Source organism: Triplophysa rosa, linkage group LG5 (assembly GCF_024868665.1).
Source record: "Triplophysa rosa linkage group LG5, Trosa_1v2, whole genome shotgun sequence".
NCBI classification, from domain to species: domain Eukaryota; kingdom Metazoa; phylum Chordata; class Actinopteri; order Cypriniformes; family Nemacheilidae; genus Triplophysa; species Triplophysa rosa.
In genome coordinates this window covers 24676415-24748503 of record NC_079894.1, presented here as the reverse complement: position 1 = coordinate 24748503, position 72089 = coordinate 24676415, and the positions used below count along the sequence as shown (strand labels likewise).

At 38.6% G+C, this 72089-nt stretch overlaps 2 protein-coding genes across 2 annotated transcripts; one reads left to right on the top strand and one right to left on the bottom strand.

The window, feature by feature from the left end:
- Positions 1-10204: 10204 nt before the first annotated feature.
- eef2b (eukaryotic translation elongation factor 2b) lies at positions 10205-34119 on the top strand. The gene is made up of 13 exons (XM_057335159.1): positions 10205-10296; positions 11127-11341; positions 11447-11628; positions 11708-11919; positions 12142-12320; positions 23140-23245; positions 23314-23566; positions 31840-32035; positions 32115-32481; positions 32569-32922; positions 33244-33426; positions 33516-33648; positions 33734-34119. The coding sequence occupies exons 1-13, from the start codon at positions 10294-10296 to the stop codon at positions 33925-33927; spliced, it is 2577 nt and encodes an 858-aa protein (XP_057191142.1). The 5' UTR covers positions 10205-10293; the 3' UTR covers positions 33928-34119.
- A 7873-nt stretch (positions 34120-41992) lies between these two features.
- Positions 41993-47382, bottom strand: LOC130555107 (BTB/POZ domain-containing protein 2; the record flags this gene model as incomplete). Its single annotated transcript, XM_057335171.1, has 9 exons — positions 41993-43116; positions 43197-43343; positions 44455-44542; positions 44626-44818; positions 44911-45108; positions 45293-45398; positions 45576-45732; positions 45807-45926; positions 46826-47382. Coding segments are annotated over 9 exons (1728 nt in total), but the record flags the coding sequence as incomplete, so codon positions are not given.
- Between the last annotated feature and the right edge of the window lie 24707 nt (positions 47383-72089).

Sequence of the window (72089 nt, the reverse complement as noted above, 5' to 3'; positions counted from 1 at the left end):
TTAATTTAGCACCAGGCGGTGCTTATTTACCCTGATAGTACGTACATCTGGCAGACATCTATTTGATGTCTGCATTTTCATCTGCAAGACATCTGGCAGATGCTGTTTGCTCATCTGCCCTACATCTCTGAGACGTCTGCTGTCAGACGTCATATAGACCTCTAGAAGATGTCTGTAAGATGTGTGTGATTTAGAATAGACGTACAACAGCTCTTTCTAAGATGTTTAGCAGATGTTTTACACAGCAGATGTTTTCCAGATCTCCAGATCTTTAGCAGACGTCTTATAGATGTACCTGTGTATCGAAAGCCAACAGGTTCACAATTCGCGTGCTTTTGATCGCCGTATTAATATTAAAACGCCGATTTCTTAACGCCACCAGGCGTTAAATAAGCGCCGCCTGGCGCTCCGTTGCTGTTAGTCGAGTCGTTGCTGTTAGTCTACAGGTTAGCTCGGTTTGCTCGCAGTCGCATGTTGCGTCTTTATCTGGTTCGAGTCCCGCTCGGACCATTTGCAGATTTTTACATCGTTGGTCTTATGTTTATCTGTGTCACAGGGATTTTTTTTATATTTCAGCATTTAATGCGTGGTTAATATATAAAGAAAGTCAGGAATAAGAGCTATTTCTCCACAACAAACTTACAGTATATTCTAAGTTTCTTAAGCGCTCCCGACAGCCTCGCCAACAGCCTTTCAATAATCACCTTAACGCACATCACCTGCCCACTTAAATTTTATTAGCACGCTACCACTCACATTACCTACGGGACATGTTGCCATTTACCTCCGTAAAGAGACTGACGCTATACCGTGTGTGGAACTGACTTTCAGCCGAGCATTTAGATATAATTCATTTTACTCGACAAAGCATACGAAACAATATAAAAATGACGACCATGCTGACTTGAGTGTTTATGCATGTTCTCTGTGGAGAACTAGTATTATGTGAAGTCTGCTCTATTAACGTTTTCTTCCGTTAATAAAGTAAACAAAAATGATTTTATTCTGTATCCTTTTACAAGCACACAGCATTTTCGATTAAGAAACTTAGAATATAATGTACGTTTGTTGTGGATATAGCTTGTTATAAGTAATATAATGAGTAATATATTAATGTAAATGTCACACTATCCAGGGCTTTTTGTGTTGTATTCGTTTTGCACAGTTAGTGTGGTTGCATAAATCGGCTTAATTTGTTTTCTTTTAGACTTCACTGTGTTCCGTTGACCTTTGTATTGAGGCTCTGTATAAGTTTTCAATGCAGGCTAAACAATTAGCTTTTATTTATTTTCATTTGACAATGTATATTTATCTAAGATGGCTAGGTGTCTTTTTTCGTTTTATTTTTGAATAAAGGAAACACTTTGTTGTAATTGCACCTGTTGTTCTGCATTAAATAAATAAAACAATATATATTTCCATTTAAAACTTCTGTCTTTTTCATTTAAAAACATTATATAATAATAACCCCAAAATAGCGCCTTGCGCTCAGGGAATGAACGGCGCCTGGTAGCTCACAAAGGTGTATTAAATCATAAATTTTCCGCTCATTCTTCTTCACTGCTGCTTGCTCCATGCTGGTGGAACGATCTTCCAGATACAGTCCGGTCAACCACGTCTCTCTCTTCATTCAAGAAACAACTTAAAACATATCTTTTTCGTAAATGGCTGGTAAATGTTGACAATACAAAAAATATTTGAGACACAAATCTTGTGTATTATCTAATACAAGCACGTTTTGGATGTTCAGTCAGAGTAAGATCATTTTTGTGACTTATAATCTTTGAATAACTCTCAACACCGCACTTTATTTTCTCTTTTACTGTATGTAAGTCCTTTAACCCAATAGTCAAACTCTTTTTGCTTGAAGTGGACATATTTTGCAGTAATATGATGAATGCAATTTATTTGGCTAACAATAGCCTAAATATGTGCATTAAAATGCATGATAGGCTTTTTAATTGTTTTTGAAACATACGCCACCAGCCCTGAATCCCGCACATTCCATGAGCTGAATAATATAAAGAATGCATAACATTTTTTATTTCAAATGGAAATGTGGCTGTTTATTTTTAGTAACAGAAGCCTCTTTGCAGTGCCACACATATGATATAGCGTCAGTCTCTTTACGGAGGTAAATGGCAACATGTCCCGTAGGTAATGTGAGCGGTAGCGTGCTAATAAAATTTAAGTGGGCAGGTGATGTGCGTTAAGGTGATTATTGAAAGGCTGTTGGCGAGGCTGTCGGGAGCGCTTAAGAAACTTAGAATATACTGTAAGTTTGTTGTGGAGAAAGAGCTCTTATTCCTGACTTTCTTTATATATTAACCACGCATTAAATGCTGAAATATAAAAAAAATCCCTGTGACACAGATAAACATAACAAGACCAACGATGTAAAAATCTGCAAATGGTCCGAGCGGGACTCGAACCAGATAAAGACGCAACATGCGACTGCGAGCAAACCGAGCTAACCTGTAGACTAACAGCAACGACTCGTCTTGCTTCTAATTCTGTCATCATTTACGCACCCGCATTTACACATTGCTTCCTGGAACATACTGCATTAGTTATATGTTTTTCTTTTCAGCTGGTTTTTCTTTCATTTCTTTCCATTTTTGTTTTCCACAAAGTTAAGCTGGATATGGATTTGAGGTGACACTACGGTCAGACGGTTTCATCGCGTGCCAGACCCCCAGTTAACTTAAGTGAACAGCCTCTTGGAAATTGTACTGGATGCTCCGAGCCTCCGACTTGCCGTAGAGCTCGCAAACCCAGAAGAGGAGGGGCTATGTATATTAGCTAATAAGTTTGCATTTTGAGTGACGTGAGACGTTAACTTAACGTCGACCGGCGTGCGGCGTTATTTAAACGCGTGGCGGCGTATGACGTTAATTTAGCGCCAGGCGGCGCTTATTTAACGCCTGGCGGCGTTAAGAAATCGGCGTTTTAATATTAATACGGCGATCAAAAGCACGCGAATTGTGAACCTGTTGGCTTTCGATAATGCAGCACTTATTTAACGCCTGGCGGCGTTAAGAATTCGGCGTTTTAATATTAATACGGCGATCAAAAGCACGCGAATTGTGAACCTGTTGGCTTTCGATACCTGTGCTATCTGAGTAACGCCTGGCGGCGTTAAGAAATCGGCGTTTTAATAAAAATACGGCGATCAAAAGCACGCGAATTGTGAACCGGTTGGCTTTCGATACATTAGGGGTGGGCGGGTCGATCCTGAAGTATCGATACTGAGGTTGTGTCGAAAAGGATCGATCCTAACATAAAAATATCGATACTAATGTGTTTTTACTACGGATTTTATTTATTTACTAATGTATTTAATAATTGTATAATGAAGAAAAACTATTTCCCACACACCTAGTTTTGCACACGTTGCTGCTCCTTCTGACGTTTTATGGCGGACGGTTGGTAAACCAGCTATTGGTGCATTACCGCCACCTACTAGACTGAAGTGTGAAGAACCAATATTAGGAAACCATAAAAAAAAAATAATAATAATAATAATAGAACCTTTAAATTCTCCTGTCTATTCCAATCTCTCTCAAAAATTGTATAACTCTATATTTGATTTGTTGCTTTGATTTATTTGATCCTTCCAATAGACTCTGTAAATTTAATGCATCACCTCCTAATTTGCTCATTTCCTGAATTAGTTTCTGTCTTCCATTTTCATATTTTTTACATTAGATGAGAACATGTTCTATAGTTTCTAATTCATCACAGTGTACACATCTACCTGACTCATGTTTTCCTATTTTAAGAAGGTAATAATTTAATCCAGCATGTCCTATTCGTAAACGAGTTATAATAATATCATCTTTCCTGTTACTAATAACATTTCTCCCTTTCCCTACTAGCTTTTGGATATTATAAATATGTCTTTATTTATTATCATTGTTCCAACTTTCTTGCCATTTATTAAAAGTTATTTCTTTACTTTAGCTTGGACCTCTTTCTTGCTATAAGATTCACCTGAATATATGTTTCATTATGTTTCAGAGCTTCCTATAGCTATCTTATCAGCCACTTCGTTAGACTCCACCCCCACATGAGCAGGAACCCATATAAACATTACTAAACTTATATTACTAATTCTTAGCAAGCAAGCAAGGATATCATATCTTGTCTAGATGGTGCTTGCAAGGCTGGAAAGTGCAGCATAAGAATCAGAACATATTACAACTAGTCATGGTTTTACATCTTCTACCCACTGTAGTGCTAACAATATAGCAATTAACTCTGCTGTATATACAGCTACGTAATCAGTGATTCTTTTTTTAATATTACATTGAAATTTAGGTATATAAACTGCACCAGCCGCTCTGCCAGAAACAGGATCTTTAGACCCATCCGTAAATATCTGTAACCATGAGGAGAAATTTTGATCTAAATACCTCTGTACAATAATATTCTTTGGGTTATCTGGAAATCTACTATTGGCTTAGGAAACATCCATGGTGGAATTCCTGATAGTCACTGTAGGGCTAATCTCATATTCAGCATTCCAGCTTCTTTTACCTCCCTACTGGCAGACCATCCAAAGCTTTTGATGTTCATATTCCCATGTTCCCAGCATTCATCCATCACTGCCTTTACAGGGTGACTACTATCTTTAAGCCCTTTAACACTCACCCAGTAGTTGTTCCTTAGTTTAAACCTACGCAAAGCTTCTACCTGTAATGCTGCAATAGGAGATGTTTTGAAAGCGCCACAACAACTTCTTAAAGGCGCAGTTCTTGAAAATCAGCGGCCACTAGCGTTGTATTATAGTTTTGCAACGAATCTCTGAGTCATTTAACCACCCCCCCTCCCCCCTCCCTTTCGAATTACGACGGTGGCCGCAACAGTAAAAAAAAGATTTCGTCTACTGAGACAGCGGATAGCAGTGATACAAGCAACGATGTTTCTTTGCAAAGGTAAGGCAATATATTAACGTAATTAATCATTTAACATGTATTCTATTGCGAAAGTTACTGTTACAATTCTATAATTAGATATATTTCTTGCATGCTATCTAGTACACGCTGAGAGTAGTGAAGTAACTAAAGTTAGCTAATCGTAAATAGCAACGCTGTTCAAAGCGTTTGATCTGACAGCGACATAGGCAGTTAGGTGTAAGTTAGTAGACGTTTGTCTCCCCCTTTGTAAAGTCAGGAACAACCGGAGTACGTACCGCAGGGACGGAAAAACATTATTACTCGGAGGTTATATGGCCATTTGTATAAAATGCTAAGGTTATCGTTTCAACAAAACAGTTGTTTGGTAAACATTGAAAAAGTGGAAACATTGGAAATGTTGAATTATCTTACCAGTCTAGCAGAAAACAGGCAACTTCGGCATCGCCTTGAAAACATTTGTCTTTCAACAGTGCCTTCCATCTGGTAATAGATACACCAATGTTTATCCTGGATTTCTGCCGCCGTTAGTCTCTAATTCGTCTGGCAGCATCACGTTTGCGCTTCTTTGACGACAGAGATTCACGCTCTGTCGGCTCTTGTGCACAATACGCATGGTCAGGGCACGCTAGAGATACAGGCTCTCCAATGCTTTAGTTTGTTCGCCTGTTAACTTACCAGAGATGCAGAACACTATGAAGGTATTTTATTATAGACGACGACTACTCCTCCTCCTCTCCGTACTACGACTTACTACTTTGTGCGTCTTCAACTCAGTGATGACGCAAGCTGCGTCTAAAAACACACACGAAGACCAACATATACGAAACGCGCTCTGTAGAGCTGTTTGTCCGTTAGAGCTTACTGTACAAAACATGGCTGCGCAACATAACAAATTCCATGTAGATAGGCCCGCTCCCTATGTAGATACAACTGGTTTATTCTAAGGTAATAAAAACATAACTTTTCATTACGTAAGGTTTTTATACACATCTAAAGACACAGTTTTGTATGTTATATTGCATTTCTGTTAATAGATCATACAAAACATCCCACACTGTACCTTTAAAGCTTGATTTTGTATAACTTCAACCTTTTTAAGTGTAGTTTCTGATGCAGATCCATAGACTATACTTCCATAATCCATGGATCTAATTAATGTACAGTAGATTATTTTTAATGCCATCCTACAGGCTCCCCATTCAACCCCAGCTAGACATCGTAAAACATTGACTCGTTTTTTACATTTCTCTATCTACTTTTTGGTATGCAGTGCAAATGTTATCCTTGAGTCCATCCATACACCAAGGTATTTAAGTATGTGAGATTGCTCCAGCTCCTGCTTGTATAACTTTAACTTAACAATTGGAATCTTTTTCTTTTTTGTAAAGCAAATAACTTCAGTTTTAGCTACTGATAACCTGAAACTCCATGCGTTTGCCCACCTCTCCACTTCGCCTATAGCTACTTGTAACTTTTTTTCACACAAGCAACATTACGTCCCCTCTTCCAAATTGCTCAATCATCTGCAAATAATGTTTTTCCTATATCACCGTTAACATTATTAAAAATATTGTTTATCATAATATTAAATGGCACTGGGCTACATACACTTCCTTGAGGAGTGCCATTATCTATTTAATAAATCTTAGAATACTCTACTCCTACCCGAACTTGTATTGTTCTTTGAATAAGTGTCACAAAGAACCTGTGACTAGAGACTATTAATTTGGAACGTTTGGGTTTGAAAAACTTTAAATGACAGGCCCAATAAGAGAAACAATAGACACAAGTTTGGATTAATATTTATTCATGTTACATTTCGAATTCATATCTAAACAGTGGTACTTACGTCTTGGGTCATTTTTCCATGAGATACAGTCAAAGCCAAACATGTGTATAAGTTGCCATTTTATCTGTCTTTTTCCCGCCTGCTAGAAGGGCAGCCCAACTGTTTAGTTGAATGGGGGAAATCAGAGGTCTGAATATTTGTTTGTAAAATGGTAAATGTTTATTGGTTTGAAGTAATTGTATTACTAGTGTTTTACTTCCTTGCATTTGTAATGTGGAAATGTATTTGTTTATTGGTGACAGTATAATACATGTATATGGTTTGTTAAGATTGTTAAAACCCCCTTTTTGTTTCTTGGGTTGGTATGATCCCCATAAGGGCTTGAGTTATTTAAGACTGCCTTCAGCAGGACAAAGGAAGGTTGGTAATAAGAGCTCGTTGAGTGAGTGAAATAACCTGATTAAGTAAATTGACCAGTTTGGACCAATTTTTGGTGTAGCTGAACTTTTGTGAATTTGATGAATTTTTGATGGGACATACCTTGTTAAACAATTTTAAAGTTATATTCAAAGATAAATCCGATAAATTCTTAATCATTATATAGCATATATCGTCTCTTCCAGGAGATGCATTTTCGCTCCCCCTAGTGCCCTCTTTAACTCAAATAAGGTAAACTCTGCATCCAAAGTGTCACCAGTAGGTACCCTTTTCTCCAACACATCTGGGTGTTGAGATTTACATTGAATTCTACCACTTCTAATATCTTCTGATATATTATCATCACGTATATAGCTTTGTTACATTGTTCTGTCCACCAGGGAACTGCCTTCTTCCTTTTATTCTGTCCCTTTTTTCCTTTAACAACATCAGCTATATCACATATTATTTTACAAATCCTTTCAGTACATTCGTCATTAATCGTTTCCATTACTACTGCTGAAAAAACAATATCACTTAAATATTTAAAAGCTTCCCAATTCGCCTTCTTAAACCTCCATCTCACATTAAAACACATATTTTGCTCAGACACACTCATTCCTACCTTACAAATAATTACATAATGATCACTTCCCATACTATTGTCTTCCCAAACGTCCCATTCACATTTACTTGCTATCTATAGCAGAACCGGTTCCCCTTATCAATTCTTGTATTTCTGCCATCATTCAAACATACCAAACCATGACTATCCATTATCTCTTCTATTACTTCCCCATTCTGATCAACATTGCTACTACCCCACAGGGTGCTATGTGCATTAAAGTCCCCGCACCAAATTACTTTATTATTTCCTAACCCAACTTCCTGTACTAGTTCCTTATTGAATCTATTGCGAGGGTTGTAAAAATTTACCACTCTAATATTTTGATTCTCTGCATAAACATCAACACCTACTGATTCATATTCTCCAATCTCTTTTATAACTCTATATTGTAACTGATTCCGAATAAAAATTGCCACTCCTCCCCCATTTCCTGTTCCTCTATCTTTCCTTACAACACTATAATCTTGTAAAACAAACTGTAGTTGAGGCTTTAACCAAGTTTCTTGTATACATATTATATATGGTTTCTTACCCTGATTATCTATAAACTTCTACACGTTGCTCCTCCCTGCCCTACTGTGTTTTGTAGTCCGCTATCACGTGACTCAGCAGCGCCAAGCTCAAGTACGCAGACGCTGCTGCAGCCAGCGAAACGAAGAGGAGCATCGTGTGGAGTTTTTTCACCTCGGTGAATAAAAACACTGCGAACTGCGATGTATGGCAGTGGGCCTTTGGGGGTAAAAAGCCAAAGATTGAAAGTACTTTATTTGTTTAAGCACTTTATTTAATTTTGTTTCTCAAACAACTGTTTGCACTTTGTTTATAAATTCACTTAAAAAGTATAATGAAAGGGAAACATGTTAATTTGTTCTATTATTGTGTCTAAACATAACACTGAACAAAAAACGGAAAAGCAGTTTCAGTAATAATAATTTTGTGCACTTTGTTTTTTTTTAAAGCTATAGAAGTAGTACTGGGATAGGGAGAAATTGTTTTGTTATCGTTTTTCTGTTCTGTTAATCTGTTATTGTTACTATTTTCCAGTAATAATTTGTTGCAAAGTTTATGTTTGCAAATTCTATTACAGTAATAAATAAATATATTTATTTATTTGGTTTAAATTATGTCCCGTGTTTTAACATTTATATGATTAATTAGCCTACAGGCACATTAAGAGCACAAATCACAAAATATTTTAGTGGTCATGAAAATGTATTCAGATTTAGCATATTAATGATGCATTCATCTGATAAATGATGACATTTCATCTACAGGAATTAAATGTAAATTCAAGTGAATGCTTCTAACAGTAAAAAGTATTGGTATCGGTATCGGCAATACTGGCCCTACAAATTTTACAGTATCGCCCACCACTACTTGCCATACCTCTTCTCCTGGGTGTATCCTCAACAGCACGCGAAGGTAAGTGAAGGAGAAAGATTCTGAGGTTAATGTGGTCCAGAAGGTGTAATATATAGGGGTGGCGACCACGCCCCTAAGCGCCGTCTTGGACCACATTGGCCAGTTACATTTTCATTTCCACTGGCGTTATTCAATAAGGTTTCAGTAAGGTTTAGAGAAGGGGGAGTCCCCTATGGGATCAGAATTGTTGCAATATTCTGAATAAATAAACTATGATCCGCAAATAAATATAGAGAGTTTCACAAACATTTTTTAAATCCACATATGCACAAAAAGCGAACCATAAATATATGTTAGACGTTCCACAAAAAGAAATGGAATTCACAAATAAATACAATGAGATTTGCAAATAAAAAATATTTACAAATTTATTTCAATGGCATTTATTTGTAGATCACTTTCTGTACATTTGTGGATCACTTTCTGCACATTCGTGGATCGCTTTCTGTGCATTTGTGAATCGCTGGACGCATTTGTGGATCAGTGCACGCATTTGTGGATCGCTTTCTGTGCATTTGTGGATTTTGAAACATTTCTAACGTCAAAACGCGCACACAATCCACAAATAGGTGGACGCCGCCCACTATCTACGCAAGCCAATCGGGTAACTTCCGCTTTCGTTGTCCAATAGGGCACGTTCTAACTTCAACCAATAGTCCCCACTCCATAGCATTTCACACAATGTTGAGAGACCTCTCTCGAAAGGGAACCTTAATTATATAAGATAAGATGAGAAAACTGGGATTTCTTAAACTGCTGACAAACAAGCAGACATATGATGCCTCTTATGTGTCATCGTATGAACGTGTCCTATTGGAACAGCCACATCAGTGGGTTTCCACACTTGTTATACAGTATATCTTGTCTCCTAATACTGTATAAACAGTATATCATTCGTTTACGTGTTATACCATTAGGAGGAGCTGTTCGTTTCAGAAACAAAATAGTTGGCGCACACACGCTTCTTGCGTCACGACGCTAAGCTCGGGACTCCGCCTGAATATAAAAGCGCGCCGCAACGTGACACATCCTTCTTCCCTGCCTCTCCCCAACAGCGGAAGGCAGCGCGCTCTTTGTAATAAAATCAGTGCCGAGTGAATCCCGAAACATCTATCAAAATGGTACGTTTTGTCTGCGTTATTTACTTTGATATAGTTACGAAGACAGCCGATGCGAGTTTCCGACCCGTTATTTACTGATTTCAAGTTATCTTAGGGTGATATAAATGCGGGACGAGGTCGGCGAGCCGTTCAAAACAAAATGGCACCGGTTATTTTGCGACATGATTGTTTTTAAGTGCCTCATAGGCGTTTGCCAGTGGGTTTTGTATTGATGTAGTTCATATTTATAGAAATAACGGCGTTGTATTACGTGTTTTTTCTTTTACGGGTTCTCCGCTAACCGGGTCTGGTTAGCCTGTTAGCTCGCCGTGCCACGTATTGTGTCGTCGCGTGTTGTGCAAAAGTCTCATTTTAAGCCATTCGTTCGTCGTTCACATGCGTTCACCCTAATGATTTAGTTACGTTACCGATTACCCTACGCTTTCATGGAAGTACTGATGTTGCGTTTGCAGTTTTAATCAGTTTGCCGGTTGCTCACGCAGGTGTGTTCGCCGGGCCGCACCGGTACGCGACAGTCACGTGGGCGAGTGCGCGAGCGTTTGCTCTGTTCCGCACGGGGACGCGCTGGTGATTTGTCAATGTGAATCACCAAACGTGTTTTGCGTTTGATCTTTAATCCAGCGAATTTAACTCCTAAACTGCCACACCAGAACTTGAAGTGTGCTGACGTCACTGTGACGCATACGTGCTTTATCGAACATTGCACTGGATTGTGATCTTTCTGTGTGTGTACTTCTCTCTGTCAGTGAACTTCACTGTCGACCAGATCCGTGCCATCATGGACAAGAAGTCCAACATCCATAACATGTCCGTGATCTCTCTCGCTCTAGGTGAACTTCACTGTCGACCAGATCCGTGCCATCATGGACAAGAAGTCCAACATCCGTAACATGTCCGTGATTGCACACGTGGATCATGGGAAATCCACATTGACCGACTCTCTGGTGTCCAAGGCTGGAATCATCGCTTCCTCCCGTGCCGGAGAGACCCGCTTCACTGACACGCGTAAAGATGAGCAGGAGCGCTGTATTACCATCAAATCCACGTAAGATGTCCTTCACGCTCGTGGGAAACCTGCGGATATCGATCGCAGTTCGACAGGTGTGCTTTGTTTTGTGCGTTTTAAAAAGCTCTCGTGCGTCTTTTACAGCGCCATCTCCCTGTTCTACGAGCTGAGCGAAAACGATCTGGCCTTCATTAAGCAGTCCAAGGATGGATCTGGTTTCCTCATTAACCTGATCGACTCACCCGGGCACGTGGACTTCTCTTCAGAGGTCACAGCTGCTCTGCGTGTCACTGATGGAGCGCTGGTGGTTGTGGACTGTGTCTCTGGTAAGATTTGTTACACCTATCGCACTGTAATCCGGAAAGGTGCGCACGTGACTTATAACACGATTTCTTTCTCTCTCAGGTGTGTGCGTGCAGACAGAAACTGTGCTGAGACAGGCCATCGGCGAGCGCATTAAGCCAGTCCTGATGATGAATAAAATGGACCGTGCTCTTCTGGAGCTGCAGTTGGAACCCGAGGAGCTGTACCAGACCTTCCAGCGTATCGTGGAGAACGTCAACGTTATCATCTCCACCTACGGCGAGGACGAAAGTGGACCAATGGGTAACATCATGGTGAGAATCCACACATCTGACTTGAACATGTACTGTGTAGCGTGTGGGGGTCTGTGAGGAGAAATCATGCACCACTCTGATGGGCTGATGAATAAACAAACACAACATCTGAGACCTTAGGAAGGGCCTTACTGTCTACACAGGCGGGTGGCATTTTGAAATAGAACGCCGTTTTCTGCTCATAACGTGGAACACGTCAGATTAACTTTTGCGTTTTCTCAGATCGATCCTGTGGTCGGTACAGTGGGTTTCGGTTCTGGTCTGCATGGTTGGGCCTTCACCCTCAAGCAGTTCGCTGAGATGTACGTGTCCAAGTTCGCTGCCAAAGGTGAAAGTCAGCTGAGCGCAGTAGAGCGCTGCAAGAAAGTCGAGGACATGATGAAGAAACTCTGGGGTGACAGGTGAGTTGTAATAAACACTAGTATGGATGCTTTAATTTAATAAAGCTGTTTCACACGTTTTAACGTTCGTCAAGTAGCAGTCGACCAGTATTGGATTTTGCCGATAACTATGATGGGCAGTACCTGCCAATAACGATTATTTAACGCAGTGTTTCCCATGGGATTTTGACAAACTTGTGGCGCTGGTGAAGTCACAAACAAATGATCATATTTGTGACGTAATTACGTCGTTAGTACTTTTTTTTGACAAGTGACATTTTTAATAAAAAAAACCTTGCAGCGTTTGGTTACAAATACCAGCCGAACTTGACTTCGCGCACGAAGGCAGCCCAGAGAAACATAGGGAGTGTAACGGAAGTCTATAAGAATTATAAACAGTAACTAACAGTGCAATAACTAATCGCATATTTAAAAATGACAATACCAATTTCTTGATAGAAATGCAATCAGAAGTTGTTGAAAGTGAAAATTAAACTTGCATTTATACAAAACTATCCTCCAATGGGCGTTTTGGCCGCCATTTTATTTTTTAAAGCTTGAGCCTTCTCGACCAATCACGTCCCTCGCATGTTATGGAAACGACAGGTCATTGTCATTGGTTAGCTCTGAAAACGGGTGTTTCAGAAAAGTTGAATTTTTTTCAACCTCAAAAGATGCTCTGCGCTGCAGAGAAAGACGCTGGTGTTTAAAAAAGCGCTCTGATGTGTTTTGAAAACACTATTTGCTCTATAGGATTATAATGTAAAACAGATGCTAGCAGCTTCAAAAAAGTCAAGTCTGAACATGAGTGTATTTTACAACGGGATGCCACCAGCAGTCACTTTAACCGCTGCTAAAATTATGGTTTATAAACGCAACATCATAGGACAAAATCACAATACAGTAATCTACTTTAAAGAGCGGCTAAATGCGGTTTGCCCTTTCTCGACAATGTGTTGCTGTTACGGATGTAACGGTATTGTAAATATCGAAGTATCGCGATAGCATTTTTTCCCGATACTATCGTGGTCGCATGACGATAGATCTTCCAGGCAAAGTGTAGTTTTTCAGGCGAATGGAGCGAGTTGAGGGAAGCGGGAACTACAATTCCCATCAACCCATGCGTGCCCATCATCCTCTGCGCTCTGCTGCCGCACGCTACAGATCAAGTTGAGCAAAAATGGCGGATGCCGCTAGTGGCATAGAAACGGATTTACAAATTGTTGAAGCTAAGGCTGGGCGGAATGATGGAATATTCCGTTACCGTGGAATAAAATGTCAACCGTAAGAGATTTTTCTATTCCGCGTAATGTAAATAAGTGGGCGTGGTTAACTCGGCGCTCTGCAAATTAGGCGCTATTCTGAAAAAAACTAATGAATTAATCAGAATAGATTAGAAGAATAGCCAGAAGATAAATATGAATAAATACATCTGATTATCAGAACTTCATTTGATATCTTTAGTACATTTTCATAACTTACCTACATTTTAACTATGGTGAGCATTTAAATGAACTGTAATAAATGAATTAGTTAAATCAATCTAAGAAAAATGAGGTAGAAAATATAGAATTATAATGGGAGATTGTTTCATGAAATATATCGTTACCGTGAAATAAAATTACTCAATCCTTGAAATAGATTTTTGGCCATTCCGCCCACCTCTAGTTGAAGCTAAAGCGAATTATAAATCGCATGTGTGGAAGCATTTCGGTTTTCCCATAACAAGAAAAGAGAAAAGGTGACGGACAGACAAAAAACAATATGCAGACACTGCCAGACTGCGGTTAAGTACAATTCGGGGAATACGACTAATATGAAGAGCCATTTGTTACATCACACCGAAAAGTTTCATGATGATAAGAGAAAAAAAAATAGCAGTTAGTGAAGCAGTGAATGAGGTGAGTGAAGCAGTGAATGAGGCGAGTACCTGACTGGTTGTGAGTTGTTAACTTTTTTCATTTGAATTTTTTCATGTTTCATGTTCTCAATTTTTATGTTATTAATTTTTATGCTATTGTATTACTGTTCTTTGCACTTTAAAATTACATAATCTAAAAATAATAAATGTGATCTTTGTTCAGTCATAGTTTAATAAACACTTATGCCACATTTTTCCAAGTCTTCATTTGTTTTTGTTTTTTTTCCTGCACAAAATTCAATAAATATTGTATCGTAGTCTTCATATCGAGGTACTATCGTATCGTGAAATGTTGATACCGTTACATCCCTAGTTGCTGTATTACGAACGCTTCTTTGATTTTAAATGCAAGTGACGGTTAAATACGAGAGGCCGAGGGCTCGCGCACACACATAGAGCTCATCAGAAGAGAGAGTGCATGCGAACACAAAAAATGAGGATGCGCACGCGGCCGGCCACGCTCCACTCACACCAAACTAGTCAGGAAGGAGAGAAGATGCGTAAGGGCTGTTTGTCCACTAGTTATTCGATCACAGATACTGTCATTTGCATGGATGGATAAAGACGCCAAATATACTTGGGCGGCCATAAATATACCTGGTAGTGTTGTCACGATACTGGAATTTCTAACTTCGATTCAATACCTAAAAAAAATCGATATTCGATACCATTTTCGATACCACGGGGAATAAACTGCCATAGCAATAAGGCCCTAAATTTTTTTCTTTATTTGAAGTTAAATTGCACAAGATTTGACAATGAGGTATATTTTACATTATTTATTGATTGTTAATCTAATGTTAATTTTACTAATACATTTACTATTTAAAATCAAAGTTGTATTTGTCAGTATTAATGGACCAGACCCTGTTGAAAAAAACAGCCTATGCTGGTTTGGTATGTTTTGATGCTGGTTTACTGGTTTGTGCTGGTTTAAGCTGGTCATATGCTGATTTAAGATGGTCCTTAGCTGGTTTAAGATCAAACCAGCATCGATCAAAACATACCTTACCCAGCATATGCTGTTGTTTTCAACAGGGGAGCTTACATAAATAGTTGTATTTTTTAACTAACATTTAAAAGAGATTAATAAATACTTTAACGAACAATGAATGAGCAATACATTTGTTCATGTTAGTTAATAGCCTACATTTTTGATTCAATTTTTTTTATTTGGCTAAATTGGCTTTTATTCAAATAGGCACATACTGTAATCATTGATCAGCGCACATATAGAAGAAACGCAAACTTTAAATGCGAGAAGTGCGAATGAGATGAGTGGATGAAATCATTGATCAGCGCACATATAGAAGAAACGCAAACTTTAAATGCGAGAAGTGCGAATGAGATGAGTGGATGAAATCATTGATCAGCGCACATATAGAAGAAACGCAAACTTTAAATGCGAGAAGTGCGAATGAGATGAGTGGATGAAATCATTGAACAGCGCACATACATTGAGCGCTATGGTAAACACGGAAGTGCAAACGTGTATCACACGCGAGAACTGTTGCGGAGACTTTACCCACACCAGCATTACTTCAAACATCAACTTAACCGGAGTGAACGAGATGAGTGGATGAAATCATTGATGAGCGCACATAAAGACAGAAAAGCGTGCATTAAACATGAGAACTGTTGCGGAGACTCTGTACGAACATAAACAACATATAACCAGGGCGAATGAAACGAGTGGATAAAATTATTGATCAGCGCACATACATAGAGCACTATGGTAAACATGGGAAGTGTAACGAGCGTGCACCACGCCTGATGTGTTACTGAGACTGGCCATCTTTTCTAACATTAACACTATTTAACTGCCGCAAACGAGTCGAGTCTGTGAGAGGAGGCGGAGCTCTGTTATGCGTTCACGTGCAGTGTGTGTTAACTCACTGTCGGAAAAGAGAAAGAGAGCTGGAACGTGCAGCTGGTATCGATATGTGGGACATGGGTATTGGAACCGTTTCAGATTTCTCAGTATTGATACATATCGAAATATCAATATTTTTGACAACACTAATACTTGGGCGCCCAAGGAAATGCATTGTGTGGGCAACGCGGTTTAAAGATATATATATATATATTTTTTTTTTCATTCTGAATCAAAACATAACACTTAAGTAAAACAATAATGATGTTTATTAGGCTACATCAATACACAGTATTGGCTGATCCATGAAACCGAAATGTCCCTTTAAATAAAACACTTAAATATGAACTATATTGATAAGTGTTAAACTACTGTATGGTTTAAACAAAACTTAAAGTGAGTTTTCTACATTGACAACTTAAAACATGGTTCTAGCATCAAATTAATGACGTCTGAGAGATCAATTGTAATATTTTACAACATTGCAAAACAGTTTTACTTGGACATAGCCTTGGTGAGCATAGCTTTACTATTCTTGATAGGGATGCACCGATACCATTTTATAAAGACAGAGTAAGAGTACAGATTTTTTTTTTCTGGTACTTGCCGATACCAATATAATTATAATTAAAGCTGCAAGCAGCGATGATCGGGCCCTCGCGCAAAAGTGCAACCGCAACCCTGTGCCATAACCACCCGTCGGCCTCAGGAACAGTGAACGGTGGGCAACGTGCATATAAGGAGTTACATTATAGATTTTTCCGTGCCATATTTCCTATTGCCAGCTGGTGGCGCTATTACTATAAGTGAACACTGACGTGGATATGTGTTCAGGCCAGGACTCTTATAAAACATGTAAAGTGTGAGGCCGGTCGGACATTGCGTGCCTGAGTTACTATAGCTTCCCGTTTCATGGCGAAACATCAAACTGTGTCAGGCCGCCACGGACACGCCCCTCAACGAAAAGTCTGGAACTTGCAATGTATCGTCACAAAGGTCTAGGAAGTTATATTATAGAAAGACTTTAATTTATTTACATGTACCAGATTTCCTGTTATTTATTTAAATGTCACATTCCCTTTTGCCAGCTGGTGGCGCTATTGCTATGAGTGAACAGTGACATGGATATGTGTTCAGGCCAGGACTCTTATAAAACATGTGAAGTTTGAGGCTGGTCAGACATTGTGTACCTGAGTTACTATAGCTTCCTGTTTCATGGCGAAACATCAAACTTTGTCAGGCCGCCACGGACACGCCCCTCAACAAAAAGTCAGGAACTTGCAATGTATAATCACAAAGGTGTGAAGATCATGCTTGCCAAATATGACGCTGAATTGTTTGAATCTCTATGAGGAGTTAATCACAGTTTAAAACATGTCACTTCCTGTGTCCTGCAGGTGGCGCTATAACTGTATCTGAAAATTACCATGTAGATGTCTGCAGGCCAGGACTTTTATCAAATGTGTGAAGTCTGGGGCCTGTTGGACATTGTATGCCTGAGTTACAACAACTTCCTGTTCATGGCGAAAGCCAAATTTTGGCAGGCCGCCAGGGTCACGATCCCCCACGAAAAGTCAAGATCTCCGCAATTTAGTTTCGCAAAGGCCTTAAGATGAGAATGACATGAAAATGATGTTGATCGGATTAAAACTCTAGGAGGAGTTCGTTAAAGTACGATGCCTGCAGATTGCAAAAATTTACAAAATTGCACAGGAAATTAAAAATAACGGACTTCCTGTTGAGTTTAGAGATATGCTCCAAGAGACTTTTCTTAATGATTCGGGGTGTTCTATGAGTCCACCAAATTTGGTGCATGTACATTTTGCGTAGCGGCCTGGGCAGTTCTAGGTGGCGCTAGCGAGCCATTTTGCCACGCCTAATTTTGAAACACCTATCAGATGTAAATTTTCGCCACGTCTGATGCATGTGCAAGTTATTGTGAGTTTGAGCATGTTTAGGCCTTCAAATTAGCGATCAAAGAGGGAGAAGAACACAGAAACAATAGGGCTCTGCACTGCGGTGCAAGCCGGTGGCTTGCTCCTCCGTGCTCGGGCCCTAATTATGTTAATAAACCAGTATCTTACTGGTACATTTTCTTTTGTTTTTAGGTTTAAGTGCTTTAGTAAACATGCTAGTAAAATTGTGCTTTTTTTTATAAAGTTAACAATAGGTGTGTAACGATACTTCGTATTACGATATTTTGCAAGGCAAAATGTTACGATGCGCACAGTAGAGAGATGGGGAAATTTTCCGATATGCCAGCGCGTCACGTGTGCTTATCTCACATATGCGGTAGAGAGAGAAGCACAAGACACAATCTGTGTCTCCAAGTGGTTTACAAAGCGTCATATTTTCCTTCACAATCGCTGGTAAAACAGCAAACTTGAAGCGTGACTGCAGGCGAGTCACCCCGAAACTCATTACAAAGGCAGCACAAACGTTTTTAAATGTCAATGTTAATTTATCCGCTAACGTGAGCTTCTGCATAACGTGATATGCAACATAAAGTAAGCCAAAAGAAACCAGCGCTGTTCCGATCAGAGAAGCGATGAAGTGAGTCGTACTGTATATTAAAAGATCGAATGACATCCTAAAAAACAAGTATGTGATTTGCATGATTGAAGAAATGTAATGCAGTTTATGTAATGTCTTTTTGAAAGATTTTTCTCATTCATTACAGTCTCAAGCAAAGACAGCGCAGCTTCAAAGAGACATAAGCCAATAGCGCTTGAGTGTGAGCTCTGTCAGAGCGTTTCATTGGTTGAATGTACGTTGAATGAACGAACGAGTCAATTGAGTCAAAATGAGACTGAATGAACTGCTACATGTCGTTCATGGTCTAATATTCTCTGTGTAGACTAGTAGACTAATATAATGTAGATTTCCACAATGCATATCCAGTAGTTACTCAACATTTCTGAAAAATAAAGGTAATGCTCTGGTTTAATTTAATTCCAAGGTAAAGTAAATTGTCAAAACAGTTAAATCTTTGTATGGAACATTTAATTACACCAATTAAATTAGTTAATCCAGATAGAGTTTAGTAGACTAATATAATGTAGATTCCATCGACTAAAACTGATAAATTGGGATGACTAAAACTAAATTGCATTTTAGTCAAGACTAAATGACTAAAACTAAATCAAAATTTCTGTCAAAATTGACACTGATCTTAATTATAATTTCAGTTAAGCCTTAAAATGTTACAATTCTTTTAGGGATGCACCACCGAATGTTCTGCCACCGAAAATGTTTGGCCGAAAACAGCAGAAAACGCAAGTTTGGTGTTCGGCCAAATATGTGAAGTGGCCGAATAAATTTTACCGAACATGACTTGTGATACGATCAAGCAGCAACCGACAGAGACATGCGTGCGCTTTATTACTGCCGCAAACATTTTGGCAGTGTGTGTGTGTGGAGCATTTTAAAGTGTCGGAGAAAGACACAGCACGGGACTTGCCGCACGGAAGTAAATTTCCGAATGAAAGCATCTTTACCGGTCGGTAACTTCTGTACTTCAGACTGGAGCGGGCGGTCTGACCGTAGCCCCGCCGCTCCTGACATCCTTTCATACAGTGGTCGCGTGCACACAGTTCCCTGTACTAAACAACTTGTCAAAGTATGTTCTGTGCATCCCGGCTACGAGTGCACCTTCTGAGAGGACAATCAGCTTTTGTGGGCGGAGTTTGGAGGAGAGATGTAAACTGAAATGGTTGTCAGTCAGCATCAGTCAGAATTGCTTGCATTGGGTGTTTTTCTTTCTTTAAATCTTTTTGCAATGTAGCCTATAATAATCCAACAGTTTTCGTTTATTCGTATTTTTAGCTTATAGGCCTAATGTTGAATGACACGTTTTAATGAACTGTTTTGTTGTAGGGGTACAGAGTAACTTGCATTACATAGGCCTAATTAATATAGGCTATTCATGAAGGGAGAGGGCTCAATTTTTTGTTGGAATTTACTTTGTTTTGCTCAATTTTATATTGTTGTATTATATTTTATTGAAAAGACAAATTGTAAAAAGCACATTTTGACTATTCAGTTTGAAAAAACATGTTCGGTATTATTCGGCCTTTGGCCAAGTGTTTTACATCATGTTCGGCTTCAGCCAAGAATTTTCGTTTCGGTGCATCCCTAAATTCTTTAAGTTGTATGTGCAACAAAATAAGTTACTGAAATTGTTAATATTTTGAAAATAAATGTTATTTGAATGTGGACGAATTATAAAAAAATTCAAGGGGCATTGCATGGTAAAATGTGAGTGTTTATAACTTAAGTTAACCAGACTTTTATTTTGATGGGACACCGCAAAGAGCGATAGGCCTTTTTCACATTTCAGGGTTTTTGACTTCCGTGTCGTTTGACATAGAGTAAACAATGTTCCGGTTACAGCAGTATCAAAGTCTAAAAAGTGTCTGGATTAAATGCCTTCATATAAATAATGTAAACGAGCTTAATACCTTATAAGGGTGTGCAAAGCAGCCGGTATCTGTATTTGTATTTGTTGAGGGGGGGGAAGTATTTGTATTTGTATTAGAGTAAAATTCAAAATAGGCGTAAAAATCCAGTTTTTTTGCGTTACACTTCTAATTTACGTTATAGTGTACGTAATCAGAGCGAACATGAGAGCACCCGACTGCAGACGTCAATAATGAAGCGTGACGGAACAATCTCCCGATCAAACTCCGCTTCCCGAAAGTTATAAACTGCCTCCGGAACCCAGTTAAGGTACGAAAATCTATTCAACAAAAATAGTGATGCACGCAGTGAAGCCTTTTTTTGCTCAGCCGAGCCTTCTCTGTTGCTGTGTGGAGCAGCCTGTGTCAGTCACCTCTTTTACCCCCCCGTCCCCCCCCTCCCCGACTCCTGAATGTCACTCACTCACTCATGTGGGCATAGCTTTTTGATATAAAGTTTTTCTTGTTCCCGAATACAAATATTTTTTAAAGTATTTGTTAGAAATAAGTATTCGTAAAAAACACGCTATTTGTGCCTTTCCGAATACCGTATTCGGGTTCGGCTCCACCCCTAATACCTTATCTAGTGCTTCTGACATTAAAATATTAAACATTTGTAATAATGTAAAATATAATCAGACGTTTTACTTGCGGGTGCATTGGATCATTGCCACGCATTATGTATGCGTGTTTTAGGTCTACTGTGATAGGGGAGTGAATAGTTGTTAATGTATAGGCTACAGTATTTCAAATAAATGGAAGACCATGATTATTCTGGAACATTAGAAACTTATTTGCAGTATTGAAAGCAACCCATTTAAAGATTGGAGAAGGACAATACAGCTGTTTATGGTAAGCATTTGATAAAAAAGGTCTAACTTATTATTAGTTAGAGCACAATGTAATACGTATTCTTAACCTTGGTAAATTTTGAAGTTCTACATTTAATGCGTTTTCACAATTTAAGTTTTAACATTTTACATTTGGTATTATTAATGAAACTTATTTTCATAATAAAAAAGAAACCTTACTTTAGCAGTTTGATATCTTATTTACTAACAAATATTAACGAGTTACACACTGTTAACAGTGTACTAGTATTTTAATGTAATTTCTGATAATACAGTGACGTGATCACGTTTGAGTAACACGCAAGCTGAGCTCAAAACGAATAAATGAAAATTTTCAGTCTTAGTGCACAAAACAGATAAAGCACAGATATTACTTTTCATATTTAAAATATTAGTCTCAATGAAAAGACCGTACGGATAAACGCAAGTAGCTTTAAATGACAAGCGCATTCTATTACTATGGGAATTTATCTGTAGGGGAATTGCAAATGGTGTTTGTGTTCATGTCCTCGTACAGTGAAACGCTGGCGCTGAAAGCTCCACAAGCATCACGTGTTCCGTACACGCAACCACGGCACTCTTTCACACACAGACACGCAAGAATACATATTTAAACAGTATATGAATATTTCGTTAGCTGTTACGTTTAACGTTAGCTGTTCAGCGCTAATTTCTTGTTAGGAAATAATAAATTTGCCAGATTCCTTACCATTCTGTGTTATACAGCAAATTTTGTTTTCATTTCTAGATTCCGTCCGCGTTTTCCGCATTACGGAAATCATAGTGCTCTATGTATGTCACATGAGGCATAGGTGTTTGGTGTCGGTTTGTCATTGAGTACATGAGCTTGGTATCGGTGCATCCCTAATTCTTGAAAACGCTTCTTTAAAAGCTGCATCAGAAATGAATACCATGTCCATGATATGAAAGGTGTCATCTGCTTCTATGTGCAATGAAGTCTGGGGTTACTGTAATCATAATGATCAACACAAGAATACAAAGCCCTTTGACAAACTTTGTGTCTTGGCAAAATTTAGAAGTATTTGTGTGTGCCTATAATGTCTCTGCAGACTCTCTGCAGGAGGGGAGATTTGCTGTGACACGTAGACATGCTGGCTCTGTTCGACACTTGTGAGATTTACTGCATCGACTAACTGCAATGTGCTCTACCTTGTCATTGTCAAACTTTTAAATCCGCAAATAATGTAACCCGTTCCGCTCTGTGCATTGTGTAGTCTCATGTGTGCGTCTCCACAGGCTGTCAGTATTTGTATTTCCGCCTCTAGAGGTCACTGTTTTACTCTATACTCATTCCATATCACAGTGAAGCTTTCGCTGCTGTGTCTGGATCAAACGCAACCAGGAAAAACTATCAGTGGGCATTTTTGCCGATTAATGATAGTTATCAGGGGCAGTCGTGGCCTAATGGTTAGAGAGTCGGACTCGTGACCAGAAGGTTGCCGGCGGATAACGACTGAGGTGCACTTGAGCAAGGCACTTTACCCCTACTTGCTCCCCGGGCGCTGCAGTGATAGCTGCCCACTGCTCCGGGTGTACGCGTGTTCACGACTTGCTGTGCGTGTGTTCACTACTCTCTGGATGGGTTAAATGCAGAGGTCACATTTCGGGTATGGGTGACCATATCTGACTAATAGGTCACTTTCACTTCATCATTATTGGGGCTGATGAATCGGTCAACCTCTATTGTTAAGCATAAAGCTCTTTTCTGCTTGTTCAGGTACTTTGACCCAGCCACTGGTAAATTCAGCAAGTCAGCCAACGGCCCCGATGGCAAGAAACTTCCCCGCACCTTCGCCCAGCTCATCCTGGACCCCATCTTCAAGGTAAACGCTCAAACCCAACGACATGTTGTGAAGTACGTTTTCACTGAACCGTCACCTTCTGTCTGCAGGTGTTTGATGCCATCATGAACTTCAAGAAGGACGAAACCGCCAAACTGGTTGAGAAGTTGGACATCAAGCTGGATGTTGAGGATCGAGAAAAAGAGGGCAAACCCCTGCTGAAGGCCGTGATGCGTCGCTGGCTGCCAGCTGGCGAAGCTCTTCTTCAGATGATCACCATCCACCTGCCGTCCCCCGTCACTGCTCAGAGATACCGCTGTGAGCTGCTGTACGAGGGACCTGGAGATGATGAGGCTGCCATGGGTATGCACACACACACTTTAAAAAACATCTCAATCCTTTGAAAATTTTCACATTTTAGGGCTTTATTTTAATGTAAGTAAGGTAGTTTCACAGCTTCTGATGAACTGTGTTTAACGGAAAGGTTAGAAAAGATGATGGCTTCTAGGGGTGGGACAATATATCGATATTGTGATGTATCTTCGACATCCTCAGTGCGATATGAGAATCGATACGCTGGTGCCAAACACAGATATTTTAAATGATTAATGAAATAAAACGCTATAAATATATTTCCAACAATTATTACGTCATAGCTTCACTGGGTGGTGCTTAGGGATGCAACGATTGTAGATTTTGTTGGTACGGTTATAGTCTGAGGAATAATCATGGTTGCAAGATTATGCATATATCAATTTCTACATTTTTACTGGCCCTGACAAAAATTGTACTTGCCTGCCACAAAAAGTAACAAACAATTACGATAGTTTTTTAATAGTTTATTTCAAATAAAAAACACAAAATTAGCAATGAAGTGTATTACAAGAATAAACGCGTTGCTTGAACCACTAAACTGTATTGTACTTTTAAATAAAATATAACTATTAACTACATTAATTAATATTAGTGCTGTCAATCGATTAAAAAAATTTATCGGATTAATCACACATTTTTTCTGTGATTAATCACGATTAATCGCACACAACAATTATATTTTAAAATATACTTTAACATTTTAATAATTTCACATTTAATCTTCAAATTGATGTAGAAACAACATATTTCTTTAACAGCATCATTTTATGAAAGCTAACATTTTGATATTAGTATTGTAACTGATGTCTCTATTAAATTGATTATTTTAACATTAATTATAGCCATTCAACAGTATAATTGAGAGCTCATGTAGGAAATTGAAGGACACTTTACAGTCTTTAATGCTAAATTATAAAATTAAATGCAGAAGAATTCTCATTAAAGCTATAAAATCACATTGATTTCTTTTATTTTGTTCTTTGATTAACATTAGTGACAGGAGTCACAGCAGCACGTTTAAGAACGCGGCCCCTTTAAGAGCTGTCTCAGTTCGCAGATCTGACCGTCACCGCACTCCCATTTTCACAACTCTTTGCATTCATTTAAGATTTTATTTTACACTTTGAAGTCTGTGCTTAAGAAAATGCTAGACAAAACGGGCTTTCTGACATAATCTTGTGTGGTTTTATCCATTCAAGCACGAAAGAGAACTTAACACGGATGCGCTGTCTGACAGAGATTCACCGACGCAGCCGTGACTGTTTACACCAGACTGGACCTCTCGTTGCGTTTTGCCGCGTCCCACAGTTTAGAAGCTGTCTATCTTCATTGAACGCGTCAAAGCAACTGTTTAAAATCGCGCTTAAGTGGTTTAAAAGCCTGTACACGAATAAGAGCGTGATTACATAATGTAACGCTAGACAAAGGATGTCAAAACAAACGGATGCTGCATTAATTGCGATAAATATTTTCTCACGCGTTAATTTGAAAAAATTAATCGCATGCGTTAACGCGTTAACGTTGACAGCCCTAATTAATATTAAACTCCAGTGTATGATTTAAACAAAATTATAAGTAGGTCTTTTCTAAAATTATTTAAAACATTCTTGGCTCCAAACTAGCAGAATGACGGGTCCATTGTAATTTTACAATATATACTGTCGTGTTCACATGCGTGTTTGTTTACATTAAAACGAATGTCATTAACATTAGCCATTCGTGCTGTCTCTGTCATCTGTTTTCTATTTTGGAGGCGGATCTTGCACGCACGAGCACACACAATACTGACAAATGCCTATCCATAGTTACAATATACAGGGTTCCTACGGGTGCTTTAAATCCTGTAAAATGATTGAATTTGAATAGTCATTTTAAGGTTAGAAAAGTGATTGGATTTGGGATCAAGTGCTTAAAACTGCTTAAAACTTTAATTTTGTTGCTTTCATAATAATTCGCAATTTTACGGAGAATTTTTCTTTTGAAATAAAATATACATTTTGCACAACGAAAATACGAAAAAAATTGGTGCGTGGCTATAATGTTATCTGCCAGTCTTTTGGATGTGCGCCCTCTGGTGGAGCAGAGTAGGAGATGAAAATATGCTGGGCGTTTGCTGTTTCAATGCTTGTTGGCTGGAGGACGAAAATGACAAATTATGGCTAAAACGTGGACCAAATCCTCGAGTGGCCACCTGCAAAGTATGCAAAAAGGATGTGCAGCTCTTCACCATGGGGCCAGCTGCGCTTTCAAGTAGGGCTGTCACGATAAATGTCACGTGATTTATGCACAGCTTTTGAGTGAAGTACGGAAAATGCTGCTGCATCCGAAAGCCAGAGGGCGCTCTCGTGCGGAAACTCCAAATACGCACTGCAGAAGAAGACCATGACACCTTCTAGAATCTATGCCTATGGACATCTTTTTATCACTGTTACTCAAGCCTCATCAGGTATTTTTATGATGAAGTATATAATGATCATGTTTGACGGGTGTTGCTTTTTCAAATGCACATTATAAGAGACTCAAACTCGCACTGCTTTTAGATCGAGCAGCATTTCCTACTGATCCCAGAGCCGTGCTTCACGGACAAGCTACGCATTAAAAAAATATTGACACATTGCATATCGCAGCTAGCTCGATTGCAATAGGATTTAGTGGTACCGCAATAAAATATCGTGCAGCCCTACTTTCAAGCCACATGAAAGGTAAGTTTTTCAATTATTTCGAAATTTTCGATTAGGCCAATTAAGTCTAAGGTAGATGGAAAAATTCGCGAACTATTTAATTTTTGGGAGGGATGTAAAGTGTAATTGTAGGTCTTTTTTGCCAGATATGGTCGGAAATGAACAGGGACTCACGCAGAAATTAACCTATCTTACTTAAAAACTACGTCAAGTTGTGCGTGTGTGTGTGTGCTCACCGACTGAATTCTGCAGTGTCGCGATTCTTTTTCATCAAACAACAAAGTGCTAATACGATGTTAACGATATCAGGGATTAGATTTTTTTCGTATAAAGATTTTTTTTTTTTTTTTAGCTCGCTGGGATCACCCGCGTAAAGTGCAAAATGTTTTTGTGACGGGGTGGGGGTTGGGTGCTGTGTGGTATAAATGGCGTAGATGCGCCATCTAGTGGCTGTGTATTGAAACAGAGAAATACATTCCTGTTTTAGTTTTTTAACACTACACAAAAGTTTGAACAAAATACAATCAAGGGAACTTTTATAACGTAATGTTAAACAAATATCTTTAAGATTGAAATACATATGATAGATATGATAACCAGTTCATTTTTTTTCTTCTGAACTGTCACAAATTTACCGGTGGGGCATTTTCCATACTGTTAAAACAGTACCTTAGTCTTATCCTAAAGTAATATTGACAAACTAAATATATCATTTGAAAGCTTACAACCTACTGTTCCCACATTTGGTGACTAATTTTCAAAACAAATTACATAGGAACAGTATTATATTAATTGCATTTTAATGAGCAAAAATTGTTTTAAATTTAAAGAAAAACTTGATCGATTCTCTATTTGTGATGCGGCGGCAACCTATAATTTGCACCCATGTTCTTTCCATGTTTCTTTTGTTATTTTATGTGGTCAAATCATATCAATTACAAATAAGTGCCCACAGTACTGTATAGGATGTCTGCTTTGTGAGTTAAATGACAATTTGCTCAAGTCTTTTATGGAATAAATTGAGTATAGTTAGTAGTGTTGTCACGATACTGGAATGTCTAACTTCAATTCAATTCAATTTTATTTATATAGCGCTTTTCACAATGTGCATTGTTCCAAAGCAGCTTTACAGGAGCAAATAAGAAAAACACAGAAAGGTAAAACACAGCACAGTGCATGGTGTTTATAGACCAAGCAAGATCATTATAATAAATAATATCTAATAAATAAATGACTTCGATTCAATACCTAAAAAAAATCGATATTCGATACCATTTTCGATACCACGGGGAATAAACTGCCATAGCAATGAGGCCCTAATAAGCAATAGCAATATAGGCCTTTTAAATTTTTATTTGAAGTTAAATTGAACAAGACTAGACAATGAGGTATATATTTTTACATTATTTATTAATTGTTAATCTAATGTTAATTTTACGAATACATTTACTATTTAAAATCAAAGTTGTATTTGTCAGTATTAATGGACCAGACCCTGTTGAAAAAACCAGCCTGTGCTGGTTTGGTATGTTTTGATGCTGGTTTGCTGGTTTAAACTGTTCATGTGCTGGTTTAAGATGGTCATATGCTGATTTAAGATGGTTCTTAGCTGGTTTAAGATCAAACCAGCATCGATCAAAACATACCTTACCCAGCATATACTGGATTTTTCAACAGGGGAGCTTACATAAATAGTTGTATTTTTTAACTAACATTTAAAAGAGATTAATAAATACTTGAACAAATGTATTGCTCATTCATTGTTCGTTAATGTTAGTTAATAGCCTACGTTTTTATTTGGCTAAATTGGCTTTTATTTACATAGGCCCATACTGTAATCATTGATCAGCGCACATATAGACAGAAACGCAAACTTAAACGCAAGAACTGTTGCAGAGACTCCGCACTGGACATCTTTCTAACATTAACAACTTTTAACCAGAGCGAATGAAACGAGTAGATAAAATCATTGAACAGCGCACACACATAGAGCGCTATGGTAAACACGGAAGTGCAAACGTGTATCACACGCGAGAACTGTTGCGGAGACTTTACTCGCACCAGCATTACTTCAAACATCAAATTAACCGGAGCGAACGAGACGAGTGGATGAAATCATTGATCAGCGCACATAAAGACAGAAACGCGTGCATTAAACATGAGAACTGTTGCGGTGACTCTGTACTAACATAAACAACATATAACCAGGGCGAATGAAACGAGTGGATAAAATTATTGGTCAGCGCACATACATGGATCGCTATGGTAAACACGGGAAGCGTAACGAGTGTGCACCACGCCAGATGTGTTACTGAGACTGGCCATCTTTTCTAACATAAACACGATTTAACTGCCACAAACGAGTCAAGTATGTAAGAGGAGGCGGGGCTCTGTTGTTATGCGTTCACGTGCAGTGTGTGTTAACTCACTGTCGGAAAAGAGAAAGAGCGGGAACGCGCAGCTGATATCGATACGTGGGACATGGGTATTGGAACAGTTTCAGATTCTTCAGTATCGATACTTATCGAAATATCGATATTTTTGACAACACTAATAGTTAGTATATAGTATAATTACATATAATTGGCATACAGTATAACTATGGATTATCTACAAAGGAACATACAGTATATGTATGTCAGAATGTAATTAACGCAGTTGTAAGTGACTGGAAAAGTATAAAAACACACATTAAAAGTGCTTTTAAAGTGCTGGATTTTGAAGTTGGAAAAGGTGTAAGAACCCTGAATATACCCTTGTATGTGCCCTTGAGCAAGGCACCTTAACCCTACTTGCTCCCCGGACGCTGCAGTGATAGCTGCCCACTGCTCCGGGTGTACGTGTGTTCACTACTCTCTGGATGGGTTAAATGCAGAGGTCACATTTCGGGTATGGGTCACCATATCTGACTAATAGGTCACTTTCAATAATAAAATGTAAACATTTCTGCGTGTATTTTTCTACCATGTAATAACTTAAGCTAACGTTAATAGGCTACTAATGTTAGTGCGCTCTCAGCCCTGTCAGGAAAAAACTGCTGTTCCCCATTAAATGCAGCATATAGTCAATAAATTAATTACTTTTTAACATGTTAACTGCAACTGGCTCTACCTTGTCATTGTGAAACTTTTAAACCCCCATCTAATGTATTCCGCTCTGCAGACTGTGGTCTCGCGTCTCCAAACCAAACAGGCTGTCAGTTTTATTTCCACCTCTAGAGGTCGCTGTATTACACTATATTCGGAACTCTCCACCTGCGTATCTCCGTAGAGCTTTCCCTGCTGCATCTGGATCAAACGCAACTAGAAAAACTATCGGTGGGGATTATTGCCGATAGTTCAAATTGTTGTTATCGGTGCCGATTAATCTGCAAAAACAATGAATCGGTCGACCTCTATTTAATTGTTTTTACCTATGCAATCTTAATAAACTCATAATACCATAAAACTATTAGCCTAACTATAATTATAATAGACAATCAGTTAGTAATAAAATTAGAACAAATGATCAAATTATGAGCAAACACAAATAGACCAACCTGAAACGCCTAAAAAGCACTGTTGAATTTAAGTGTGGTTATCAGGTACAGAAACTGAATAAAGGAGTCAAATGTAAAATAATATGGTTTGATCTAATTTCAGTAGTATTTCAGTAATTTCATCTCTATGGAAGACACTGGGGGAGCTGTAGTGCATATGCATATTGCATATTTTAGTGTATATATTGTAACTAAAGCATGGTAATACTTGTAAAATGTGCCACCACAACACAATCACTTAAAAAAAACTAAAACATATACAAATTACCTGCAGTACAATTTAATATTTAAGCAAATCTCAGTGTGAAAACCAGTCTACCAAAATTCCATTAACACACAAGTAAAATTTTATTGTAGTCTTGCAAGTGAGAAAAAAACTGACTAGAAGCTTATCTATGACTGATAGCATTTTAATGGTGGCTTCAATTCACACCTGATCAATTAACTTAATTTACAAGTATTTGGTGGTTGTATTATTGACAGGTAAAAGCCTAAACCTTAAATATATGATGACCCAATTTTTTCCGATGTATTTCCAAGAAAAAAACATAGTCTTGTATTCAGAACAATATGGTTGTTTCAATCGCTGAATCAAAAATGTATGAGAATTTAATGTCAAAGCTCTAAAACAGACAATTAATCGGCATAATCGTCAAAGCCCTAAAACAGACAATTAATCTGCACAATCGCAATGATTTATTAGACAATTAATCGTCAATCAAATTTCATAATCGTGACAGCCCTATCAGTCAGGAGCAGTGAGTCTGTTTTAATGCTCTTCAAACAACAAAAAATAGATGTTTATTATGCTGCTGTCCATTTAAGAGCTAGCGTGCACGGATCACATGTTTTTTTCCCCCCACTGTTTTCATTGACAGCAAACTAATGGATTTATCAACGTGATATAGAGCCTATTTGCTATATAATAACATAAAATAAGTTAAATTGGTTCTATTTGCATCAGGAGTAGACTTTTAATTTGAGCATGTGCATACAGAATGTCTGCATCCTGTGAGCTGTCCTCGACACGATGCTTCTTGTCTGGTGTGCTACTCCGCTTTGTTTGTTTACGTTGCACTGAAAGCCCAACTGTCACTGCTACTGCCTTGATTGTGAATGTACATGTAAGATTGGCTGTTTGGTCTCTCTGCCATAGTTAATCTAGTGTGTCGTGGCCTCCGTGTCTGATTAGCAGGGCTCTTTAAGCTGGTACACAGCTGGTGTAACTTTGTTTTCATTTTGTGCAAGTTGCAACGTTTCTGTTCCGTGCAACAGAAACATGCGATGTAACGGAGCCTTTACGATTAATTGATATTTTTAAGTGCGGTTAATAGTGAACCTCGGTAATTGCTGCATTCCTAGTGGAGCTTAACACATGAATGAGGGAAACGTGAACGAGGGAAACGTGAACAAATGTAAAGTAGTCAGAGAAAGTTTATTATTTTACGAGCACTATCTGCCGTACTAGATGCTCAGTGCAGCAATTTTCATTAAACCCAAGCACATTAACGTTCATTCTCATATTTGCACAAAGATGTTTTCAGGTTTATTTTATTTAAGATAGTTAACACGGAGATGTTCCCTGGTTTAAGAAGCTGTTATATGTAGAAATGTACCTGGGTTATACAGTTTCTTTGAGTTAAATGTGTCAGTTCACAAAGATAGGCTTTTAATTTAAGCGTTACTTGGAATGTTTCATTACCAACATAAGTAAATATGTTATTAATTTACCTCCTGAAAACTTGAATAGTGACAAATGTTGCACTTAACCTTTTCATGGGCATTTTGTTTTCATAGTCATAGATATCGTGATGTGGTGTTATAGGATTGTCAATCGATATATCGAAGAATCTGCGCATTGTGATTGTCGGTATCATGAGCCAGTATTGCGTATCGTGAGGTACCCTGTGATTCCCACTCCTAATAGCGTAAAGCACAAAATCTGGCGTAGTATTAAAAGTCTAGTGCAGTTTTTGTTTTATCGACCATCTTGATGGAAAGACTCTGTCGAATGTAACAAATGCTTTCTTTTCGTTTGACAGGTATTAAGAACTGTGACCCGAAGGCTCCCCTAATGATGTACATCTCAAAAATGGTGCCCACCACAGATAAGGGTCGTTTCTATGCTTTCGGCCGTGTGTTCTCTGGTGTAGTGTCCACCGGTCAGAAGGTGCGAATCATGGGACCAAATTATGCCCCTGGCAAGAAGGAGGATCTCTACATCAAACCCATCCAGAGGTGTGCAATTGTCAAAAAAACCCACTTGTAACATTTAAATGGACGACGACGGTCATTAACGCTGATCTTTCTGTTTTAGGACCATTTTGATGATGGGTCGTTACGTAGAGCCCATTGAAGAGGTGCCATGCGGAAACATTGTGGGTCTGGTCGGTGTGGACCAGTTTTTGGTGAAGACTGGCACCATCACAACCTTTGACCAAGCCCACAACATGCGTGTGATGAAGTTCAGCGTGAGCCCCGTGGTCCGAGTGGCCGTCGAGGCCAAGAACCCCGCTGACCTGCCCAAACTGGTGGAAGGCCTCAAGCGTCTGGCCAAGTCCGACCCCATGGTGCAGTGCATCATCGAGGAGTCTGGAGAGCACATCATCGCTGGTGCTGGAGAACTTCACCTTGAAATCTGCCTCAAGGACCTGGAGGAGGACCATGCCTGTATTCCACTGAAGGTGAGATGCGTTTCTGTACCGGAGACGAACGCTTATACTGTTTAACAGTTTTTGTTATCTGTGTGGCTAATTTTCATCTCCTGACAGAAATCGGACCCGGTTGTGTCATACAGGGAGACCGTCAGTGAGGAGTCAGACCAGATGTGTTTGTCCAAGTCTCCCAACAAGCACAACCGTCTGTACATGAAGGCCAAGCCGTTCCCCGACGGACTTGCAGAAGATATCGAAAAGGGTGATGTCACCCCCCGTCAGGAGTTGAAGGCTCGCGCCCGTTACCTGACCGACAAATACGAGTGGGACATCACGGAGGCCCGTAAGATCTGGTGCTTCGGACCAGACGGAACCGGACCCAATCTTCTGGTGGACGTGACGAAGGGTGTGCAGTACTTGAACGAAATCAAGGACAGCGTCGTGGCAGGATTCCAGTGGGCTACTAAAGAGGTGACTTGATTTTGAACGTCAGCGACGTGTGAAAGTAGCATTAAAATCATTTTGTCTGGTCAATGAGGAGAGATCATGCACCACTCTGAAGTTGTGATTGATAACACTTCCATGAATATCTGAGACCTCTGAAGACAATTCTGGATCAGTTTTACTATTATTTTAAGCCAAACCACACTTGGGTTTTTGCATAAAATGGACACAACCGTTTTTGCTCTGTTTCCCACTTAAATATTTAGTTACAGATGTTTTTTCGTTGTAGTTTAGCCATGGGCGGCATTGCTTTGCGTTCACATTTGAACTTCTCTCTCTTTCTCTCAGGGTGCACTGTGTGAGGAGAACATGCGTGCTGTCCGTTTCGACATCCACGATGTGACGCTGCACACAGACGCCATCCACCGTGGTGGTGGTCAGATCATTCCCACAGCCCGCAGGGTTCTGTACGCCTGTCAGCTTACAGCCGAGCCCAGACTCATGGAGCCTGTTTATCTGGTGGAGATCCAGGTGAGATAAACGTTTTGTTAGCATTTTAGCCCTTTGGAAAAACAGTCCGTTTGCAAAACACATCCTCACATGATGTTCTCTTGTTGCAGTGCCCAGAGCAGGTTGTTGGTGGCATCTACGGTGTGTTGAACAGGAAGCGGGGCCATGTGTTTGAGGAGTCTCAGGTCATGGGCACACCCATGTTTATTGTTAAGGCTTACCTGCCCGTCAACGAGTCTTTCGGTAAGTCTAGAGCCAGAGTCCTTATTTTTGTACTCCGATGGGTGTTTCAGACCTGACTCGTGTTGTCTTTTTTTGCCATCTGCAGGTTTCACAGCTGATTTGCGCTCCAACACAGGTGGTCAGGCCTTCCCACAGTGTGTGTTTGACCACTGGCAGATCCTGCAGGGAGATCCCAAAGACCCCGCCTCAAAACCCTTCCAGGTCGTCGGTGAGACGCGTAAACGCAAGGGCTTGAAGGAGGGCATCCCAGCACTAGATAACTTCCTCGACAAGTTATAAGCAACAGAACTACATGCCTCCCCTCTATAGCCCCTTCCACATCTCATTCATATGTCATTCCTTTCTCCTGCACTTGTTTATTTCTTCCACTCGGGAGTACAAGAGAGGACTGGACTCTACAGGCACCACACGCAAACCGCACAGTTACGTGATTATGTAAATCTAAGTAAAGAAAATAAAAACTGAAAAGTATTTGTGTGTGGCGCTTTAATTGCAAAATGGCAAGTGCAAATGTTTTCTGTTGAAGGTTTAACTTTACTTATATTCTTACCAAACACATACGGGAGTCAAGTTTTTATTAAATTAAATTGAGCCGAATTTAATTTCAACTACTGTTGATGACTTGCATGGATTAAAGTTCTCCGTCGCTGCAACAGATTTCCATTAATTACAGCGAGTCTACGACGGATTTCCATCAATTGCAGGGTTCCAGCCTGTCCTTTAATGTATTAAATTCACTTTTCATAATGTTAACCCTTTGCCGTACGATCACACCGGTGTGATGAGAACATTCCGTGCTTTGGCTGGCACTGAGCCAGAGACGGACTCAATCCTGTCACATGTGGTTGAAAGCATTGCACAGTTGTGATGTGTACATGTCTGAAGCCTAAATTAAACGTGTGTATTATACAATATCTATATGATGTGACTAAAAACATGCGTCAAATTACATTTGAGGAGATTATTATTGCCGCTTCCAGACACCGTATCTGCAGTGTAAGCAATTAACATCACTCAATTCTTCTACCAGTCCACCAGGCACTTAAATTTGTGTTTTTTAAGAGAAGTGGATGAATTCACGTGATGTAAATCCAACAGATCTCAGACCACGGCAGAAACAAACACGGCAGCGCCTGCTTATAGCTCAACTAATGCGATCATTAAAAGTGTTTAAACAACAAAACACATTCACAAGCACATATTTGACAATCGGAATGTTGATATTTCATGACATATTTGACCAAACGGAATGTCTGATATTTCATGACATATTTGACAAACGGAATGTCAGATATTTCATGACATAGTTAACAGTTTGTGAATTTTTTTCAGTAAAGAAAAATGATGTAAAAGCAATGCGTCAGTCATACAGCTGCTGTGGCTCTGTGGTGTCACATGATAAGCAGTGCTGAACTCTGCCAATTCCTTGGGAATGACAGACCATTTATTTTAATAAGGCAAAAGTACATTTTATCAAACATTCACCCCAATAAATGTAAGTTACATTTGATCTCATTTCATTAACAAATAAAATGTATTTAGTGCGTTACACGTTTCTGGCAGCAGCTGATTCTTAGGCACGAGTCACGACTGCTTTATATGCAGATTTAACATGCGCAACACCAGAAAATATAGGTCAGTGTTTAAATATGATGTTTAATAATATGCATTTTCATTATATTTTAACAAAATATTTCCATTACCTGTATGATGTAGACGTAATCTCGCTGAAGGCGCACAGACTCGACATTGTTTACATCTTGCTTGCGTAATCTTCCTTTTGACAGACAAGCATAATTACTGTCTGCCACTCGCAGGACAAACTGTGCATTGCACCCGAAATTGCTCGGTTGTGGTAAAAAATCCAGATTTAGGGTGGCACAGGGGCAGTGGCTCCTTAGAACCGCCCCTTCTTAAGATTACAATAAGGTCTCAATTCATCAGCTAATAACCCAGCCAACATTTTTTTGTGGGGCCAATGTAGGCCCCATATGGGCTTGAGGCATGGGCCCCAAGTGGGTTTGTCCACGGGTTCCATGTCGGCCCTATGTGAATTGAGTGGGGCCCATGTGCGACCCAAGTGGGCAACATGCATAAGCCCCATATTGGTCCCACCTTATAAAGCACATGTGGATTAAACCACATAAGGCCATGTATGTTTAATGGAGGAGCCCTGCATAGTGTATACTTTAGTGGTTCTAGATTATGTTTTTTGAGGTTTCCTACCTGGACAGTACAATTTTTGTTATTGCTAAATTGTAATTGACCTTTCCCATTCTTATGCTCTACCAAATACAATGCAATTTTTACTGATTAAATGATAACTGCAGCATTTGGATGTTGCTTTCTTAGATGTTAGTCTTCAAAATGAATAATCTACTACTTTATATTTGTGTAAGGCACCACCCACTGGTCCAATGACGGTATCCAGAGGTGTGGCGAAGGCTTCACACGTGTTCTTGTCTTCCTTTGTTTAGTGAAACAGTATTTGCATGAAAGCACATTTCACTTAATTACCTCTATTTTATCTGACTCCAATTTAATAATATCTCGACTTCTCATTTAGTTCACATTTAAGTTTTATCATTAATAATTGTGAAATTTGGACGGATGTCTGATTCCTCTGTTTTATTCTAAATTACACTCCTTCATCCGATTCTCAATGTCGCTTAGAGTCTTTAGCCAGGCGTTATACGCGGATCTCACGGTCACAAACTCGCCAGTCTTGGTCACTGCCAGAGGTTTCTATGACTAGTAATGCTCAGATGGCCGTCTCCAACCAGCACTTCCTGAAACATTATTTGATCTAGTCCCCTTAGACTATTGACAACTTAATTAAAGTAATGATTTTTCCAACCAGAGGTCATGACCACTCCATAGAGATAAATAGACAAATCTTACTTCCTCTGACGGTAGCTTTATATAATCATGCCATAGTTTCCTATGTACACTTAGTTAGAATAATATTACAATAACCAGAGGTTTTGGTGACTTGCCCTATTTAGATTGGTCAGACAACCTATGTGCTGTTCTAAACGGAAACGATAGCCCCTACGGTCTAATTACACTTAAACTAATGCCAAGCAGTTAGCCGGAGCTCTAAAATCTCAGCTGGCGTGCCCAATGCTCCACCTAATACAGGATTCTAGTCCGTCACTAACCTGAACGTAGATTTGCGGTAACAAAGGATATAGCGTGATCTACTAAAGTTTATAAACTCAGAACAATACAGAATGAATTCAAACATAACAATTTATTAGCCAGGTAAGCATAATTCAAAATCCAATTCAAGGTTCAATTCAATAATCAATGGCAATCAATATAATTCAATAACAAATAATAGAAAATCATAGAAATAAAGCAAAGAGAAGTTCAATGTTGCATACCTGGCAAGAGACGACACACAGGAATTTGTGCGGGAGATCTGGCTACAGATTCCCTGATATTTTTGTCAACTTCCCTTAAATACCAAACCAGAACAAAGCATTATGGAAATATTCTTTAGAGTTAGGAATTTGGCTGTGATTGGGTCTTGTGATCCCTGGGGCTGTACTTAATCTGCATACAGTAGGTGATTGGTGAAAGTCACCAAATGTGTGAGAAATGTTCCAGCACTGAGGGAAGTTTGTTAAGTTCTTACAAAACTTTGTCATTATCATTGTTGTTATGGGAGTTAGACCATTGTACCAGTTGCACTGAGACCTTTTGGATGTTACCAAACATGTGTATGATTTTTTGTGTATGTGACGTGTTCTTTTCTTGTGTACGGTCCTCAGAGCTTTTGGGTGTCCTGCGTTGAGTGAGAGGGGAGAGAAAGGAACAGTTGGGGGTGCAGGGTGAGGTCTGCATCTGTGATTCACTTGTATGCATCGTTTGAGATGTAGGTGTTAGCTCAGTAGGGAGTTTGCTGTACTGGAGGGAGTCGTTGTTTCTCAAAGGAAGGTATCCTTTTGGTTCAGGTTTCTCACTGTATTGAGAGATGCTCTCTGTCCTTTTCCCGAGATGATTATCTTTTGATCAGGAATCGGTGTGTTGTTCTTTCAGGAAGGGGCACCCTTTTGGCCTAGGTTCCCCACTGTGCTTAGAACCATTCTTTGTTTCTCAGGAGAAGAATAGTCTCTGGTCGGGACATCTTGGCTCCGACCTTACATGTGCCTTGTACATCATAAACATAATAGGTGCATTCTGAAAATGAAAAACACATGGATGTTCAATATCAAATTTATTATCATTTTCTGATCCTTAACACAGAATATTTAACTCAACCTTAAAAACAGTCTTAAATGTTAAATTCATTAAAAATAGTTTGATAGATTTCAGATTAGAAAGGGTACTTTAAACTCAACTGAACAAAAAATATTTTGAACGCTTAAACTGCTGACAGTCTGATGTTTTGTGCCAGACTGCGTTAAGGGCTCTTTTTCCACCCCTGTCTCGTGCTCCAGTGGTTTCAGTCCACACCTGTAACAGAAGAACACAAATACAGTTATTTGATATGTCCAGCATCAATAGTTTACAGCACAAATGAGTACTCTACATGCTATCAATTTAATGTCAAACTTGAGAAGCTTGTACATCTTAAATTGAAAACTTGTAAATTAAGTATTTGCTACTTGTATGCTAAAATGTACACTCGCAGCCCCAATGTGAAAACCCGTAAAGTAAATATCTGAAGTTGAATGTCGAGATTTGCACCCGTAAACAATAATCACAAACCTGTGTTCTGAGTTTAAAGCTGCAGACAAATAGACCCAAATGTATAAAATGGCATTTGCAAAAATAAATCGACAGGCACAAATGTGTAGTGCACATTTGTACTTACTCATAGATTCAGATTCGCAGTGCAACCACAAAAGGCAGCTACAACTTCTCAAATCTGTCACTGCAGTTTCAAATCTTCCCGCCTTGACTTTTGCTACTACTTTCGCGATAAACCCGTTGCAAAACTAACTTGTGCACTTGAAAGCTCAGAGGCGAGAGAAAGAACGGCATTTGATGACGTCATGTAGCTGAGCCACACCGCCCCCTAATGGTCTGGGAAAATCACAATGAAAGGATATAGCAAATAAATAGTTCTAAATATGTTTAAATAAAACAGTTTTCAACTGAAGCGAAACCATCACACTTATGTATACTATCATGTATAACTATTCCATGACTTATACTATCTTGTATATATATCATTTCGTAATGTATTTTAATGATATCATTCTGTATACTATCGATAATCCGTTGTGTACTTGGTATTGTTTGTTTTAAATATAATGACAGGCTGACTACATTTTCGTATGTTACTATAATGTTCATTGATATACTATATAAAAATGTACATTTACACAGTTCAACATGATTCTATAGCCTAACCCTTGAGAATTATTATTTCTTTAGTTATAATGTATTATTGACCATTATTGCACTTTTAAGCTATTTCTACTTTTTTATATTTTTTGTTATTTTCAATATGTAAAGACATTGAAAATGAACAGAAATTGTATGCAGGACTGTGCAATGCCACCATATACAGTATTGGGGTTGTGGGTTTACCTGGAAGTTTTTTTTCTCATGGAAGGTTTGGATTTTTAACAGATGAGCTTAAACATATTTAATCAATATTTAGTGTACAATTATTTTCTCATGTGATAATTACTAGCCGCAGGATAATGCATCCAGTCGGTTGTTATTGCCGAATAAACCTCTTCAGTGTTATACAAGAACTGATTCTGATCATTCTGATATAGGAGCCTTACACAATGACAGGCTGACTGTACATTTTCTGTTTTTAATTTTGATCATTTGATCATCAGCGAACTTGCTTCAGCTAAGTTAGGTTGTTAATTAGGTTGCTAATTTATACACCACCCTTATCAGATTCAATATCTTTATTGTCATTCAGTAGCCTATGTACCTGTAAAAATATATATTTTGCAGATGGGGTAGAAAAGCAATAAATATATAATAAAGGACAAACATAGAACAAAGATATACTGCAGTAAATAGAAAAGAGAATAAAATAGAAAAGTTAATTTATAGTCAAAAAGAGGCCATAAGTAGTATTTTTGTTACGGAAAATGTATTTATTGATGTAGAGTTTCATCTTAAATTAAGTACTGTATTAGTGATTTAAAAAACTCCTTTCATTGTGATTTTCCCAACCATTAGGGGGCGGTGTGGCTCAGCTACATGACGTCATCAAATGCCGTTCTTTCTCTCGCCTCTGAGCTTTCAAGTGCACAAGTTAGTTTTGCAACGGGTTTATCGCGAAAGTAGTAGCAAAAGTCAAGGCGGGAAGATTTGAAACTGCAGTGACAGATTTGAGAAGTTGTAGCTGCCTGTTTGTGGTTGCACTGCGAATCTGAATCTATGAGTAAGTACAAATGTGCACTACACATTTGTGCCTGTCGATTTATTTTTGCAAATGCCATTTTATACATTTGGGTCTATTTGTCTGCAGCTTTAAACTCAGAACACAGGTTTGTGATTATTGTTTACGGGTGCAAATCTCGACATTCAACTTCAGATATTTACTTTACGGTTTTCACATTGGGGCTGCGAGTGTACATTTTAGCATACAAGTGCAAATACTTAATTTACAAGTTTTCAATTTAAGATGTACAAGTTCTCAAGTTTTGCTACTGAAATACCTTCATAAAATCTGGTCTCAGAACAGATTACAATTTATGTCCTAACGTTACATCGTTTCTGACATCAGCCTTTTGAGCTTTAGACGTCTGAGGAATTAAAAAGAATGGCATTAAATGGTTAAATATCGTAAATTAGTGTCACTCGTCATAGGCTGTGGTAAAGTCAATTCAATTTTACCTCAGGTGGAAAAATGGCAGGTACACGCAGGCTTACAAAATGCAAAAGAAAATGACTGTCAAAACAGGGTTCCCGGTGCTTGATAACACGGATAACAAAAACACGCTTAAGAAAATATGAATTTTACCTTCTTATTTTTGATTATTTCCAGTCCCGACTCGATAAACTTGCTGCTCGGTAGAGTTGCCAGCGCGCCACTGCTCTGCCAAAGATATCCTTACGCCGATAAAGAAACTCCTCTGTAGTTTGATTTATTTATTTGATTTAAATCATAGCTGTCATTGAAACATTAAACATTTTCAACAAAAGAATATTTAATTATGTGATATAAGAAAAATCTACCAAAACTCAGGAGAACTACTTTGTCAAGCGGAACAAAGTGTTCTCGGTCAGGGGTGTGCTCGACTCCATGCGTCACCTGTGCTAAGCAATCGGGTTATGACATCAAGATACCGCGACATCGTTTCTAGGCAAGTGCTTCCTGATCGATCTCGCGGTACTGTGACGTAGGCCGGTCGGTCTGCGCAGCTAAGTACGAAGTCGAAAGTATCTATCAAATTGAGCAAGAACGTCGCTTGTGAGACTCATGTAAATTGACCTGGATTTCTGCATTTATCTATCGTGGTTGATTTTCATACAGTTAGGACAGTGAAAGGAAGAAAATACTTATACAGGCCTATTGAATTAATTAACAAAAATATTCTAGAAACTCCATTTGCATTAAATACATAACAAAATCAGCCTAAATATCTGAGATATTTGTATGTTTAAAAGGATTATCAACCAAATTTAATAACTTTAAAAAGTTCAAATGCATAATGTATTTTAAGCATGAAATCATATGCCCACTTGGAGCCCATGAAGGTCTCATATGGGCAAAGCTATGTGGGACCCATATTGGTATCCCACACGGGGCCCATATGTTTTGCCCATCTTAAACCTATGCCCATGTGGAGCCCATATTGCCCAGATAAAACCCATATGGGGCCCACATACAAATGTTGGCTGGGAACTCTCTCTGTGTATAATTTTTAAAGTATTACCCATTGTTTTTGTTTTCTCTGAAACATTATGATCAATACGGAAAGGGACGTGAAATATAACTGCATTGCAGGGACAGTTCACCCAAAATGAAATGTCATTTACTCACCCTCAAGTTGTTCCAAATCTGTATAAATGTCGTTGTTCTGATAAAACAGAGAAAGATATTTGTAAGAACGCTTGTAACCAAGCAGTTATGAGCCACCATTGACTACCATAGTAGGAAAATTTGCTTAATTCATTTCTTTGTTCTGTTGAACACAAAAGTTGATATTTTGAAGAATGTAGGAAAGCAAACAGTTCTTCCCCATTGCCGTTTGGTTACAAGCATTCTTCCAAATATCCTTCTCTGTGTTTATCAGAACAAAGAAATGTATACCAATTTGAAACAACTCGATGACAGAATTTTCATTATTGGGTTAACTGTCCCTTTAAGAGCTGTTAACCTGTACAATTTACAAAGAACTCCACCTCAGTAACTGCATTGCAGTTTACCCAAGTTTATTAACTGTTAATGTTCATAAAATTACAACTTCCATATAAATTGAACTCTTTGTTTTAAAGCTAATGTAGTTTAGGAGGTGACAGAAAAGATTTCAATGTCAAAACGCAAAGATGCATTATCCAAGATCTACAGCCACACAAACTGTATGTAAATGTTGTCAAACAGTCCATTAATAGAACCTCCCTGATGGCTTCTACAATTAAGTATAAATGAACGGAATATAAAATAAAATCAGTTTGTGAGCAGATCTGTGCGATTTCATTTTCAAAACATCCATACTTAAAGAATGAGATTCCTCTTTATTTGACAGCCGAGTCGTTGAGTAACGGGTGCGATTTAACCAACCATCTACAACCATCCAGAAAGAAATCCATTTTACAGAATTTTCCAATGGCATACATGCGATCATCACCCTGTCTAAATAAATAGTGTGGGCTTCCTTTAGAGTTACACTATGAGCTGAATTCATTAGGAACACATGAAGAGTCATTCAACTGAATCCGGAAAGCTTGGCACAAATGAGAAGATAACAGAGCGTGACATTCCCAAACATCCTCCTGCATTCATCTTGAAGTTGCATATACATCAAAAGAGGATTTCTCTCCTCAACTGAAAACATTTTCGCAATAGCGTAAGTTGCTGACATGGCAAAACTTTTATTACAGACTGATGCAGAATCGATGATTGAAATGCGTTGGTTTTGTACATCTGGTAACAGGGTCCTGTTAACAGTCAGTCGGTTGTCACATATGTATTTGAGGCTCAACAGTCTATTCTATCAGTTCTGAAGCACATAAACCCCTGAAGATAACCCGTCCGTCCCGTGACCACCACGTGCCGTTTTTTGCTCTGAATTCTCTGAACAGCATCAAGGTCAAGTGTACTAGAGCCAGCATGTGCCAATGGAAACAAGTCTGCGCAAGCCCCGAGATGTCGAAGGACTATGTGTAGAAGATGATTTCTGGAATTTGACCGTCCTCCACGGACGTGCCGTTATTGTTGCCCGCGGCGTAGCAGAACGTGAAGCAAGTTTTGGTTCCAGTGCCGGACAACTCGTGCGTGACCTTGCGCATGCCTTTAGTGCCGTAGTGTGAATCTGGTCCCTGCGAGAGGAGAGACGCACGTTACACACCCATTTTCTCATCATGAGATTCGAAAGAATGAAATGTAAAACGGACTGTACCTTCAGTGTAGCACAGGCTGTGTAATTGACATTGGGCAGAACTTCCACCGGCTCTTTAAACATCACCCTGAAAGTGTTGGCTGAGCCGTCGCAGCTGAACCCGGTGTCGTTCTGACCCAAAACTGTGTTGCTGTCTGTGTGAATAATCTACAAAACAAAAGTCGCACCTAATTGTGAAGTCAACAAACAAACAACATGCACATTTAAAAGCTTAAAGTCCCAGTGAAATGAAAATGTACAATGCCTATTTTTTCATGAAATATTGCAGCGTTTACAGTAAATAGTTTATCAATGTGGGTCATTCTTTTTAAAATTCGCGTGCCTTCATAATCTTCAGTTAAAGGGGTCATATGGCAGAAGTACGTGTTTTTCTGTGTTTTTGGTGTGTTATAAGTTGCGCGTGCATGTAATAGACACGTAAAATTGCACAAATTAAAGTGTGGGAACAAAAGATGCATTCCATCTAAAAGCAAATGCTCAACCAGACTTGCCTGAAACGCCTCATGTAACCACACCCCGGCGAATCTACGTAACTTCGTAACATGATTTGACTAAGACCGCCCAAATCTACACGTAGTTAAAGTGGGCGTAATTGTTAATCTCATTGTATCGCCTGTCAGTACAATTGCTTTGGAACCTGATGTTCCGAATATGGTAAGAGGCGTTACATTTCCGTGAAATGCTTGCAGTATTTGACCAATCACTACGCACTGGTGAACTGGCCAATCATAGCACACCTCGCTTTTCAGAGCGATGAGCTTTGTAAAAAATCTGCGCATTTCAGAGAGGCGGGGCAAAGAGGAGATACAAACATGCACGGTATGTGGAACATACAATGTTTTTTAAACTTTAAATGGTGTATACACATTGCGTTACATCTAAAACAAACAATAATATTCATTTTAGCCGTGGAATATGACTCCTTTAAAATCTGAAAATGCACTTCCTTCCTGTAATGACTTCCTTCCTGTAATCCATTTTAAATGACGTATGCGAGACGGTTTGGGCGGAGCATCCATTAACTCCTCCCTTCAACTGTCAGTCTGCAGCCAGTTCCATTTCAAAATGAAATGGCTGTTTTATACATCCAATCAAATCGCAGAGAAAAAGAAAAGCCACGCCCACTATTTTTCTAATTCAAAATTCCATTTAAATCGGAAATTTGCCAAAATACCGTAGTAAAAACGATTGCAACTTACGGTTCGTGGGGACTTTAAAAAAGTTTTGTTTTAAATGCTGTTGAAGGGTGGTGACGTACCTGTATGTTGACTTGATAGTCTGTAGGTCCGTGTATAGATCCATAAAGACCAAAGCCCACAATAAAAATCCTGCGATTCACTGAAAACCTGCCAACACACACAAGAGTGAAAAGAGTAAAACACAGCCCCAGCGTCAAACGTCATGACATCATTAGTCACGCGCGTGTCACCGGATTCGATCGCTGGTCCCGCTGTAACCCCAGCGGCTTTCCACCTGCCCGAAGCGCGTGATGCTGCACTCTTTCCCACGCAGGCAGCAGCGCGGCCGGTCGATGAACTCTACGCGTGGCTTCGGGTTCACGGTGAAGTGCAGGAAGAGACTCACGACCTCTCTGTCCGTCAGGATGCTGGACTGAGCCGGACCTGAGCAAAGAGCCACGATACTCAACAAAAACAAAGATAAAGAGAATAGACACTACTTTAACTGAACCCGTAACAGAGGGCAGAACACAGACCTGCGGCGAACTCCTCGATGGTCATGAGAGGGAAGCGGATGAGGCTGAGGGCTTTGCCCAGCACACGTCTCTTGTTCTCTGGTGTGGGCTGCAGCTGCTGGCGGTGCGCCTCCGCCTCCGCCCACCGGACTGCCGCCCCGAACAATCGCACCTCCCGAACGCCCAATGTGTCTCTCTCCAACACTGCCATGAGCGTATCTGTAATTAACACGTGATGCGTTAAGAGCAACGTACATGACAAACCCTGCATTTTTTAAATTGAATTCTGTCAAATTGGATTTATAGATCGATGTAGTATGTGGATGTTTATAGATTGGTGTGGTACTCTAAAATGTGCATGTGTAGACTGATGTGACTGGATTTTCTCTCCGTGGTCCAGTACCCAGATCGATATCTGTAAATCCTTCTGCAGCCAGAGCATCTCCTGTGTTTTTGTCGATGTTCTCCAGACACAGACTGGCCAGCTGAGGCTCATCGAAGAGACGTGCCTTAAGACAAACCAATCAATCACTCCATCAGAAAACAATTCTGCGGTGAATCTATGACAGATGATGGCTATGTCGAACCCTGCCGAGCTGCTGTTTCAAACCACTTCAAACATGACATTTCACTTGGGTTAAGATGCTTTTTAGAGAGAAGGTTTTGAAGAAAGCGACTGCATCCACCTGTGTGAGAAGCATGAAGGCGTTGTCTGCTCGCAGGTTCTTCTTGAGAAACTCCACACAGTGTGCTTCAAGGGCTGGAACGGCGTATTTCTTTGCAGTGTAAAGAGTGGTCATCACCGTCTCCGGTCCAATGTGAACTTCATCAGAATAGAGGAACCTGAAGAGAGGACTGGGTCGGTATCTACACATCTCAATACATACACGCACAAACAACTCTCAAAGAAATCATACTTGAGTAAGGCGAGGAAGGCAGCAGGTTCCACGTCAGGAAGCTCGATCTCTGTGGACGTGGTGGCCATGCCGCCATTAAACATGGCATCAAATACAGCGCTGCCGACTGCCAGAACAAACCTGCAACACATTCACGATCCTTATAAAACAAGCCATAAAGTGTGATTAACACAAAATCAAATTAAATAGTAAATAAATCAAAGAAACTATAGTATTCCCTATAGTCCCTATTTCATTGACAGTACTTAATTACATTTCAAAACATACTTTTTACAATTTGTTGGAAAAATATGCAACAAACTAGAAAAAGAATGTAAATATTATAAATTAAAAACGTGAAAACTACATAAAGTTCCAGTGCGTTTTCTAAACTATTGCGTTTGCTTTTAGGATACTGTTAGAAATTCACTCATTTGTTTAAACAAAATAAGAGAAATATGTTAGATATATTTTGTCAGTCTAGCTGAGGTTAAAGGTCATTGATCAGAATTAATTTAAAGGATTTTGAGGTAATAACTGTTAAGTCTGTCATACGATTCGATACTGAATGTTGTACAGAATAATTTTCACGCGCACGTACGTGACTGAACAGAAAGTGAAGCTTCGTTTGTCAACGGTCTACGTTACCAACACAAGCTTCGAATCGAGGTTTCATTTGGCACGCCCATCTTGCTCTTCAAAAGCGCCGAAGCCTCGTTTCAAATAAAACATGTCACACAAGTTACTACCGTTCATCACACAAATGTACAAAAATGACACTTGTTTTGGGTTCAATGTTCATCTTTTACATGAGCACGAGCGGCGCTGTGTGGAAAACTACAGTGTCAACATTCCGTTAAACCTCACCTGTGGTTTACACAAATGAATGCAATGCAAATAAAACATTAAACGACACGAGAGAGAGAGAGAGAGAGAGAGAGAGAGAGAGAGAGAGAGAGAGAGAGAATAAACCGGAGTAAACCAAACCAATGCCATGTTTGTAGTCATGATGCGACGCAGTCAGTGTGTTTTGCACTCACCTGTGTGCAGGTATCCGCTGCACTCCCATTCCTTTCCCCACCAGAAAGTGAACGTCACTCAGGACTTCATTATTAAACAGAAACGCGAATCTCTCCTTCACGGTGCTTTTCGTGGCCTGCCAGTTATAAACGGGCTCCCGGTACACGAGTACGGCTGCTGCGGCGGAGTGCGTGACGGCTGCCAGTGTTGCCGCTGCGTTACACGGGTTTCCTGTCATGTTAGAGGCGAACGGAGCCATCGCCCCGCACACCGGCCCTACCGCCGCCGGGAGAGAGTGCATCAGGTTGGGCGGAGGCCCCGACGCGACTCCGGCGCTTTCTAGGCCCGCAGGCCCTGGCTGCGGGTTCGAGCGTCTCGTCGCGCCCTGAGAGCCCCCGCTGCCTCCGGCGGACTCTCTGAGACCCGCGGCCGAGGCGTAAGGATTGTTGCTAGGCTGGCTGTTACCCAGGGGTCCGGGTGTGGAAAAATTTAGACAAGGTACCCGACCACTATTGTCTCCCGTAGCCATCTTGGACTGAGGCGCGTTCCCGATGCGGTAAACACTCGCACTGTCAGAATTCCGTCAGCTCACGCGGACCACATCCGGTCTCAAGAGCTCATAAAATTATATAAATGCAAATGCTTTTTTTAATTAAATGTATAATAAAGGAGGAATATTTTAAAAATATTATACTAAAATAATAAAATGACATTTACATTTAGTCATTTAGCAGACGCTTTTATCCACAGCGACGTACAAAGTAGGGTAAAATAACAGAAGCAATGCACTCAATGCACGGCCGCTTCCGCGTTTACACTCAGGGGGTGAAAACACATCCGCTGCCCCACTGGAAGCCATTCATCTCTACCTAGAGCTGTGAACATGACAGAGGAGAAGATGAATATTTGTACTCGTTGCTTACACAAAGTTTGCCGGATTACAATAAATGATGTTCGTCAGCATTGTGATACTGTCAGCTGCTCCCCTGTCAAGTAAAGAAGTAGGCTACTTTAAACTAACCGTTTTAAAATTATTAAATACTGTTGCTACGCCTGTCAAGCTTTCACGCCTGGCAAGTGTATTACAGTGTGTATGCACCGGTGTCAGACATTCCCAATGAGATAATTAGTCATTTTTGGCGAACATGTGAAATATCTGAGAGAGCAAGACAAAAGGGACTGCAGTGTGCATTCGAGGGATATATCCACGACATAAAATGCAACCGATTAGAAAATAATTTAATCAAAATTGAAGCTAAAGCCTATGAATGATAACATTCTACCGCTTATATTTTAGTAGCGCGCCAGGCTCCCAGCCAACATTGGTATGTGGGTTATATCAGAGCGACATGGGCTCCACATGGGCATGGGATAAAAAAGGGCAAAATATATGGGCCCCATGTGGGATTACAAATGTGGGTCCCATATAGGTTTGCCCTTATGGGACCTTTATGGGCTGCATGTGGGCACACGGATTTTATTATTAAAATGCATATTATGCCTTTAAACTCCTTTAAATGCATACATTTGAACATTTGTATGTGGGCCCCATAGGGGTTTAATCTGGGCGATATGGGCTCCACATGGGCATAGGTTTAAAATGGGCAAAACATATGTGCCCCCATGTGGGATACCAATATGGGTCCCACATAGCTTGCCCATATGAGACCTTCATGGGCTCCAAGTGGGCATATGATTTCATGCTTAAAATACATTATGCAATTGAACTTTTTAAAGTTATTATATTTGGTTGATAATCCTTTTAAACAACAAAATTAGCCTAAATATCTGAGATATTTGTTTAGGTATTTAATGCAAATGGAGTTTCTGGAATATTTTTGTTAATTCATTCAATAGGCCTGTATCAGTATTTTCTTCCTTTCACTGACCTAACTGTATGAAAATCAACCACGATAGATAAATGCAGAAATCCAGGTCAATTTACATGAGTCTCACAAGCGACGTTCTTGCTCAATGTGATAGATACTTTCGACTTCGTACTTAGCTGCGCAGACCGACCGGCCTACGTCACACTACCGCGAGGATCAGGAAGCACTTGCCTAGAAACGATGTCGCGGTATCTTGATGTCATAACCTGATTGCTTTGCGCAGGTGATGCATGGAGTCGAGCACACCCCTGACCGAGAACACTTTGTTCCGCTTGACAAACTAGTTCTCCTGAGTTTTGGTAGATTTTTCTTATATCACATAATTAAATATTATTTTGTTGAAAATGTTTAAATGACAGCTGTGATTTAAATCAAATAAATAAATCAAACTACAGAGGAGTTTCTCTATCGGCGGAAGGATATCTTTGGCAGAGCAGTGGCGCGCTGGCAACTCCACCGAGCAGCAAGTTTATCGAGTCGGGACTGGAAATAATCAAAAATAAGAAGGTAAAATTCATATTTTCTTAAGCGCGTTTTTGTTATCCGTGTTATCAAGCACCGGGAACCCTGTTTTGACCGTTATTTTCCTTTGCATTCTGTAAGCCTGCGTGTACCTGCCATTTTTCCACCTGAGGTAAAATTGAATTGACTTTACCACAGCCTATGACGAGTGACACTAATTTACGATATTTAATGCCATTCTTTTTAATTCCTCAGCAGTGTTAATTTCGTTGACGAAAACTACGACGAAAGGTATTCGTTAACGACATGTTTTCACTGACGAAAACGAGACGATATAAAAATGAATGCATGATAACGAAAACTAATAAAAATATACTGACATTTTCGTCAACTAATAAAAACGAGACGAAAATATTCTTGTCCCACCTGGCGGACATCAGTTTGCGCGCATGTGCTTATCTCATAAACGGTAGAGAGAAGTCTCTGGGAGAAGGGGAAGCACAGACATGTAACGTTATTGTGTCTGCACGCGGTTTACAAAGCGTCTTATTTTCCTTCATGATCGCCGGTAAAACGCCGCAAACTTGAAGCGCGACTGCAGGCGAGTCACCTCAAAACACACTACGAAGGCAAGCTCAAACGTTTTTATATGCCAATGTTAAATTAACACGAGCTGCTGCATAACGTGAAATGCAACATAAAGTCAGCCAAAAGAAACCAGCGCTGTCCTCTACTGATTATAGAAGTGACGAAGTGAGTCAAACTGTACATTCGAACCAATTATGTAACATGTTTGCATGACTAAAGAAATGTAATACAATTTATATGAAAGCTATTTCTCATTCATTGCTGTCTCAAGCAAAGACAGTGCAGCTCTTTCTTCAAAGAAGCATGCCATGAGCCAATAGCCTTTGAGTGTGAGCCCTGTCAGAGCGTTTCATTGGTTGAATGAACACGCCCTACTTAACGAGTCAATTGAGTTAAATGGGATGAATGAACTGGAACATGTCGTTCATGGTCTAATATTCTGTGTTCCAACAATGCAAATCTAGTTACTGAACTTTTCTGAAAAGTAAAGGTAATGACCTGGTTTAATTTCATTCTAAGGTGAAGTAAATTATGTCGAAACAGTTGAATCTTTGTATGGAACATTTAATTACACCAAGTAGGGATGTAACGATTCACTCAGCTCACCATGCGATGCGAGTCACGATTCTGATCTCATGATGCGATTTATTCACGATTTACTCACGATTTAATTTCACAAAATGAGTTGAAACAAATTAGAAATGAACAACTTCCCTTGCATTATTTCTTAAATGCTTCACGTTTCTTTGTATAATAAAATAATGTTTTATTTCAAATAACAAAACTAAACTGCAATTTTATAACAAATTAATAATAGAAAAAGTCTCTTTAATATAAACAAACTAATACAGTCTGAGCTTTTCTTGGATTTTTTTGCATTTAAGAAATATCAGCATGTCCACGTTTAGATTTGCAGTGAAAATAGCGGCCCCTGCTGTTCAGAAAATGTATTGCGATTCAGTTCACACCTCAACCGATTTGAATCGTCACTCATTATAACCGATTTTCAACCGGCTCACGGTGAATCGTTACATCCCTAACACCAAGTAAATGATTTAAAGGTACAGTGCGGGATGTTTTGTATGATCTATTAACAGAAATGCAATATAACATACAAAACTGTGTCTTTAGATGTGTATAAAAACCTTACGTAATGAAAAGTTATGTTTTTATTACCTTAGAATAAACCAGTTGTATCTACATAGGGAGCGGGCCTATCTACATCGAATTTGTTATGTTGCGCAGCCATGTTTTGTACAGTAAGCTCTAACGGACAAGCAGCTCTACAGAGCGCGTTTCGTATATGTTGGTCTTCGTGTGTGTTTTTAGACGCAGCTTGCGTCATCACTGAGTTGAAGACGCACAAAGTAGTAAGTCGTAGTACGGAGAGGTGGAGGAGTAGTCGTCGTCTAGCTGAAGCAATTGATTGTTCTGTCTTAGAAGTTTTGATAAAATGGAGGACCATGCGTATTGTGCACAAGAGCCGACAGAGCGTGAATCTCCGTCGTCAAAGAAGCACAAACGTGATGCTGCCAGACGAATTAGAGACAAACGGCGGCAGAAATCCAGGATAAACATCGGTGTATCTATTACCAGATGGAAGGCACTGTTGAAAGACAAATGTTTTCAAGGCGACGCCGAAGTTGCCTGTTTTCTGCTAGACCGGTAAGATAATTCAACATTTTCTATGTTTCCACATTTTCAATGTTTACCAAACACCTGTTTTGTTGAAACGGTAACGTTAGCATTTTATACAAATGGCCATAACCTCCGAATAATAATGTTTTTCCGTCCCTGCGGTATGTACTCCGGTTGTTCCTGACTTTACAAAGGGGGAGACAAACGTCTACTAACTTACACCTAACTGCCTATGTGACTGTCAGATCAAACGCTTTGAACAGCGTTGCTATTTACGATTAGCTAACTTTAGTTACTTCACTACTCTCAGCGTGTACTAGATAGCACGCAAGAAATATATCTAATTATATAATATGAATTGAACAGTAACTTTCGCAATAGAATACATGTTAAATGATTAATTACTTAATATATTGCCTTACCTGCTTGTATCACTACTATCCGCTGTCTCAGTAGACGACATCCTTTTTTACTGTTGCGGCCCGTCGTAATTCGAAAGGGAGGGGTGGGCAAATGACTCAGAGATTCGTTGCAAAACTATAATACAAAGCTAGTGGCCGCTGATTTTCCGAAACCTTTCAACCTTTATTATAGGAACTAAGATTATATGACATGTATCAATCAATTATTTATTTTTCGACTAAAATGTTTTTATATTCGTCGACTAATACTAGTATACTAACCAATAGATGTGGAGTGACTAAATGAGATAAAACTAAATTGCATTTCGTCAAAAGACTATGACTAAAACTAAATCAAAATTTGCTGTACAAATTAATACTGTTCTCTCAGACGTCTGAAGCTCAAAAGGCTGATGTCAGAAACGATGTAACGTTAGGACATAAATTGTAATCTGTTCTGAGACCAGATTTATGCAGCCCGCGCTATCGTTGTCTGCAGCCTGTGTAGTGCTAGAATGCTAGTTCCCATTACATTTTAAATACGTTAATGTGTTCTTCAAGAACTTTGTTTTTTTACTGACAATGTACATTATATAACACGGATTTGTTGTATTTGCTTTGTTTGCGTGATATTTCTGGTTCGTGTAGTGCTAATTATAAATGAAAAACCTTTGAGGGTTCTCAGCGTAACGTTACCAGAGAGTGATTGACAGCACGACGTGAAATGTCCCACCACTTATAACAATGTATTAAAATATGGGTGCATTACTAAAAAGCACAAATCTCAGGACATGACAAAATTTCTCCAGGATTTAAAACCCACTCGGACCCCAGGGGGTTAAATGATTGATCTGCACATAGATGCAGCATCTTTGCCTTCATTATGCAGACTACACATAACAGATTGTTCATAAGAGATATAGTATATACTGTACTTGTCAACTAATAAATCTGTTATTGTGAGGTGATGCATTTTTTAATTGTTTGACATTAAATTGATAGCATGTAGAGTACTCATTTGTGCTGTAAACTATGTGATGCTGGACATATCAAATAACTGTATTTGTGTTCTTCTGTTACAGGTGTGGACTGAAACCACTGGAGCACGAGACAGGGGTGGAAAAAGAGCCCTTAACCAGTCTGGCACAAAACATCAGACTGTCAGCAGTTTAAGCGTTCAAAATATTTTTTTGTTCAGTTGAGTTTAAAGTACCCTTTCTAATCTGAAATCTATCAAACTATTTTTAATGAATTTAACATTTAAGACTGTTTTTAAGGTTGAGTTAAATATTCTGTGTTAAGGATCAGAAAATTATAATAAATTTGATATTGAACATCCATGTGTTTTTCATTTTCAGAATGCACCTATTATGTTTATGATGTACAGGCAAATATAAAGTAGTAGATTATTCATTTTGAAGACTAACATCTAAGAAGCAACATCCAAATGCTGCAGTTATCATTTAATCAGTAAAAATTGCATTGTATTTGGTAGAGCATAAGAATGGAAAAGGTCAATTACAATTTAGCAATAACAAAAATTGTACTGTCCAGGTAGGAATCCTCAAAAAACATAATCTAGAACCACTCAAGTATACACTATGCAGGGCTCCTCCATTAAACATACAGGGCCTTGGTTTAATCCACATGGGCTTTATAAAGTGGGACCAATACGGGGTTTATGCATGTTTCCAACTTGGGTCCCACATGGGCCCCACTCAGATTCTACGTAGGATTCATATGGGCTAATTCACATAGGGCCGACATGGAACCCGTGGACAAACCCACTTGGGGCCCATGCCTCAAGCCCATATGGGGCCTACATTGGCCCCACAAAAATATGTTGGCTGGGCTACTGCTCACACGTCGTGGGTCTAATCTACGCCTTGGACCTGGCAAGAGCCAGAGATGCTGAGCTGAGCCATACATCATCAACAACACAAACAATTTTCCGTCTTGCCTTTAATCATCATATTTTATGTTCAAATATATGCATTATGAACAACGAACCGTCATTATTTCCAAGCAATGATGTGCTGAGTTAACTAGCTAGCTAACATTAGCGTGCTCTTACCTTGGAGCAAACATACATAGGTTTAATCCTGTCGACCTTTAGTGGGACATTCTAAAACGCTTAACGTACCTAAACAGCGATAAAGGAAAACCAAGTTTCTGTCAAATTGTACTTCTAATAAACACATGCTGCTGTCAAAAGAACCCAGGTAGCACAGGTACATCTATGAGACGTCTGCTAAAGATCTGGAGATCTGGAAAACATCTGCTGTGTAAAAACATCTGCTAAACATCTTAGAAAGAGCTGTTGTACGTCTATTCTAAATCACACACATCTTACAGACATCTTCTAGAGGTCTATATGACGTCTGACAGCAGACGTCTCAGAGATGTAGGGCAGATGAGCAAACAGCATCTGCCAGATGTCTTGCAGATGAAAATGCAGACATCAAATAGATGTCTGCCAGATGTACATGTGCTATCAGGGAACGAGCTCTTGGTCCGCGGTGAAGTTGTAAACGGTAAAGTGAATATCACGTTAAGCATTCTCACCATATAAGTCCATTATAAGAGAAAACAGCTTAACGTGGCTTAGACAAATTTCTGTCATTTTAGTTGTAATTAATACTTCAAAAGCCACCGTGCATTGTGTTAAAAAGTGCAGTAGGGGCATCTTTATGCCCTGTCTGAAACCAATTTAGAAATGAGGCTGAAAGGCAATAAAGTTGCTAACTCCTGGCTTCAGTGTTGTTACATCGAGCTGAATAGCCTGTGGAGCAAACTAGAACAAAACAGCACAAATGTTTCTAAAAGCTCCGATAAAAAGGGACAGAAATATAAATGAGATGATACAGTGCGTTGTTTAGGTACGTTACGTCACGTTAAGCTGTTTCCTTATAATGGACTTCTATGGGGGAGAAAACGCTTAACGTGATATTCACTTTATCCGCGGAACAAGAGCTTGTTCTTTTGACAGCAGCAAGTGTTTAATACAAGTAAGGTTTGACAGAAATTGGGTTTTCCTTGATGGCTGTTTAGGTACGTTAAGCGTTTTTCACGTTAAGCGTTTTAGAATGTCCCCCATTTAGTTGTGAATGAGGCCTTCCACACTGCTTGATCCACGTCCGACATTTCTCCCCTTGGGTTTTAGGTTTCGGGAAGGGAAAAAATTCCACCACCCCGTCCAAACTTTTAGGATACTGGCTATCAGATTTACACAATCCATACGCACAACGCTTCGGCATGTTTCCCTCGCTCGAAAGCTTGACAGACCTCCCGCGCCTAGTTACGGTTGCTAAACCACGATTGGACCTGTGGCGGTTTTCGGGCGTGGTTAGCGAACTATGGAGCGATTTTAGTCTCATTAATTATTCACGCGTAAAACAAGATACACACATGCGTAAACAGTTTCACATGAACAAAACCTAATTTACGTGCACAAAGTATAAATATACATTTACAAAAAGCAATTCACGTGCGTAAAACAAAACTATTTTCTCATAAAGTACGTTTCGCAAACATACGACTGTGCACAAATATTTCGAAAGTTTAAAATGTACATGTTTATCGTGTTATGTGAATGTGCAAATCATCACTCACATGTGAATCGCCTTGGATGTGTGTGTGTGTTTTTTGAGACTCTCCTGGCAGCGCAACCCCTCCCACATGGGTTGTCGTACTCTTTAGCCAATCAGATTCAACCTTACCATTCAACCACTCATAATCATGGAGAGCACAGAACTCAAGGAGCTCTAATGTTAGCACTAAGGCTCGTTTGTACAGTTTCGCTAATCTACTGAGCTGTGATGCTGTATTAAAACTAGGGCTGTCAACGTTAACGCGTTAACGCATGCGATTAATTTTTTCAAATTAACGCGTCAGAAAATATTTATCGCAATTAACGCAACATCCGTTTGTTTTGACATCCTTTGTCTAGCGTTACATTATGTAATCACGCTCTTATTCGTGTACAGGCTTTTAAACCACTTAAGCGCGATTTGAAACATTTGCTTTGACGCGTTCAATGAAGATAGACAGCTTCTAAACTGTGGGACGCGGCAAAACGCAACGATAGGTCCAGTCTGGTGTATACAGTCATGGGCTAAAGGCTGCGTCGGTGAATCTCTGTCAGACAGCGCATCCGTGTTAAGTTCTCTTTCGTGCTTGAATGGATAAAACCACACAAGATTATGTCAGAAAGCCCGTTTTGTCTAGCATTTTCTTAAGCACAGACTTCAAAGTGTAAAATAAAATCTTAAATGAATGCAAAGTGTTGTGAAAATGGGATTGCGGTGACGGTCAGATCTGCGTACTGAGATAGCTCTTAAAGGGGCCACGTTCTTAAACGTGTGCTGCTGTGACTCCTGTCACTAATGTTAATCAAAGAACAGAATAAAAGAAGAAATCAATGTGATTTTGTAACTTTAATGAGAATTCTTCTGCATTTAATTTATAACTTAGCATTACTGTAAAGTGTAAAGTGTCCTTCAATTTCTGTATATTTCCTACATGAGCTCTCAATTATACTGTTGAATGGCTATAATTCATGTTAAAATAATTAATTTAATAGAGACATCAGTTACAATACTAATATCAAAATGTTAGCTTTCATAAAATGATGCTGTTAAAGAAATATGTTGTTTCTGCATCAATTTGAAGATTAAATGTGAAATTATTAAAATGTAAAAGTATATTTTAAAATATAATTGTTATGTGCGATTAATCGTGATTAATCACAGAAAAAATGTGTGATTAATCCGATTAATTTTTTTAATCGATTGACAGCACTAATTAAAACATAATACAGCCACGCAATACATTTTTAATTAATTTATTTTGTAGGAGAAAAGTATGAAATAGTGAGTGAACATGACCACTTAAAAACTACACAACCAGCAGTCACTTCCACTGAACTGCTAAAATCCATCTGGGTAACAAACTGTGAAACTGTGTTCCCCCATCTGGGAAACATATCTGATGAGATATGTTCATGTTTGTATGTCCATACAATGTATGTTTAAATGAACAAGGACAATAAATAACTAGTTCTTGGAAACATTGTTTTGTATGGGCGCATAGATTTGTAGCTGCGCAAAAGGTGCGCAGAGCAGTTTTCCTTGAGTCCTGTGCTCTCCGCGTTTATGATTGGTTGAATGGTAAGGTTGAATCTGATTGGCTAAAGAGTACGACAACCCGTGGGAGGGGTTGCGCTGCCAGGAGAGTCTCAAAAAACACACACACACATCCAAGCCGATTCACACGTGAGAGACGATTTGCACATTCACATAACACGATAAACGTGTACATTTTAAACTTTCGAAATATTTGTCGTATGTTTGCGAAACGTACTTTATGAGAAAATAGATTTGTTTTACGCACGTGAATTGCTTTTTGTAAATGTATATGTATACTTTGTGCATGTAAATTAGGTTTTGTTCATGTGAAACTGTTTACGCATGTGTGTATCTTGTTTTACGCGTGAATAATTAATGAGACTAAAATCGCTCCATAAGTGACGATTTGCACATTCACATAACACGATAAACGTGTACATTTTAAACTTTCGAAATATTTGTCGTATGTTTGCGAAACGTACTTTATGAGAAAATAGACTTGTTTTACGCACTTGAATTGCTTTTTGTAAATGTATATGTATACTTTGTGCACGTAAATTAGGTTTTGTTCATGTGAAACTGTTTACGCATGTGTGTATCTTGTTTTACGCGTGAATAATTAATGAGACTAAAATCGCTCCATATAGCGAAGGGTCAATTTGTGCAACAAAAGAACAACAATGCAGTAAAAACGGGTCTCAGTCAGCCTATCACAGTATACGAAGCTAAGATTTTTTGGTAACGCTTTAGATTACGACCCGCAAAGAACTGCATAAGTAAACTGAATTTACGGTGTAAATTTTGGTAACTATAGTGTACCTAGGTATAAGGAAACAAAATATCAGTTTGGGTAATAAAGGGGTAACAACCAGATATATAACCCGCAAAGAACTGCGTAAGTAAACCTAAATGTATGGTGTAAGTTTTGGTAATTATAGTACCTATACGTGTAGGTATAAGGGAACAATATTTTAAGTTTGCGTTATCAATGGGTAGCAACCAGATATAAGCGGGGACTGTTTTTGTTCCACGAAGTTACAGGGTGAGATTTAAAAAAAAAAAATATTTATTTAAAAATTGCATATTGTACCGCAATGTACCGCATAATTAACTAATTGTAACAATAATGTACCTCTACAGTAGGCTACATATCAGTAGGTAAAGGGGATCAATATGCAAAGTTTGGGGAATGAAGGGGTAAATTTATATTTATACTGTAAGTATTTTAGTAACGCACAACCTACAGTATGCTAGACCACAATGGGATACAGACAGTTAGCGTTAGCACGCGTTCCATATCGGTCTGGGCTGTCTGTCTACAAATTTTGACTAGGATTCATTTTTATTTTATTGATTTTAGGATTTTTGGTCACAAAAAAATCTTGCTAATTATGAATGATTAATTTTTTTAAGTTTTAATGTGTAAAATATGTTAAATAAATTTTGACCTTAAGTGCCCCGGAATGAAAAAGTTTAAGAACCCCAGCTGTATGGTCTGGAAGGTCATGGATTGGGTTTAATTATCTTTAAAACACATTAAAACTTGTTTGCCATGGTTTCATTATTTGGCATGTGAAATTAAAGAAATGCGCAGGCGACAGAAGCGTAATTCTATTCAGCAGGTGTTCTTGTAAACAGACTGAGCCAGGGACCGACTTTCACTTCATCATGTAAATATATTTGTTCTACTTCAACCTCAATTTTCAACGATGTAAACAGGACAACCAGCCTACCAACTGGCGTGTTTTTATGTTCTTTAAGTTGTTATTGGCTGTCCGCTTGTGAGGTAAAAATGCTTAGCGTCATAATTAAAAGAAAAAGCTGAATATTGGGTTACGTGTAAACCTTAATTAAATTGTTTTTAAGTTGTACAGGTTTATTGATTTGGGTTTGTTACACATTTTAGAGACTAGAATGAAATGTAAATATTACATTTCATTTAGCCTAAATAAACTCAAATTGAATAGAATTTGAAAAATTAAATTAAATTTGGGAAAATATAATGTTGCCATTTATATAAAAAACTCCAACACCTTGCTTGTCATTTTTTTGTCTGCTACTGGCATGAAGAAAACGCATACAACATTTGAGGTAAAATAAAATAATTTAATTTCTGCTGCAGATAGCTATTCTTAAAATATGGGTCATTCTTCAATTGGGGTGGCAAATGAGAGGCAAAAATTTTAAAAATGCTTGCTAGTTTTCTTTTAATAAAATTTATTGCTATGCATTTAAAATTAGTTTAATATGCTATATTCATTAAAATTAAATCTTAATAACATTTTGATTGTTAAATAATTTTAATCAAACACTGGTGAAACTACAATTTATGTCTATGGTGTTACCAATATTTGAAGTAAAATTTTGGTTTGTTTTGAAAGGAAAGGGGATATTCATTTTTAGGTAATAATTAATAAATAAATAAATTACTTTAAAGACTCAGTTTCATTGATCATTTCAATTTAATTTTTTAAAAGAAATGTTTAATTGTTCATCTTGGCCCCTATTTTTGTAAAAAAAGTTTCTTTTTTTATTTGGATATGCATAAAAAAGGCAGGAAAAAATTGTCTGTGATACCTTTATAGTTTTTATTCTAAACGATAAAACCACCTTACAGTCAAATTATAAGATTAAATGGCTCTGAAAGAAAGAAAGTTCAGATACCTTTTGAAGTAACACCACAGACTTTATATTGCATAAATGGTTTAACAATTTCAAGTTTATTGAGTAAAATAATGAAATTCATCATAAGTAGGATTACAAGAAGTATATATTCTGATAAAAGAACATTTAGAGAAAACTGTATTAAAAATATGATTAAAACAACCTGCAAAATGTGTCTCTCACTCTGCACAATGGATTGTGATGCAACATGTGATCTGTTTCAATAGAGAATAAAAAATCTGAAAATCTTCAGTGAATAAAACATGTATCCACAAACTTATTTAACACAAAACATTCAAAACATCTCAAGGCTGGGCATATTTTTTGCAGTGTGCCTATAGGTGTTTTGGTTGTTATCAGTTTCACCATTTTTTTGTTTTAGACTTGTTTTAGACAAGTGTTCTTGAAGGTATTCCCAAATGTCATGGTTGATCTGAACAGACCTTTTGTCGTGATTCTACCTCGTCGTGTCATGTCTTTCTTGATCTTGTGGTAGAATCACGGCAGGATCCCTTGTTATGTGTGGAGAGAGTCATTTTGACCCTGTCGGCCTTCGATACTCTCTCCGGTCCTTGTCTGTGTTCCCACCCTTTTGTATCTCTCGTTATTGGTTGTTTATTAGTTCATGCCCCACACCTGTTCCCCTTTGATTTGTCCCTCTATTTAATGCCCCTGTGTTCTCTGTCTGGTGTCGGATCATTGTACTGTTATGTTGCACTGTGTCGTGTGGGTGAGTTCTGGTCATGTTAGTTAGTTAGTTAGTTAGTTAGTTAGTTAGTTAGTTAGTTAGTTAGTCTAGTTTATTGTGTCCCTATGTGATGTGTTATTAGTTTAGTCTTGTCAGTTTAGTTAGTCTTGTTCTTGTTCCTCTGTTTTGTTGTTTACCCCCACGTGGGTCTTTGTTTTGTATTTTGTCTTTGTTATTAAATGTCATGTTAACCCCTTAACCGCTGTCTGCATTTGGGTCCACTCTCTTTGTCTCCGTGTCTCACCCTGAGAATCATGACACCTTTTGTTGACAGGTAGTGGCACTGGGATGAAACTTTTTTTTTCTGTTAGTTCTGTTAAAGAACCATCAGGGAACGTTACTTTCTGGTTATTTTCTGGTTGCAAAAAATAACCAGAAAGTAACGTTCCCTGGTGGTTCTTTTTTGGCTATTTTTTATGGTAAAAATAGTCAAAACTGGTAAACGTCAATGTGCAATACATAAATTATAAGATCACATTGAAAACCAAATGAAATTAATAAATGTGCCCTTTAATGGCTGAAAATAATAAACTAGTTAAGCTAAATGAAAATACAATCATCTATATCCATGTGTATTTCTTTAGTGTGGTTGTCTGTTACTGTATGTGTGTGCGCTCGAGCACGTGCATTCTCCGCTCTGCCGCGCACTCCCGTCATTTAAAAATTAACGGTCATTTCCTTTTACCTCACCGACTAACACATTAGTTTAGTGGTTTATTTAAAACCGTACAGATTTGAGAGTAGACTTATATTTTCGTGATTTTCGATTGATTTGACACATCTAAATCAACAGACCATGATGAAAGGACTGAAACTCAGGGCTTTTGATTGTTATATCTAAAGACGGAGCCGCGCTATACTTCTGTGGTGAGACAAGAATATTGTTAGCCTGAAGATAATTAAATGTTTATTCTTCTGTCAATAAAAATCTGCTTTAAATATTGTGTTGAAGTCATTGGTTATTTTATTTCGATATCTATAATGTCTGATGTTGAGGTAGGCCTACACACAGTGTGGTTTTATTAGAAATGATATACTGTGCTGTTTAAATCGAAAATTAGGCTACTTCAGTGATGAAAAAGGAATTATTAGGCTAAAAGAATAATCTAATGCATCGATTTCATCCTCCATATTGTGTGGGATGATGTATTTTACTTATTTTAATTAGATTAACGTTAGACAAGCGATGGATAAAAACACAGCATGGATGTATTCATTACTGACGTGTAAACTGACCGAGAAAAATATTTTAGGCTAACGTTCTGGGAACGTTCCCCTAACGTTAGTTTCTGGTTTCAGAGGACACGAGCCTGGCGGGAACGTACAGCATCCATGCTGCCTTCTGGGTTCAGTGTGGCTCCTGTATTCTGTCACAAACTTTTGTGGAAGAGAACCCAATTGCAGGCAGGCGTGAAGGGGTTAACAAAACAAGACTTTAATAATAAATACAAAGAAAAAACCCACGATGGGGACAAACACAATAACAAAAGACTTTGCAAAAAAAAACAAAGCAAAACTACCCGCAATGGAGCAAAACAGAAACTAAGGTCATCTAATAAACTCACACTTGGGGAACAGATGAAAGGACACGAAGCTGCACAACATCACGCACATACAATACACGAGCGACCAGACACTGAAACAAGAGGGCAATATAAATGCAAGACAAACGAGGGATAATTACACAGGGCAGGTGGGAAACATTAGACACGGCAGGGAAGCAATACATGAAACGAGAGGCGCAGGGCCAATGACAAGACACGAGAAAACACATGAGATGTCAAAAACATAAACATCTCATGGCTTTCTCACATAGAACCTAAGGGCTCTGCCCCGATCCTGCCACACGACTAGAAATACAGAACCAGGAGCAGGACCGTGACAAAAGGGGTATAATACTGTACATTCACCATTAGTTTTAAAAGAAAGATACAGTACTTGACTTATAAGCGAACTTAATTCTTTAAAATGAGACTGTTTTCAAGAGCGACATCGTCATCCTCCTCCTCAGCTGGACACAAGTCACCCTCAGGTACATTTATGTAACCGAGATAATAAAATCGCTAAAAGTTTCTCTGTACAGTAACTATGCAGCAATGTTTTCATTTAGCACGTTAATTTCTCACAACCCAATAATCTGTAAGGTGTCTTTATTGGATGTTATAATGCAAGTTGTTCGTTCCTTTTTAAGAAAATAATCTTAATAGTCCATAAAATAATACCTGACAAAAAATATAAAGCACACAATGAACGCCCTTAGTAAAGACAGAATTGCTACTGTACAGGAATAAAACTTTTAGTGATTTTCTTTATTATCTGAATTACATTCATTTATCTGAGGATGAGGAGGACGATGATGAGGAGGAGGACGCTTGGATCCACACCGCGCATAACTTACCAACATCAAATACCAATTACTAATATACTAACTAAATAAGAAAGTAGTTTTAAGTAGCCTACAAACAATAAAGATAACAGCATGCAGATCGTTCTCTAAGATTTGTTGCACTGTACTGTCTTCAGTATCGACGTCCTTGTCAGGGAGCTATCGATAAAAAACTCACTAGCCAATCATCGTAAAGTGGCCATAAGTCCCGCCCACACGAGAGTTTGTGCCAGAAAGGCGAACGAAAAATTGAGAAGCGTAAACGAAAACTCGGAAAGCGCAAATGAAAAATCTAGCAGCGAATTCAAAACTATTGTTTGCAAAAACGAAACTTACAAAATTGTTAAGAAAAATAGCAGTTTATTTGACAATCATGTCACATTCTTGCAATTGAGTTTATTGTTTTCATTATCACAGCAGAGCAGTGCAGTGTTGGCTTGCTCACCTGGAGACTGCATTTATTTATTTATTAGATATTATTTATTATAATGATCTTGCTTGGTCTATAAACACCATGCACTGTGCTGTGTTTTACCTTTCTGTGTTTTTCTTATTTGCTCCTGTAAAGCTGCTTTTGAACAATGCACATTGTGAAAAGCGCTATATAAATAAAATTGAATTGAATCAAAGTGGTTTTTTTCTTTCTCATTGTATATTTTTGTTAGTTTTTTAAAAGTTTTAAAAGTTTTATTGGCACAAAAGGAATCCCATACGGAACTAGCAATTGAGAGCATGCGACGAAGCACGGAGCAGTGTTGCTGGCGGACCGATGACAACAGGAAGTTTCTTTAGTGCTGTATGCTGTGCAAGTGTAGCTATTGATATGCGGAGAAATCGCTTTTGATAACACTGCATAAAGGAATCGAACTGTGAGTGAGGCGTGGAAGATCGGCAAGCTTGAGAAGGACATCGGAATCAAAACTCTTTAAAAACGCAACCAGCCAACAGGTTAGCTAAAATATACACAGTTATTGATGCCATCGTAATTGTCATGTAAAATAATTTCATTAAAGTCAAATAAAGGAGTAGCTCCCTAAAATAATGTATTTTTATTTGTTTTCTTGTATATTGCAGAACTGCAAGAGCTATGAGATTTGATAAACTCCTCAGCATAAAAAACCTCAGCGTAAAAGAACAGCAAAAGTGCGGAGCCCGTCTGGTCACCCCTCGGAGAAAAAAAAACAAGACCCGCAGTTTTGTAATTCGTTCCCACAGTTTACAAAACCGTGCTCTCGGATTAATAAACTGTACCCACGAGTTTACAATCCGTGCTCTCGGTTTTGTAAACCGTCCCCTCAATTTTTTAAATCTGTTCCCACAAATTCATAATCTGTGCCCACGCTTTTGCAATCCGTTCACACAGTTTTGCAAACTGTAGCCTACTCGCGGAATTGAAACCTCCGTCTGTCAACAGAACAAGCTCCTTCCTACAGGAACCTTAACGAATGTTGTATACTGTTTTATATATAAATTGTCCTAATGTGTTTACACACGAGCACGTGGCGCATATAATGCATGCGTTCATTGACTCGTTTCACTGGCATAAAGTTGGTTTGACATTAAACGTTCGTGAATTTAGGGACCATCTCTAAAGTACACATTAAAATACCTTTTTCCAACTTCAAAAGAATTTAAAGGGAATGATTTATAGCCACAAAACTAACTGTACAGTGTTCATGTGTGTGTCAGCTATTATGCACAACTTTTAGATTATTGAGTATTACAATAAACCATCAAATCATATGCACATATTCCTATACGTATTGCTATTGTGCTTTAAATAATGGTATATTTGTGTATGAGACCATTATACACATAGGAATGTTTGCATGTGATTTGACGGTTTATTTGAATACATATCAATAATCTAAAAGGTGTGCATTCTATCTGTCACACACATGAACACTTTACAGTTAGTCAGGGATGCCATTCCCTTTAAATGCTATTGAGCCAGGGCTCTAGTCTAACTTTTTGCACTGGTTGCACTGGTGCGCCTAACTTTTTTTCTTAGGTGCACCAACACAAAAGTTAGGTGCACCCAAATTTTCGACCGCATCGCATTTAACACCGCAGTTTTACAAGTTCACTTTTTTTATAAATCGCTGTACATATAGGCAAAATTGACTTGTAAATGATTAACTAACAATCTGGTCAACATAAAGTTCTTTATTTGAAGCACAATTCTACAAGAAAGCAGGGCTCTAGACTAACACTTGAGAGAGGTGGCACTGGTGCTACCAAGTTATTCAGTTGGTGGCACCAGCCCTTAATTTGATAGCACCAGAGTCGTGGGGTGAGGTAAGAAAAAAGAATCACTAAAACTTCATTAAAATGTGTTTAACACATTAATAAGTCAATTAGAAATTAATACAAATCATTGTTTATGATTGAATAATTTTTATTGTATATGTAAACTCTCTTTCAACACTTTATCATATTTAAAGCACATCTTTCTTAAAGCCACTTTCTTCCTTTATTTGTTGTGAACGACTCCTATAAGAGAACACAATTCCTTTAATATCAGTGAGTGTTTTTGGGCCCGTCCGTTGTTGTTTGATGAACATTATAAACAGAGATCTTTATTATGCTGCTGCCCCTTTAAGAGCTCGCGCAATATACTGGAACACGTGTTTTGTTTCCCAACTGTTTGGTCACGAAACAAACTGAATACCTTTACAAGGTTTCTTGTTAATATGGGAATTTTTAGGTTAATTTGTGTTAATATGTCCGTTTCAGAGTAAGAATGTGTGAAAGAGAACTGCGTTTAGTATTTTGTGCTCTGACTCTCTGGGCGCATATCTCAAACAACCCGCGAGACCTGAAGTCTTTTAGTGATTATTCTTCATGAAAGCTGCATTGATACACGTTTGGCTTCTATCAATAGCGACTCACAAATAAATAGTATTTAGCGTGATTTATACCGTTTTGTATGCTTTGCAGTATTGTTAGAGATCTTTATACAATAGTTCAGTGCTTAAAGTTTAAACACGTGTTTCCTGCATTAGCTTCACATGCATACAATACTTGCAACACATTTCGTTATCTTTGCTGTTTTGTACCTTAGCAGGGGAAATTCTTGTATTCTGCATATTTATTTAAGTTGCAAGATTGAGCGCTTCACTCGTCTGCTCTTTCGGTCCTTCGCCTCTTACCCGTAACCCGCGAATTACGTCTTTGGGGGCGGGGCACTGATAGATAAGTGAATGGTTGAAGGAGGGGAGACGAAAATGAGTGACTGAATGCGCCGCTTGCGCAATATAACATTTCTGCGCATTAAATTTATAATACGCAAAAATTATATATTGATCAGTTTGACAGTCGCACCGGTGCGACCATTAAGAAAAACTTGTCGCACTGGCAGGAAAATTTGTCGCAAAATGAGACCATTTAGTCGCAGTCTAGCGTGTCAGAGCATTGGTTATGATTTTCGGACGGATCAGGCCTTAACTTAACATTCTTAACGAAAAAGTTGTCAATCGTTCTTTTCATCTTCTCTCATCATCCGCGGCTACATCCACTCTGTTTATCTGANGCATTGCTGCAGTAATTCAGGCAAAAGGAGCCCCAACTAAGTATTGAGTGCTGTACATGCTCATACTTTTCATGTTCATACTTTTCAGTTGGCCAAGATTTCTAAAAATCCTTTCTTTGTATTGGTCTTAAGTAATATTCTAATTTTCTGAGATACTGAATTTGGGATTTTCATTAGTTGTCAGTTATAATCATCAAATTAAAAGAAATAAACATTTGAAATATATCAGTCTGTGTGTAATGAATGAATATAATATACAAGTTTCACTTTTTGAATGGAATTAGTGAAATAAATCAACTTTTTGATGATATTCTAATTATATGACCAGCACCTGTATAACGATTAGTTCCAGTCCTTGATTCATTATAAAACACAGCTATGACTGCTGACCCAAGGATCATTCTGTTGCTGTTCACACTCCAGTCGGACAGCGAAGGGCAGGCTTAGTAATTTACTTCATGAATGAATTTAAATGAATTTGACGAAATTTACTTCATCGATTGATCCATAGTTTTGTCTTTAATATTTGTATTGTGTGATATTTTTATAAAAGTAATAAGCTGCTTGAGGCTAGTGCTCTATCGTGAATCAGACACGACTTGGGGGTTGCAAGCAGTTATTTTTTAGCACCCTTAAGCCATGACTTATTCACAATAGCTACAGCACAGCCTCTGTACCTTCTTGCTTAACACTAGTGAACATTTCATTTAACTAAAGTATAGTAAATGTGTTATGTTATAATGTAAATAAGTAGTTTTCACAATAAATGCTGCAGAGTGAAGGATATCGATTTGTGTATATTTATTGTACATTGTACCCTGTAACTACATAGAAAAAGGGGGGTAAAAACCTGACTTCATTTTACGGCCCGCTGATGTAATACTTAACCTGTAACTACATAGAACAAGGGGTAACAAGCTCCACTTACCCTATAACTACACAGAACAAGGGGTAAGAAGCACCACTTACTCTGTAACAACCCAAAACGAGACTATTTGCCCATTAATTACAGAGAGAAGAACTCCTATAATTTTTTTTTTAAGTATATTTACACCAGTGGTGTCATACTCAATTCCTGGAGGGCCACAGCTCTGCACAGTCTAGCTCCAACCAATTCCAACCCACACCTGTTTAGGGGTTTCTAGTATAAAGACCTTGATTAGATTAATCAGATGTTTGATTAGGATTGGAGCTAAACTGTGCAGAGCTGCGGCCCTCCAGGAATTGAGTTTGACACTCCTGATTACAAGTGTCTCAATATTTTTTTATTATTTATATGTCCTGAGAACAGCTGAAAAGAGGTGATAGTGAAGGTGGTCTATGCAATAAACTTTAATAAGGTACGTAAGTATACTCTAAGAAGAAAAGGTTCTTTTCTTTTTCAACCTTTTGAGGTTCCTGGAGATTACAACTGTGGGGGAACCTTAAAGGTTCATTTTTGAACCTTTTTAAAAAGAACCCTCTCTTAAAGGTGCATTAAAGAACCAGGAGAGTTCCTTTTGGAACCCCTTTCAGTAGTATTATTACTATTGTTATTATTATTATATTACACATTATACTATAACAACATTTCATAACACATGACACAACACCATGATTCTCCATTAAATATTTATTGCGTACATGCAAAAATTTCAGATAAAACACAAAATGACAATACATTTTATTTAACATCTGATTGTGATATGTATAGGGCTGCAACGACGCGTGCGTGAAATGCGTCGACGCGTCATATTATTTACGTTTATCTGCTGTAATAGCAGTTTCTGTTCCCGGCCGTGTTTAAGTTAATCAGCAGAACAAGAGAAAGTATAATACACCCGACAAACAGCGACAGTAAGTTAGTGAATGGACGGAGGAATTCCCCCTAACGTTACCCGCGGAATGCGATCATCACAGCATGGACACGCAATCACACACGGACGGTGTTGAAGATTTTATTGACCAAAATATAAAGGAATCATGTACACTACATTACTATTATAAATCTATCTCTACATAAGATCTGGTCTTTGTTAGCTCATCTCTAGTCGTAAATACCAGAGTAACCCCCCCTCACCAGCTAGGAATGCTGAGATCAGACATCTGTTAAAGGTATCAGGGTAACCCCCAATAACTTAGGTGTGTGTGTGTGCGTGTGCGTTTGCGTGTGTGTGTGTGTGTAAGGACACTATAAAGGTCTGCCCCCAACCAGGGTTGGGCAGTTGCATTGCAATCCAACTCGGCTTTGTTTTCAACTTTGTGAGAATAAAGTCTAACTACTTTTGGTTTCAAAACCTTGACTCAAGAGTCGTTTCTTCAGAATCAAAAGAGGAAAAACCACAACATTTTGGCGTCACGAACAGGATCCTCAGAAAGAGCAGTAGGGTGGACCACGGCGGGCGGCATCTGGACAAGCAACACAACAATTTGGCCAAGGTGAGCCGTTTTTGCTTATAATAGTTAGGTTGTGTTGCTTGCCAGAGACTGCTTGTGGTGAGACACTTTAAGTTCTTATAAATTCATCGAACTAAATTTAAGAGAAAAAAATCTCAAATGAAAGATTCAAAGGGGTTTTGATTCCAAAGGAGTAAAAATGCATGCATTGATCTGTGTTTTCTGTTGAGTTGGTCTTGAGGAGAACAGTGAATTCAGATTTTAATACTTAAGTAAGTGTAGAATTTATATTAGATCATAATAGTATTAAAATAAAAGCGCTAATATGTCCTATAGGCCAGTGATTGTTCAAGGGTTGCCTTTTATTTATTCAAAGACGAATTTATAAAGACAGAGTGCAAACTTGATAGTGTGATTGTTCAAGGGTTGCCTTTTATTTATTCAAAGACGAATTTATAAAGACAGAGTGCAAACTTGATAGTGTGATTGTTCAAGGGTTGCCTTTTATTTATTCAAAGACGAATTTATAAAGACAGAGCGCAAACTTGATAGTGTGATTGTTCAAGGGTTGCCTTTTATTTATTCAAATGTGAATTTATAAAGACAGAGTGCAAACTTGATAGTGTGTGTTTAAATTGTGTTTGATGAGATCTGTGTGAGCATGACTGAAGTGTGACTGTGGCCATAAACTTTGGAATATAATTGATAGTACACGTAAAAAGAATAAATAAATCCTGTAAATAAAGGAATACATATATACATATAATCCCTGTATAAAGGGACAAAGATAAAGTATAAACACATAAATCCTATGAATAAAGAGACACAGAATGAATGCATAAATCTCTAAAAATAAAGAGATAAGGATGTTTGAAAATATGAGCCCTAAATGAATAAAGGGACTGGTATGATTGCTGGAAAGTGATGTGTGAAATTTAGAATTGAGGAAAAATTGGCCGATATTGCTGTTTGATATTAATTGGAAGGAAAATTGATATCACTTTGAGAATCTGTATTACATTGAATACTTGGGAAAAATAAAAAGTAGGTAAAAAGAAAGAGTTTTGTAAATCAGAGAATTTTGACAAAGTATTTGAGTGGAAGAAAAAACTATCAAAAGTGGAAACTTTGCTGTATTGAAAAATTATGGCAGCAACTCCTGTAGAACTGTTGGGTTTAAAATATCCATTATGTAAAGAACTTATTAAAAATATCTCTAAAAAATGGCAGAAAAGAACTAAAAAAAAGATCACGAACTGGCCGAAAGAGGGTTCTTTTGATGTGGCTTTGTGTGGAGAAATGGAAACATTGGTAAAAAATCACAAAATGAAAGAGATGAATAAAAACCATAAAAAGAGACAGGAAAAAAGAGAAAAAGAACAAGAAGTTTTATCATTGTTCAAGAAAGAAGGACAAATTTTACTTAAACAGGCAAGGAAAATACTCCAAGAAACACAAAAGGGGCAGGTGTGTGTGTCAGAGAATGTGTGTGTAGAACCCCCACCCTATGTGCCCTCCGAGGGTCAATTTCCATTGATCAAAGGGGTAGTAGAGGTGTCGGGTGAAATGCAATTGGAGGGAGAGGTAGAAATAAGTGACAAAAAACAACAGGGGCCGGTTGTAAAACCAAAAACCAGAACATATCAAAGCGAACAGCAAAGCTCGTATTTAGACTGTTATAAAAACGTACGAACAGCCTTAGAGGCAGTAAAATCGAAGTATGATCAAGAAATACCAGATGAGAAACCAGCTGAACAAAAAAGAAGATTAGAAGCAGAAATACAGAGGGAAACAAGGCTATTAGAAGAAAAGCTAAAAAAAAGTATGAAAGAAGCAGAACAATTTAGGAATGAGGCAAGTGGAATGGGTGAAACTGGTGGATTATTCAGTAGAAGAAGTGTAACACCAGAGAAGGTAGGGGAGGAAGATGAAAGGGAGATCTTATCTGATGAAGGACTATGGACACGTGATAAAGAGGACGGACGGCTTAGGCCGCTTGACAAACAACTTCCTATATTAATTAAAGGAGATCAGGGACAATATATACCATGGGCTTCACAGGATCTAGAGGGGCTGGTCGCTCGCCTCCCTAACATGAACGAGGGTGCTAGCAAGTTTATTAGGCTATTTGAAGATGAGTGTATGGGCAAACTTCTAGCTGTGGGGGACATCAAAGCACTCCTGGCTAAAATCATAGGAGGAGCAAAGATGGGAGAAATCCTACAAGCATCAGGGTTAGATCGAGCTGTGGACTCGCGTTACATGGACGGGATTGTTTTTGATATGTACCGCCCTGCTGTGTGGCAAGCATTACGTGCTGAATATCCAAACAGAGTCGACCCTAAAGCATTGACAGGCGATCAGTTGGGAGACGTTGAAAACCCACTTACATATGTTCAGAGACATTTGAAACGATGGAAACAAGAGACTGAAGGGAATCCAGAAGTAGACCCACTGATGGCTACCTTGTTCAGAAATGCTATAGTAGATGCCATGCCACAAGCTGTAAAAAGCAAATTACAGGACGTAGTCGGTTTAACTTCAAAAACCCACAAAGAGTTCTGCGACCATATTTCACACTCTGTGGAAAAGTACAGAAAGAATGAACAAAAGCTCCAGAATCAAGAAAAAAAACTACAAAGGAAGTTAACGCAAATGCAAATTGAAGAACTAACAGCCAGAAATAAGAAAAAGACTCAGGCAATTGTAACGCAACAGGAATCTAACCAAATGACTGTAATAACTCCTTTGAATGCTACCCAACCAGCTGTACAAACACCTCACTCTGCAGGAAACTCACCAAACACACACAAGACCCCTGCCCCCATCATCAATGTGTTTACTCACCAGCAGGCACCTTTGGGGGAGTTGCAGAGAAGACCACCACCAAATGGAAAGAGAGGAAGAGGCAATTTTCCTCCAGGAATGTGCTGGGGGTGTGGCCAAATGGGACATAAAAAAGGCAAATGTACAATAAACCCATGGCCCCTCGGGGGTGGAAGGGGGATAGGTGGCCAAGCACCTAACAGGGGTCCTGTGAACTCCTGGGTAGGCACAAATCAAGACTACTAGAGATGCCCAGAGAATCCTAAAGGGGAGAGTCAGCTACCAATTTTAACAACTAATGCAAATCAAGAACCAATATTACAAATTGAAATGGAAGGGAAAACTATACCAATGATGATAGACACAGGAGCAGTTTATACATGTGTAAAATCAAATTATGCATCACACCTCCCCATGTCTGGAAAATTTGTAAAGACAGTAGGATTCTTTGGAAAAATACAGCTAATTCCACTGACTGCTCCAATTTCCCTACAAATGAAAAATAAAAGTGTAACCATGCCAGTCCTGATATCAGATCAGACTCCTATTAATCTGTTAGGAAGAGATGCACTGTGTAAATTAGGTTTAAACATTTTGTGTTCTGCAGAGGGATTGTATGTCGATATGCAGGGAACTCAAATGATGATA

What these genes read in the sequence shown, in the direction of transcription:
- eef2b (XM_057335159.1), top strand. An exon ending in TCCTGGACCCCATCTTCAAG is followed by an intron (nt 23,246 to 23,313) that starts GTAAACGCTCAA and finishes TTCTGTCTGCAG; the next exon opens with GTGTTTGATGCCATCATGAA. An exon ending in TACATCAAACCCATCCAGAG is followed by an intron (nt 32,036 to 32,114) that starts GTGTGCAATTGT and finishes TTTCTGTTTTAG; the next exon opens with GACCATTTTGATGATGGGTC.